General features: G+C 43.5%; 1 protein-coding gene and 1 long non-coding RNA gene across 3 annotated transcripts in view; both read left to right on the top strand.

Annotated features, from left to right (window-relative positions):
- The window catches only part of LOC114056354, a 13281-nt gene extending 8831 nt beyond the window's left edge, over positions 1 to 4450 (top strand). Inside the window, exon 4 of the long non-coding RNA XR_003570984.1 lies at positions 4349 to 4450. This is a non-coding gene — a long non-coding RNA (uncharacterized LOC114056354). The remainder of the gene's footprint in view (positions 1 to 4348) is intronic.
- Positions 4451 to 16030: 11580 nt separating this feature from the next.
- Positions 16031 to 66498, top strand: RFX7 (regulatory factor X7). Of its 2 annotated transcripts, XM_027881490.1 has the most exons (9): positions 16031 to 16127; positions 38253 to 38286; positions 45867 to 45949; positions 46775 to 46897; positions 52982 to 53098; positions 54859 to 54943; positions 55617 to 55824; positions 58054 to 58349; positions 59238 to 66498. In XM_027881490.1, the coding sequence occupies exons 4-9, from the start codon at positions 46788 to 46790 to the stop codon at positions 62547 to 62549; spliced, it is 4128 nt and encodes a 1375-aa protein (XP_027737291.1). In that variant the 5' UTR covers positions 16031 to 16127; positions 38253 to 38286; positions 45867 to 45949; positions 46775 to 46787; the 3' UTR covers positions 62550 to 66498. The 2 variants fall into 2 exon arrangements, with proteins under 2 accessions (XP_027737291.1, XP_027737292.1); XM_027881491.1 differs by lacking the exons at positions 16031 to 16127; positions 38253 to 38286 and adding an exon at positions 39981 to 39999.
- The last annotated feature ends 4698 nt before the right edge of the window (positions 66499 to 71196 follow it).

Below are 71196 nucleotides of genomic sequence, written 5' to 3'. Positions count from 1 at the left end.
GGCACAGCGTGAACAGTAATCGTGCATCCTTCTTCTGTGCTCCTCTGGCACCGTGACCAAGGGCTGGCCTGTAGTAGAGAAACCACCTCCACTAAGGTTGTGGTTTATTTTCCATGCAGCCTCTCCAACTGTGTTGACATTAACCATGAAGCTGCAGGGAATGTTGTTCCATGCCATGTGCAATGGTGTTTTTCCTTCTGTGGTCAGCTGTCCAACAGGAAATGGAAATTAACTACCTCCTTTCTGGGTTGCATCGAACAGCTGTTAGACAAGTGCCAACCATTAGTGTGTCTGAGCATTCAGTGTTTTACAGAGATTTGAGTTTTGTTGGAGATTCATTCTAATGTCGGAGTTCTGTTTTTATCTATCTACATTGCTGAATGAAATTTCTCAATTTTTTTCATCTCCTTTGGAATGGAAATCAGTCCATCTCCTGAAATATTGCTTGTGCTAATCAAAACATTTTTATTTTTCCTGAATGACCTGCTAGTTGAGTTAATATTTGCCTTTAAAGTTTGGTTTCTCCTGGCAGAGGGAATAGTTTAAATTGTGTCTGGACTACAGCAGAAAAAAAATCATAATGAATGTGAGAGAGATGGAAGAAGCATATCTAGTTCCTGCAAGTAATGTGAGGTACCCTATTTTATTTCTTTAATTATGGCTATGCTGTACTGTTTAAAACTAGAAGATTTCTTCTTTTGCTTTAAATCTGTTCCTAATGTTTCAGGCCGTGTTTATCCTTTAAATTAGTAACATGATATGAAACAATACTGTCTCTTGCCAAGTTCTTTCAGAATTTACCTTTGTTCATGCATTTAGCTCCATTTTTTAAAAAGTGTCCCTGTTAGCACTTTCCAACCTGCACTTCTTTGCTTGCCTTACCTCGTTTTCAAGTTTTTCTATTCTGTACCTAATTTTCGTGGCAGGCACTAAGATGCAGAGACCTGCCTTGGGATGGGTGCTGAGTGATCTGGAGTCTCTGCAGTGTGAATTGCAGTCACTGACACAGAGAAGACCTGAGCTCACTAACTCAGCTTTCCACTCCTGCTGTGATATTTGTGTCTAGGTGACTTTAACCTTTCACTCTTAAAATAGCTGCTTGTTGCCACCGCTGGTTCGGCTCCGGGAGAGCACCAGTCTACAGACTGGTAACAACCGAACTTCTGTGTTCTAGGTCAACAAGTGTTCAGACATTCATCACAAAAGCAGATGAATCAGTGGCAGAAGTAGTGAGGAATTGCTCCTTTGGCTGAGGCAGAAAAACTGGAGAATGGAAGGGGCATTTCATTATCTCAGACAGCAGAGAGTGCTGACACTGTGAGTCTATTGGCACATGCACACGGTTTGACAGTGACAGCTATCATGTCCAAATTTCTATGGCGTTTATTCATAATAATCTCTCCTTCTCAGTAAAAAAACAAGGTTCTGGTGACCTTTCTGAATTTGTTTTCTGCCATAAACTATGTATCTTAAAGTTTAGATTCAGCTGAACTCCCTGGCTAAGGCCAGTCTGTTTGTTTGTTTGTACTTTGACCAAAGGATTACATTGACGGTTTCCCAGGATCCAAAATTGTGTTTAATCTGTTTACAGAGCTACATGTATTATTTGAATGAGAAAGAAGGGAACGAAAGTGGCCATATCTACATCAGCTGGTAGCTGCTCCCAGGAAGCAGCAATTACTGTCTAGCCTTCTTCCCAGGAAAGCTCTCCCAGCTGCTTCCCATGCCATGTAACTGTGCAGTGCATGGGCACACAGAATATCAAAAAAAAGCATCAGAGAGCAATAGACACTAATATTTGAGTAGATTAGTAACAATTAGAATCATTCCCACATGAACAGAACTGAAGGTGATTTCTCTTGCAGCTGTCAGATGGAGCTGACCTGGCGAGGGCAGGACTGTGTGTTTGCCATCAGGATCTGTGCACTTGCAGCAGGGGAGGGACTCGGCCCTGGCACTCTTGGACGGTCTCACCTCTTTCAAATTCTCTCAGCCTGTGCAGTACCCTGCGATTTTCCTCTTTGCTTTTTTTGGTCCCAGCTCACACATTTGTGAATCATTCAAGGGGAAAGTTTGAGAGATGCTATGTGTCAGGTCAGCCTAGGTTCATTCACTGTATGTCCTTAGAAAGCCAGAGACACTGGTGTGTAAACAAGGGGGGAGGGGAAGGGAAGGTTTAACAAGACAACGAGAGTTAATCTTTGCTTTCAATATTGCCTATAACTTGGTTTTCTGATTACACACTAAACTACAGTTGTATTTTCTTTAATTCAGTTACACAAACACGGCAGCCAATCCACATTCCTGCACTCTATGTGTTGTGAGGGGTGCACAGAGAAAACCTTTGTTATATTTGTGGTGCTAAAGGAGCTGTTCATGTTAAACCATATTCCTCCACACAGCAACAGCAAAGTAAATGACAGCATTAATTCGATCCAGAATGCTTGATAAATTGAGAGGGGTTGTTTACCTAGTGTATGAAAAAGTCTCTTGGGGATGGGTTTTATTGTGATCTGCATAGTCATCCATCTTCCTATACTGTCCGTGCTCATGTTTGTGAGTAAAACATATACAGTAATTTAGCATTCAGATAATCCCACTGCTATAATCCAGACAGATTTAGCTCAAATTTCTCTGGGATTTCTATTATCTAGATTTAGCAGTGTGGTGTTGACTGGATATTTTAAATTGCTGCAAATGCAATTTAACATATTTTGATGTTCCCATAATTGAAGCTGTGGATTCTTCCTGGCATTAACCACATGTAAAAATGTATCTTTGTGAGGACAGTGATTGCACAGCTGGAGCACGGGTTTAATGGATTCCAGCTATTTGACTACATACCACATAAGATCATAGAATGTTTATATGAAAACCAGTGTAACATATGTTAAAATATTAATGAGAATAGTCTGTAGACATCATCTTTTTCAAAATGAATTCAACTGCTTCAATTTTAATAATGTTTTATTACAGTATATTAGACAATATGATAATATAGAGCCTGGCTCTCTTACAGCACTTTTCCTAAGCGGATCAGAACTTTTATTGTTTTTCAGTTTCAAGGAAAAGAGGAAGTCGGGGGGGGGGGGGAAGAGAGTAGCATTATCCACGTGAAATGAGGAGATATTAAGTCCAAGTGCACTGGGCACCTTTTGCAGCAGACCACCCTTTGTCATATGTTCCTCTGATTAATTGCAAATGTATTCAAGGGAGCAGAGCAGACACTGTAGAGGGGGTCCAAATGTTCTTGTACCAAAAATGCCAGCCCTCCCACACGGGCTAGCTTTGGTGGAGCTGCAGGAGTAAGAATGTTTGTGTGGGAGATTTTTAGGAGGGAAGTGTACTGTGGGAAAAATTGTAAAGCTTCTACCCGAGTAGCTCAAGTGAGAGTGTCTGAATTGAGGCAAACAGGCAGAGCAGGGCAAAGCATGCTCTGTGCTCTGCCTTGTTATTGTGTTGTAAATGCACCAAGTACATTGTTCACCCCCGGGCCAGATCTTCTGGGAAGAGGCTTGAGCACACTTGGCAATACTTTGATGCTAAGATTGTGTCATCCATAAGTGTCTGAGAAATTCAAAACAAGGAAACCATTTGGAAATGTTTGGAAAACAAACTATTTGGAACCAATTGTGGGATTTGGGATGCTGTGTGTCATATTTTTGCTCCCTGAACTGGAGGATTCAGACACCAGTTCAGTGGGGAATTTCAGGTGTTCTGCCCCTGAAAGCACCTCCATCATGTGTGTTCCAGGTACCTTCTCTGACTGTGCATTATTGCCAGCCCAAATAACTGTAACATTCTTGAGAGAGATTTTTGATTTGAAGAAATAGAGAGGATGTTCATTTAATCAGTTGAGACAAAGCTGGTCCAGGTATAAAATTTGTTCTCTTAGTCCCCAGACTGCAGCTTTGCAAGAATGATGAAAAAAGAGACAAACCCAAAAAGCATGAATGAGAGAGACTTTTATAGCTGACAATCATGCTTCTGGGTAAAACCCTTCTGAAAGAAATGTGCTGTGTCTATGTGGCAGTACTTTTGGTTTCAGACTCGCTCTGAGTTATTCTTTGCAATACTCCAGCAGTTGGGTTTCAGAAGCAGCAGCTCTTACGGACTTGCCACAAAAAAAAAAGTCTGTGTTCGCTCCCCTCGTTTCGATGCCCCTGTGAAAGCTGTGGGCCTGCTCCTGCTGCACTGGCAGCCCCTACTTGTGGTGTGAGAAACCATATTGATGCTGAAATAGCTATCAATATCCGTGTTTGATCCCCAGTAAGTCAGAACTATGAAGCTGTAATGCCAGCGAGATGGAAAAGCAATCTGATAGCTCTTAAACTGCTCTTTCCTCCAGACGGTGCCTGGGGCACCAGCTGTTGCAGATGGGAGTTTTCAAGGCCCAATTCGTTTCTCAGAAGAATCTCCTTAGACCCCTAAAGTGATATCAAAACCTGAGATAAGCAAAAGAGTTTAAAATGGACCTGACATAACTGTGTATCAGCTGCATCTTTATCTGGACAGAAGTATAAATCAGTCTAAATTTTTTACAGTCAGCATCTGAGGAAGGTGACAGTGCACCCACAGACCTCATTGCTGCACGCTCAGCTCGACTCACCAGACTCACCAGTTGCACTATGGTCGCCTGCTTTTTTTTTTTCTTTGCATTTTTTTTCGTCCTGTTATATCCTGACCCCTCATTCAGCAATTGTTTTGATTCATGCTGAGGACAGTTTTACTCACTCCCTTTGGATTTTCACTTGCTAATGCCAATGCATCTCAAAATATCATCTTCCCAAGTTATTAGATCCAGGGTTTGATGATTCTTACTGGGCTTACTGGAAGTATCAAACCAGGAAAGAAAGACCAAGAAATGAAAGAGCACCGTGTAAATATTGACAGATTGTTTTCATGACTAAGCTATGATTATCCTTCATTAATTTGTCTATGCTTTCAGGAAGGGAGGAAATTGCTGAAAAGCATAGTAGTATTTTTTACAACAGACAACTGTGTACTGTGATTGTTGAAATTTTTATTCAAGAAATCTCTCAGAATGAAAACAAAATCAGAAAAAATGTCTACTCTTAGAGAGAGGCAGGTCTTATATGCTTAAAAGTAACACCAGCATGTTCTACGTCTGCATCTGTAATTTGAGATTAAATACACTATGGATAAGTTAAAGACATAATCTTTTTTAACCACTTCCCAGGCATTTATGCAGTATATTGTTTCCTTTTTGATAGTTAAATTACTAGTAATCAAGCTCTGTAACTCAGTCGTGGCTGTGTTTGTCCTCTAACATGGCTGTGCAGCTGCATCACCTCCTCTGAGCTGCAGCAACACAGTGAGGGCAGAATCTGGGCCTGTAACATTTAGTTAATCACACTGTGTGCTATTAGCAGAGCTGATACCTTTCTACCCCCTCCCTTAGCCTGGTGCTGGAGAAATAAAGCAACTCAAACTACTCAATTGCTGCAATTCTGAAAACAGATTTTCGGTGCAAGAAGTTGCCATCTGCACAATCATCCTTTTCCTTTTCAAGTAGCAAACAGCCAGAAGGTACCAAGCCCCCTCTCTGTGTTGCAGAGGGAAGAATCCCAGACATGGCTTTGGTAGCTGTGCCCTGCTGGCTTTTTTAACCCATTGAAGTATTTTCTAAAGATGCTCTTCTTTCCACGTGCTTGGCTGGTGTTATGGTGACCATGAGAGAGTATATCAAGTTACTAGTATGGGAGTAGCCCTTCCAGGAAGCCAGAGGGCATGTTCAGTGCAAACTGTTTTTAGAAGCCTAAACAGGCACAGCTCTAAGTTGAGTGCCTGCTAAGTTAATAAAAGGACTGAACATTGCTTCTCCTACCTCTTGCATGTGGACAGAACACAGCCTGTGTCTGAGACAAGCCTTACTCCTGGGTTGATATGACATTTAGGTAATTGGCCCTTACAACATTGTGTAAATAGCAGTATTCTAAAACTGGGGTTAGACAGTCGGATTTTTGAGCTTGGGTTTTGCTAGAACTTGACTTTTTACAAAGTGAAAGGGGAGAAACAAAGAAATGCCCCAACATGGGAAATTTGTATGAACAAAATGTGATCGACTCATTCTAGGGGTTAAAGTGAATGAGCAGAGTGAAAGCTGCATCTACTTCCTTTCTTTCTGATGTTTTCCTTGCTTCATGAAGGAAAGAAAATTGTCTTTCTCAGGAACATCAAGTTAGGAAGGTGACCTACCAATTTATTAATTTTGCTCTTTACATGTGGTATAAAACATCCAGATGCAAAGTGCTCTGGTTTGTAAACAGAGCTGCTCTACTAGAGGTTGTTCACATTAAAACAGCTGAAAAACCATGAGCACCATCTCAAATGGTAAAGTCAGGATTTTATTACTTATAAGGCCCCCACTTTCCTCCTATTCCCAGATCATACCAGTTGTAAAATGGCATCTCTTATCTAAATTTCCATAATTTCACACATAATATTTATTAAAAATCAATTTAAATATGAGTCTTCTCTTAGGTTCACTTAAAACCAGCAGAGGACATGAAGTGCTCTCTTGTACTGAGGTTCATACCTTGGTTTCTTTTTCTTTTGAATTATTGGAGCAATGTTAGAAACATGACAGTGTGGGAACAGCTGGTTTTTGCCTTACATGGTATTGATTTGTAAGAGTAGCAATACTGTAACTGTTCAGCTAATGAAGACATTGATAAAGCATCTTGATAAAGGATGCCATTCTTCTCCCATCTAAACTTGATACTGGCTGTTTTGCTGGGCTGAGCATCCAACCCAAACACTTTGGTTGAGACCACAGAGCTGCCTGTGGGTACCGACAAGGCTGTAACCACCAGTGCTGACTCAGTCACTGCCATGTCAGCTGACATGGAAACTGCTACCCAGCCTTTCCCTCCCACCCCCATTCACATGTTGTTATCTGCCTGTGGACCAGGTTCCCTCAACAGCTCTCTGGCTTCATCCCTATCTCAGTGGGGACCTCTCTTGATAGCCCAGTTTTGGCTCTGAGCTACATCCAGTGCCTACATAGGATAAGTGTAAGATTTCATCCAGATGGAATTTTGAACAACATTTTCTTTTCAACGTTCTTTGCTCCAAGCCCACAGAAGATTGCTTCAGCCCAACAGAACCAAGTCCCATCCTTCAGGCAGCTGAGCCAGTTGCTGTCCTTTGCCTGCAGTGTAATTATTCTGTGGGTTCCACAGAGCAGGCATTGCACCCAGGGCTTCTGCTCTGCACCTGGGATCTGAATGTGCTGCTGACATCAGGACCACACAGTGCCTGACAAAGGTAGATGAAGGCATTAGGAATCTGGACCTTTGTACGTATCATAAATAAACAAATCTTTCTTTTCTTATATTTCACCCTGATAAGAGAAAATGTCTGTGCTCCAGCTCAATGCTGGTGAGTCAAACTCTGTGTGAAGCTTATAAAGTCATGCAAATAGATTATATTACTTTTTCCCACCTTGATTCAGATTATAAATTAATGAGATTTAGTCCACCACTCCTTACTGAGGAATTCTGCAATCATGCTGAGGAAAACTTCCCAGTGAGATTGTTTGCAGGATAAGTCTTTGCCAGCTATTGGAATTACGATCATTGCAGAGACAATAACATTTTCCTGCAACTTACCAAATGCATCACAAATCTGCCTGGCATCTTTGTTAATTGTTTAAAGTGTAGCAGGCAAAGATTATATTCTTAGAATTATAATTGGAAGAATTTATGATCTCTTATGAAATGAAAGTGATTTTGATACTTGAGCAGCACTGGGAGGAACTGTCAGCGTGAAAACTCAAACCAGACCTGTGTGTGTAATATTCTTGTCTCGCAGGAAGTAGTGGGGGTAATACGTGAAAAGAGTTGTTCACAAATCAGGATCCTTAGGAGCTCTCTAGATGACTTTTCCTGCACTTTGTGATATTTTGCAAAAAGAAACTTCCTCTTTCCCCTTCTTGAGCCTTTTTATGACCCAAAGTGTGCACACAAAGCCACGTGTGTAAAAGCTCACACTGGCTGTTCAGCAAAGGATGTAGAGCAGAATCAGGTACCAAACAAAGGTTGGATCAGCTTAGTGGGGAGAAGAACCTGCACCTTAATAGGGATGTGCTGAGCTCCCACCTCAGCCTCAGGGGAGAGTAGTAAAGTGACAAATCCTGTCCTTGTATTATTCCCCAAACACAACCACCCTTGATTTGTACCTGGCCTTTTTCCAGGGCTCTGGGATAGAGGAAATCCTCATGTCCTGCCTCACTCCATAGAGCTGCACGAAGGTCAGCTGCAGTTACTGCTATGTGTATTGTTTGGAATAATGAAGTCTGTGTAACATCATAAATACATGTGCATTATACCTGTTGTGTTCACGGAGCAAAGATGCACCCAGAAATATATGCACCAGTCTGCTCTGTGCACAGAAGACAGATGGTATTTATTCTATATTAAATAATTTTGCATGCAGAGTTTCCTCCCTCTTTAAATATCTTGAGCATCCTTTTTTAGAATCTAAATGTACACATACGGATTCTTTTTGCTTTGACAGCTGATTGATGCATTTTATCTCCAGTCAACATAGGTGGCCTTAGTTGTTCTTGTAAGTGCTATCTTGTGTATCTTCAATCTAAATGTCATTATTATAATTCTTTCTACTTAAATCAAGTAAATCAATTGATTTAATCAATTTAAAGGTGGAAATCAAACAATGGTGCAAACCTTCCTAAAATTTGGAGAATTGATAGGTCACATTTGACAGAATTTGGGTTTGCAGGTGTTGGCTTCACTGGCTATCACCATTTTTAATAGTTTGTTTTTTCTCAGTCACTTCTTTCAGAATAATATTACACATAAGGACGAAATGCAGCCACTGCTGAGATTTTACTGTTCGTTGTAACTTGCTCACAAATTGAGACACGTGGGCTTTGCCATTGTAGTTTTACGCTGGAACATTTCTGCCTTACAACTACAGCCACACACAGACATGGCTAAAAACAAGAAAGCAACAGCACTGTCATGGATATTCAAACCTCATTGCTTTAAGGGATACTCTAAAGGAAACTAGGCCAAAAACTTGACCTATTTTAAAAGACATGGCAATCTGTTCTTTTAAAAAATCTTTCACACTTCATTGAGTCCTTCTCTCTCTTCTATACCATGAAAAATATTGTACAGTAGCAAGATTCAGAATTCCTCTCTCTATACTGTTACCCATACAAATATTGCAAGCTGAAATCTGCAGTTTAACAAATTTATTTTTCTCCATCACTGATCTTGAGAAAGAAATCATCTTAAAAATTACCGAATGCATAAATTGAACTAATTAGGTGTAGCTAACTAATATTGCTACGTCACTGCACTTTCTCCCCAGCGTTAGCTGCAATGTATCCATTTGGCAACCAAGAGGTCTTAGGATCCATAAAGGATTTTTGCTTCTAGGGACTTCCATGTTTCAAATTTGAAAACCAGAAGCAGTGAGCCATATTTCTCAGTTATTTTGCTGTTTGAAATCTGGCTGTGAAACTCTGTTTACTTTGTGTTGGACTCGCGCCAGAGGAGGCCTGGTTTTAGCAGATGGTCGTGGAGCAGAGGCCAGACGTTTCCTGCTGCGTCCTGATGAGGCACTGATAGCACTGCTCCCAGGCACGCCAGTGATGCCTCCAGCAGCCACCCAGGCTGGAGGGGCAGGCACTGCTGGCAGAAAGGTTGTGAAGAGTCCATGGAGCAGCCCTTGGGGGAAAAGCCTTTGTGGAAAAGAGGGTCCTGAAGTGGTGCTCAGAGGTGGTGGAGCTGCCAGCCAGAAGATGAGCAGGGGGAGGACTGGAGTTTTGACCAAGAGGAACCAAAGGGTTAAAACCACATGGGCATAAACCAGTAGTGGGGAGATGTGATTCAGGGTGTTGTTGGGTCATGGGTTGGACTCGATGATCTCAGAGATCTTCTCCAACCTGGTTGATTCTGTGATTCTGTGATTGCTTTGGTCTTTGGCAGCACATCCCACTGTCTTGTGAGGGATAGAGAGTTGAAAGAAGACAAAATGGAAGGCTATAACATCACATTGTTGTGTGTGTTTACCTGTCTGCTCTACACTCACCATGTGCAGGTAGCATTTGCCTTTCCCCCATTTCTGGGGGCAACTTCTCTGAGAACAAAAATCCTTAATGTGTCCTCAGTCTGGTGTTTGATCTTTCAGGATGCTGCCTGCTCTCAAGATGGGAATCAGAGGGCAATGCCACAATCCCAAGCGCTTGTGTATCGCTGCTGCCTCGCCAATTTGCGTACAGGGGAAACTGCAAACAAATTTCTCAGGAGGCTGTATGACTTGGAAATCTTCCAGAATTCCTTCAGGCAGCAGTAAGATTAAGGACACCCGCAGTTTATCTGGAGATTCAGAACTTGGACCAATGTAGCTAAAATTCATGGTTCCTGTGCCATGTGGCTCTGCATTTGGGAATTTGGTGCTCTCCCATTCCCTGCTGTCAGATACCTGGAGCTGCTGGGTTACCATGTCAGGCTTATTTGGGTCAGGATTTTGTGCAGGTGGCAAGGCCCCTGCGAACTGCAGCTGCCCCCTTCTTTGTATTCAAGCCATTCTGCAGGTAGGCAATGTTGGATTCTGAATGCTTATACCTTTCCAGTTTACTACTGGATCTCAAAAGGGAAAAGAATCACAAAAAGACCGAAGTGTTGATTGCTTTGTTACATGACACTTGCATATATTTCTCCCTCCTTGGCCATGATTCTGTCAGAATCTCCCCAAAACCAAGTCTCTGGGTCAGCACAAGAGACACCTGACAAGATCAGGCACCTGCATAGGAGTCTGACTGTAAATATTTCCCCCCCCCAGCTTCTACCTGCAGGAGCATCAAATATTCAACAACCCTGATGGAAAACTGAAGGATGTCTCTGTTTAAAACCTCATTCAGTCAAGTACCAAATTTTGCTATTTCTTTCAGTGACAGCCCTTCCTTCCTACTCATCAGCCTTGTACAGGACAGTCTGAAGCACCACTTTCATGACCCACTGTCTCCTTCTAAGTAGGCTTCTTAGACTGTAATAGTTGGTGCCTTTTTCTACCTTACTGACTTCTTCCAGCTTGAAAACAAGCATACAGTATCTAGGAACACAGCACTCCATTTTTTCAAGCTCAGGAGCTGAGCCCATTCAACATTACTTTGAGACAAAGATTCACTGTACAGACAAGGCAATCTACAGAAATGAAGTTTCAAACTATCTGTATCATCAAGGAACATGGATGGACCTTGTGAATTTAATCTGGTTATCATGACTTATGCAATGCAAATGACCTGTGTCTTACCCCAACAAAATGTCATTCTCCTCATCTGACCAGGCATGGTGAGCTACAGCCAGGATGGGAGCCCGGGCCTTTGCTGTCTTGCACCTGATGATCAACCCCATCTGCCCAGAGAAAGGGCTGCACACCTCTCCATTAGCACCCTAAACTGCCATGCAAGGTGCAGAGCCTGCATGGACGGCAAAGCAGGGAACTGGAACTGTGGTTGCCAAGAAGACTTTCTGTCACTAGTCAGAGTGGTAGTTAATGCTCTTTCTTTGCTGGAGAAGGACTCATGATAATGGGACCTACCTCAGACTTCCCTGGCAGTTTTTTAACATTTCCTGTTGTTTGCCAAGTGGCCATAGTGCCCACCACACAACCTTGCACCCGCTCCAAACAGATGTTGCAAGACCCAGCAAAGGTTGGCAAATTTCTGGTCAAGCAGGTTTTGACTATGCTGAAAGTAACCCCCTTCTCACTGCCCAGTTTGAACACAGCCCAGTTTCTCCTGTCAGTTGGGATGATGTGAGTTTGAAGGTTTCCCAGGTAAACTGCCTTTTTTTCTTTTTTTATATTTTTAAATAATTGAAACCATAAAAGCTGAAGTATTCATTAAAATTTGTTGGGTGAATTACTAGTTATTGCACTTTCATTTTACAGGTGCTACACATGAATGGAGATAACAAAACAAAGAGAACCAGAGGGAAATGTCTTGGGCATAGCTCAGGATACACAGAGACAGACATCCCTAGGGAAGGAGAGTTGCAAAAAGGCATCAAAATGGAGTTCAGTGAACTGCCTTTTAAAGCTTTTGGAAGTGTCTTTTTTTAGCAAGCCTTTAAAGTCAATTATCCTCACAGAATGTGTTTCATGTTTGTCTTGAGGATAAAGACAGTGAGATTTCATTATTTATCTGCTCATACCTCAGGTTGGCCTCTGAGCATGCGGGTCCCTGGCCCTGTGCTAGACAAGGGGCGGCAGATCCCTCTCCACTGACAGGAGAGCAGGAAAAGCACCTTCCCCTCAGTGCTGGCTGCGAGCTGGAGAAAGGGCAGCGAGGCATTCCTCCTTGGAAGCAGGAGATGCCGTAATCCCCAACTGTCAGACACAATTCATAATGGAAGAAAAAAACAAAACAAAGCCACGCTGAAGTACAGTAGGGAAAATCCTGGAAAATAGGTTAGGCAGTATTTAAGCACAACTTATGCCCCGCAAAGAGGGCTTGTGTTAGATCCCAAGCTCCAGAAATGGAGGAAAAATGAACAGTTTTTTAGACTTGACCTGGCAAAATGGAGTTGGCTCCCGCCTGTCACAGGATGACACAGTGGAGATTGTCCTTGTGCAGCCGGGTCTTTCTTTCCCCAAAATGGCTCTTCCATTCTATTGAAGATCATCCTGGAAGGAATGTATCTGTCTGGCACAGGAGACTTCCAGTGCTTTTGAGTTAGAAAAGACAGGAATTTTAGAACTAATGTAGCAACATCAGTTTCTAGACATGTACAAGCTGTCTGCAGGAGGGGAGATGAAGCCCCCAGCCTGCCTGCTCTGAGCTCAGCTGCTGCGCTCTTCAATAGAGACAGACATTTGGAAAATGAGAAAACGAGAAAGACCCCGGCCCTGCCAATACTGGTCATGTTTCTGACATGCTTAAACTTACACACATACCTTTATTTAGAGTAATGGGACTTAAAATTAACTCCTGTGCATTACTTTAGGTGTGTTTCTTATACACTACTGACAAGGAGCTCAATCCCTGCGTCAAATGAAGCTTTTCAGAGCCATTAGGTACAAGAACATTAGGTACTGCAAGGTCCTTGGATGATGTTCCTTGGATGATATTCCCTGGAGGTGTCCACTCAGTCCATCTGAGTTCAGGTTCATCTCATAGCTGTTAAATAATTCCCTTCAGTATGTTCAATTCCCTCAGCAGGAGTTCTTGGTTTACACAATAATTCTGGATCTATTTGTTCTTTGCTGGAGTTCTATATGATCACAGAAAGTGCATATAAGTTGCCCATTTTGCGCAGGTGCAGGATCTACAAAACAAGGCAAGTCCAAGTGGTTTTGTAGGAGTCAGCCAATGTGGCCTCCATTTATGGGCCTACCTACTGCATGAAGGGAAATACAGAGCGTGGGCTTCTGGGCTGTAGTTAAACAGAACACAGCCCCATTTCTTCCCAGTATCAGGCTGTGAAAAAATGCTGAATTCTTCTTTACTGCTAGGCCTGAGAAGGAAATCTCTTCTTTAGACAAAATGGGACCCCGACCTCATTTTAGGCCTTTATGGAATCTTATTTTGGGCCTTCTAGGAACAGGCTTACAGTTGAAGGGCTTCACACTGAAAAGGCACAGAGAAAGGAAATTTTTTTTTTTTTTTTTTTTTTAAAGATGGATTGATGATGAAATATGGGAGCACAGCTTCTCAGGCCCACAGACCACTTTCACCACAAAAATGCGACCTGGGAGTCTGGGCCTCTTGTTTAATCTCTCTGCCAGTTTAATCCCATTCTGCCCTAAAACACCTGGTGTGATTTCAGGGTGGTGGCAGTGGCAACCCTCTGGTGCCAGCCCGGCACGGCATGACATATTTTGCAGAAGAGAAGTGACTTACTGATTTTTTTTTGTCCTGTGATGCCCACATAGCTGTAAATGAACATGATTACAAGCTGACATGGCTGGGAACTAAATTCATGAGGAACTATTGTCTTCCAGTTGCTGGTTTAGAGTGAAAGCAACACTAAAATGTTGCATATTTTTGCCATGTATTATAATAGTCCATGACCCTGCAAACATGATGCACATCTGTTGAACTTTATTCTGACGTGTAGAGCCAGTGACTTCAATCTGGGACTGATAGATATTCAGAATGCTTTATTGGCTCTGTGGGTTAAGTTCTGGCCAGGTAGATGTGACAGGGGCCAACCAAAGATCTCAACAGAGGCAACCATGGCTGTGTCGATATTAAGTGGAAATTGGCACAAAACTAGAAAATATCACCAAGGACATTCACCTTTGTCTTCCTGTGCCAGTTTACCTGCATACTGATGTAGTTTTCTTGCAAAAAGCATAGCAGTTCGGGATGTAAAATTGACTATTTATATGTTTACTTCTGATTACAATTTTTACTTGTATTTTTCTCGTCTTTATTTTTTAAATGACCTTCAGAAATTTCCAATTAATGTTAAAAAATGTTTTTAATAAGAGGGAGGAACAAGAGAGCTTGTTTTTTGTCGTTCTGATGAGAGGTTTTGTAAGGGGAAGATCACCATAGTCATCACTATTAATGTTCTGATTTTGGAGCAGTGGAAACGTAAGCAAAGATTTATTTTTGAAAGGCCTCGCTTTGGTTGATGACAAAATACTCACCTCCTAAATTTAGCAATGCTGTGTCTCCGTGAGTATATTTACATTATTAGTCACCTTTAGGCCCACGTTTTCTGTGATCAGCACAGGCTTGGAAGTCACTCCTTCATCCTCGTGTACCACTGTCAGAGAGGGTGCCCCCCCAGTGTCCTTGCCCCTGCCCAGTGCGCTGAAGTTGTGAATTCCAGTGGGAATACTACCAGAACTGGAGTGACTGGGAAAAGAGAGGCAACCACAGCGGTGGCTTGAGCTTTGTTACCGTGACTGTCATGGGAAAAGAAACAATAACCATAGAATATCCAGAGTTGGAAGGGACCCACATGGATCAGAGTCCAACTCCTAATCATGACTGTAATAACGGCCACCTTGTTATTTATTCCCCCACTATCCCAGGTTTTGCAGTTCCTCAGGCTTTTCCATGGAAAGCCGCGATGCCGGGAGCCGAAATAGAGCTTGTGCCTATAGTCCACAGAAAGCAGTTGTGGTAGCTGAGCAGCTTAAATTTTTGGGAAAACGTTGATCACAGGAAGGTTGTGGGTAAAGGCCGGCGGCACTGATGGCAGCCCGGCCCCATTCATGTGCGGGGGACACACGGGCAGGCTGAGGGCACACATGGCCCGGCCTGGCCTGGGCTCCCCCAGGGACACGCCAGGCACTTGTTATTTTGTTATCAGGCGCGGCTGCGGGGCGCTCCCGGCCGCGGTGCCGCAGCTGATGTAATGCAATGCTGCTGCCGCCGCAGCGGCTTCACGTGTCTGCGGCGCGCCCGGACACCGGGGCGGCTGCGTGTGCCGTGCCCGCCGTGGAACACACACACACACACACACACACAGAGGCGCGCACGGGCTCGCAGACACACACAGACACGCGTGTATGTGTTATTCTCGCCGCCGGGCCGCTCCGGGCGCAGCGCCCCCTTCCCAGGGCGGGGGTCCCGGTGCTCCCGGCGGGGCCGCCGCCCCCGCCCCGGCCGCGCTCGCCGCCCCCAGCCGCGGCCCCTCGGCGGGGCGGCCCGTGTGTGGGGCACGCCGAGCCTGCGCACTGCGCGGCCGGGCGGGCACGGCGGCCGCGGGGCGAGGAGCGGCGGGGCGGGCCGGGCCAGGTGCTGCTGCCGCTGCCGCTGCGGGGCGGGGGGAGCGCAGAGCGACCCTGCGCGGGGGCTGCGGGGGCCGGGCCGCCATGCGCCGAGCCGCGGGCCGGGCTCGCCATCCTGCGGCGTAGCGGCGGGACGGGTTCCGCCCGTGATGTCCCCCGGGCGGCGGGGGAAGGCGACTCACTCGAGCGCTGCGGCAGAGGCCTAGTGCGGGCAGCGCCGCTCGCGTCCCCATGGCCGAGGAGCAGCAGCCGGAGGGCGGGCAGCCGCCGCGGCGGCTCGCCGGCACCCCCGCGCCCGGCGGGGCCCTGCCGGCCCTGGTGCCGGGGCTGAAGGGCGGCGAGGCCAGCGCGCTGCAGCACAAGATCCGCAGCTCCATCTGGTAAGGGCCGGGCCCCGCGGGGCCGAGGCAGGGCCGGGGGGCTGCGCGGGCGCGGGAGGGGGCGCGGCCCCTTTGTGCGGGCGGCGCGGGGCACACGCGTGTCCGCGGCGGGGCCCGCGGGGCGGGGACGGCCCCGTGTGCGGGGCGTGGGGCACCTGCCGCGGGCGCTGCTCCCGCACGGCCGTGTTTGCACCGCGCCCGGAGCCGCTGGGGCGGCGGGGGATGCGGAGCCCGGTGGGCAGGGTGCGATTGTCCAACCTCCCTGGAAACCCTCTGCTCTCCCGAGGTCCCAGTCGGGCAGTTCGAATGCAGTTTTGGCTGGAACTTGTGATGGTTTGCAAGTTCCTGCGTAGGAATCCAGGTTGTTCTGTTGTTTTTTTGTTTTTTTTTTTTTTTTTTCCCCCCTAAAAATTAAAAGAAAATTCCTAGTAAACCGGTATTTGACTTAAGAATTTTATTTTGTGTGCATTTGTGTGAATTGCGTGTAGCTTACTGCAGATAAAGCGCTTTGTGTTTTTTATTAAAAAAAAAATATCTGCAAGAGGCTGTCACCTGCAGCATTTGTATTTTATGTATGTTTTTAAAAGCTGCTTTTGGCTGAGGGTGCTGATAAAGTATAGTGAAAGTTGGGAGTTGTAAATACAGGTTACTCATATAATGTTTTCCTTTATATACACACACCGTGTATATTTTATACATGCACTCATCCCAATAAAAACATACTGATCTAGCTTGCATATTACGTCATATTACAGTTAGACTGTGTGGTTTGAATGGATGTAGCTGGAAAAGAAAGAGAATCTACATATAATTTTACCTTCCAATTCTTTCATTGTATGGGATATACTGACATTGTATTTATTAATGGCTTGGTGGTTGGTTTTATTTATTTAAGCAGTAAATAACAGTTCATTCTGCTTAATCCACACTTGCTACCTTTTGTTTTGGTTTTCTCTGCAATGTGACCTAGAGAAGGAATATGAACTGCAGAATATCTTGTCTGTTTGGATCACAAAGTCTTCACACCCTCCTAATTTATTATGTTATTTAGTGATGGCCTTTTCGTATTTTCTTCTCTTTGCATGAACGTGCTGTTTGGAAATGAGCCTGGGAGAGCATGTTTACATTGCATTCAGATTAGGTATCATGTCCAAGTTGAAGACAAAATGGCTACTAAGTAAAACCTCTGCTTTTATTGTGGGTTTTCTTTTCAAGGAAAAAGAGCACAAATGTTAGCCTCTGAAATGAAAGCTGCTTCTTTGATTCAGGTGAACTTGATGAATAGCCCAAGCCCACGTTGGGTACAAAGGAATGCAGCGTTTTCCCCGGTGTGAGTGGCTCTCCTGGTGCCAAGTGCCTGTGACCAGCAGAGGTTTTGCCAGCACCTTGCAGCCCTGTCTGCTGGTACTTTACCAGGCGTTCCTCACCTCCACCCGGGTGTTCCTCCTGGCTACCTGTTTCCTGCACCGGGCTTCAACTTCCCTGCTGCTTTTAGGCAGCATCCGTCCCCTGTGGGTTGTGCTGTTGAAATGCAGTATTTGAAGATAAGGTTATTTTTTTATAAGAAACCCTTTTCTTTGATGTCTTCAAACCTCGTGTTTCGCTATTGTGATCAAGCAGTCTTCACTCGAGGCTGGAGTTTCACGTTAATTTGCATCTTCCTGTAGATGTGGCGGTTGTTTTGGAGCAGCAAGGATGAGGAACACTGCCAGGGATGTGCACACTGCACCCGAGTAAACAGTGGAAAGCCTTGAGTCTGCTGCTCTGTTCAGTGGGTGCTGGTGATGGGTAAACAGCAGGAGAGGTTGTGGAAGGCTGGTTGTGAAAATGGCAGCGCACTGCTCTTAATAGAACTAAGTGTAATGTGCAGAGGAGAGCTTCCTCTTTTCTCCTTCCCTCCTCTTCCTCCTCTCTTCCCCTGCCGTGCCAGTGGCACGTGCTGGCAGGCTGGTGCATTCAGTTCCTCCTTTCCTTCCCAAATGGTTTAGCACATCCAGATAAGTACTCTTCTCTGTTTTCCCCACACCTCCTTTTTCCCTACACGTTTGTGCATAGTGGATGGAGGTTTTTAATTGTCTGTGTTTGTTATTGTTTTGTTGTTTGGCTGGTTTTTTAAAGGGTTCAGTATTCAAGTTGTCAATGAAAATAGTAGTATAGCAAAATATAGCACCTACTGAAATACTGGACTTGAAGATCACAAACAAGTCTGTGCTTGTCCCTCCCCTGTACAGACAAATATAAATATAGAGTGTGATGCAGGCCACGAGTGGGACAATGAGGTATTCACTACCTCAACTCGTACTTATTTTATTCTGTTTATTAAATTAAAACGTAGTTTGACAAGAACATCTTAAGTAATTGTGTACATGTGGAATCCCTTAAATTGAAACAATAGGTTATGTCCTGCTGGTTGTATTTGCAGGCACAGTCAGTATATGTACTGATGACTTAAAAATGTACTTGCTAGGAGTCTAGTCTGTTTTGGGGGTTCTTTTGTTGATTTTTGTTTGTTTGGGGTGATTTTTTTTCTTTTTTCCATACCTGACGATTAGTTTGAACTGAGGAGGGGAAGATAAAAGAGTGACTGAGCTGTGCTTAAAAACAAATCTGGAAGTATTTTTTTGCGCTGCAACATCGCATACAGGTATTTACTGCTGTTTGGTTACAGTAATTGAAGCTCATCACTGTCTCACTGTATTTGTGTCCTGCCTGCTCCGCTTGAACACATGCAGCAAAGTGGTGTCTGCTTTTGTTTGGTGCCGTGTATGTGAGTTGCTGAGGCGGTTGGATGTTCTTACGGTGTGGGTGAAGTAGGCAGAAATAATACTGGATGTCTTTTCCCATTGACGGATTAGGAATCTAGACGGGGAGAACACGTCTTTGGGAGCCCAGCCTGGCTGATTAGTGTCGGGATGGGCGGGTTTCTAAATTGCCCTGGTCTTCGCTGGACACTGGGCCTTAATCTGCCTGTTTTTATTTCCCTTTAGATTCGTTAAAGCTTTCATATTTATTAATAGCTTTTTGTCCAGACGTTGGAGCCCGAGGCGGGAAAACCTCCCTAGTCAGCTGTCTGAGCATATAGACTAATGGGGTTTCAATTATTTTCTTCGGGTGAGGGTACTGTATTACTGAGTGTGTGTTGTTTGTATACGATGTTTCTGTACCCAGACATATGGTGGGGAAGACGGAGTCTACTCAATATCGCGTTGAGTTGCCAAAGAATATCTTATCGCCGAAGACAGCAGAGGACCGATGTAAAAGCAGCGTGGCACAAGGATTGAGATGGGGAGGATGGTGTGAGCTGAGGGTCTGTCTCGATGGCTTGAAAGAAAAAGACCAACAGTTTTAGGCAATTTAATCCCCTCTCTCGCTGTATTGGTCCAAAATCCAGTAGCTGCGAACGCTGAAGGAACGGACAGGTTTGTTTTCTTGTTCACTGTTGCGAATAACTGGTGATGATTCTTCAATAAGCACTTGTTTACTGTTGTAAATAGTAATCTGGTGCTTGCATCTGTGCATGGGTTGGCCCCAACCTCTTTCACCTTGCCTGCATCTCAGCTCTTTTTGTCCTAGAGGCATCTGTTAGGATTTGAATATAGTAATTCTGCTCGAGAGATTAATTTCTCTCCTTCCCCTCCCCAGTGTCTCATGTGTAAACCAGGCTGAGGACCAGGCAGTGTGGAGTGGCAAACACAAAGCATTGCATTTGCAGCCATTTCAGCTGGACGTGGGTGTGGGTTTCAGACCCATAATTTTTGTCCTCAAATCTCTCTTCTAGCTAGAAGTTGTAATGAAAACCACATGAGCTGGGCCGGGCAGTGCCGAAATTACATGTCCTAAGGCCCAGTTTGTCTTGTGTTGAAGGAGGAGTAGGAGGTGAATTGTGCCTTTGTTAGTTTTGGGCTCTTGGTATCGTGCTAGAAAACCAGATTAGCTGATTGTTACACCAGTGTTTTCTAATCTTTGGAAGGCTCCATTCTTTCTTGGACTTACATCATTCCTGCTCCCTCCTGCAGTTGCATCCATCGCTCCTCATTAGGCATTGTCAGCAAGCGTGGATCGTCACTTAGCTGTTGGCAGAGCAAATGTTCTGCAATTTGGGAAATGCCACTGAGGTTTCTCATTATAGGAATTGTTACTTATTTGTATAGTTAGGTCAGCAGAAAAAATGATTGACAGTCTTGATATTTTTAATCAAATGCCTGGCAGTGAAGGGGGAGGCTCAAGGGGTGTGTTTTTCAGGCTCTTAGCAAAGCAGGTGGATGCACCTTTTTGGTAATAGTCTTCTGCAGTTGAGATTCCTGTAAGACCCTCTATGTATTTTTTTAAAACATACATTTCTTTAGTCAGGCTGGACTAATCTGAAGACCAATCCATCTGCGTTTTCTCTCATTCTGTTTTCTGTAGCTTGGGGAAGGGAGACAGTAAGAGAAAAAAGCCCAGCATAACTCTTGGTATTTTGTTACGTGGCCTGAGTGGAGAACTCAAAATTTGCTCTAACTGATTGCAGACTCTTAGTGGTTATTCTGTACCCCAGCCCAAAATGCACCATCATTCCCTCCTTCATCCTGGTTAATTCATTGTTTAGACGTGGGAAATACAGTTTATAATTCTTCAGTTACAGATTACTGATTTATGTGAGGAAAAGCAAATAATTATCATTGACAGGTGTACAGGCTGCACTTGTTTCACTGAATCTGTGCAACATCAGAAGTGTGTTTACATCTTTTGAAAAAATACCTTGAGTCCTCAGCTAAGATATGCTGTGTAAAACTGCGAAGATTTCTTGGCACTAACTCAGTTTTCCTAGGCTTTTTGGTTCCATTGTTTGCAGGTGATGGTAAGACTTGTCTGTCCCAAATGTATTTCCTGATAGGGTGTATAAGTAGTCAAACACATAGGAAAAAATTGAACTGTGGACCATATTTTAGAGTTCATGAGGATTTCAGGGAAGGTCAGGCCTCCTTGGACAAAGGATTTAGCAGCATGTCATTCTCCTTCTCACTCTGCTTCCCCTAATGGATAGGAACAGAAAGTGGAATTTGTTTCATTTCTGTCCACCTGATTCTGTACAAGTTGTGCAGAAAATGTATTGTTGTGGAGAAAAAAATATCCTCCCTGGTGAGGGCCAGCTCCTAGGGAAGATGTTTCCATAAAACAATCCATCTGATCACTTCATGTGCCTGTTTGTCTTTGCCTGTCAGCAAATTTTAAACTGTGTGCCAGGGTGTAATCGTCTGTGGTGCATATCTCATGAATTTGGGCAAAGTAAATCCTACACCATTTATCACTTTTTCAACTCAACTTCTCCTGGAGGTGGCCTCTGGGGGTTGTTTGGAGACCTTTCATTCCCCTGAACAAGGTCCAGGTACCCCCTTTATCTGTGACTGCAGGTTCTTGTAGAAGGAAACCCATCTTTTGAGGGGAAGCCCCCCCAGAAGGATTCCTTCAAGAGCATTTCCTGTGCTGCAGGTCCATCCCTGTGCTGTTGGGAAAGCCTTGCCCTGTGCCCCGGGTCGGGAGTGGGCAGGTCAGCGTCAGGAATCCGTGCCAGGCCAGCGTGGGAGGAGAAGCAACTTTCCAAAACGGGCATGGCCACCACGGTGGTGGAGTTTCTAGGTCAGCAGGTGTGGAAGCCAATTTGGTCTGCAGGCATTTTTACAAGGTTAGAAAATAAACCTGAATAAAATGAATGGTGACCTTTATGTAACCTTTTGAGAATGGAGTTGAGGTTTTATTGAATATCCTGCCTCTGAGTTGGATGGAATAGCTTTGCAGGAGGAAAAGATCTTTATGAATCTGCTTGTAGGAAGAGTGGATTTTTCACTCTTGCTTGTGGATTTGGTCTTCAATTCTTGAAACAATTGAATCTAATGAAGTATATGGGGGAAAACAATGTTGAAGTAATAAAAGATTTGGAGTTTTACTGGTGTTCATTTAAAATGCATTAGAGTGCATTAAATTGTTGACTTCATAGCATCAAACATACGCAATTCTTTGTTTCGTAAACATTTTACTTTCCACTGCTGGAGTTTCTTCATCGAAGCAAGTCAGATTGTGTGACATTGTGATTCAGAGCAGCATTTCTAATGAGTTCTTAATAAGCACAGAATTGCAGGATTGTCATCCCAGGCCTCCATAGCTGAGTTGCTTGCCATTTGGGGCAATTCTGTTTGATTCACATGTGTCTGTGTGCCATTGGTGAGTAGGAATCCAAATCTCCACTGAAAAGAACACTTGGACCCCCCCCCAAAAGTTCCTGGATGTTGTATAAATTAATCAGAAAAAGTACTGTAATTGGGTGAGATGCTGCTGCTGCTTGGGATTGGGTGATCAGATTTATATTGAAGCACTGATTAATCTTTTAATTAATTGGAGCTTGGGGTGGTTTTGTTAGTCTGTGTGTGTGTGTGTGTGTGTGTGTGTAGTTTTGAGAGCAGGGGTTGAGCTTAATGTTTTTACACAGATCCCATAACTTATATATGTTGCCTTCTCTTGTTACTCTACTCTGCCGCTTGCCAAACAGAAGTATTTGGAGGAGGGCCAGAGCTGCAAAATTCAGATCAGGATCCAAATTTGGATTTTTGGTTCAAGCTTTTCTAATATCTAATATTACAAAGCCTCATATTTAAATAGGGAACTCTTCATTTTTACACTGTGGTGAGGGGATGGAGGAAGCTTTCCAGTTTGCCCCTGAAGCAGTCCAGGTAGAATGCTGGACTGGATGTTTGAAAAGTTATCAGCAGGTGATTCAAAAGGTGAATTGAATAGATGAAAAAGCAGTGGGTGCTCTGTCACTCAGAAAGAACCCAAGCAAAAGGCCAGCACACACTGGTACTTTCAAGCCAGTGAGAGGAATCCCCTAAATTTAAAATTCTGGAACTGTGGCATGTTTTGTGGTGTTCTGTTGGATCTTTGGGAATTTTGAGAGTTTGTTTTGTTGTTTTCTAAATGGAGTTAGCCAGTATCTAAATTTTAATGCTTTCTTGATTTAATGGAAAAAGGATTATCTCCCATCAAGTAGGATGCTCGTTATCGGCTGCTGTGCCATCAACAGGCTTTCAGTAAGCTGCCAAGTGTTTTGTGGTTTTGAATGTTTAATCATTAAGACAGTGGAAAAAAAACATTCAAAACTTCCCAAATATTTTCCTTGTTGCTTGTTTTTAATCGCCTGCGGTGTCTGCAGTGACATTGTACCCATCGAAGGGCGGGCAGGCCGGGTGCTGCTGTTGGTGGGACTGGAGATGGGGGTGGCTCTGTGGGTGATGGGACTGCACCCTGGACAGTGGTGGAGGGGCCTCCCATGGGTGGCACAGCTGCCAGGCTCTTTCTTGTGGATGTTGCTGGTCTTGCACCTGGTGAGCGGTCCAGTCTTTTATCTCTTGCTCGGGCTGGTGAGTGGTTGTGTTTTCCCAGCTGTGACCCCAAACACTCTGCGTGGTACAGCACGTGGTGGTGCTGGGACAGGGGTTGTGTCTATGGATGTGGGTTTCTTGGGGTGGACCTGTGTTCCTCCACGGCAATAGGTCCTGCTTAGCCTTTCCCAGGAGCTGGCTGGGGGTGCTATCACCTACTGATTGTCAGGTACTTCAAGTTTGGGAAGAAAATCTTGTTCCTGGAAAGAACTTGTTTATGAAGTGAGGCGTATTCATATCTCCTCCTGAGACGAAGTTTGTGGTTAAATGTCAAGGTCCATGATCAGTGGCTGTCCTTTCTGATGGATGGCCTCACAGGCATGCAGGCAACCCGTATTTCTTAGGCAGAAATTCTTAAGTGCCATCATAAGGTTGTTGAGGCACCTGTAAGTGAAAAAATTGGATTGCACTGGACAGAAGGAGTTACAGTTCATTACTTTGGTTGCCTTTAAAGCAGTGAATTAAACTATTTTTAAAGCAGTCAGCAATACCAAGTGTTGCATCTTTTTCTTAGTACAAGATTGCCTGGAAGTGTCTGTGTCAAGCATCCCTTGGACAAGCAAGAATTAGTTTGTGAGCAAGGTGTGGTGGATAATAGGATGGACAGTTTGCTGTACATCTTTCTCACCATCTTCTTGCCTTTGTTTAGAAATCAGTTGTAAATAGTTGGAGTAGCCTTTGTGACTGCAGTGAAAATACTCTGGTGTGACCACTGCTACATTAAAGTACAGACTGGAGAGGCAGCTACTCAGTACCACAAGTGGTAACTCTTTGAAGGCCAGTAAATTGAAAAGCTTTAACATTTATTTAGTATTTTTTCGTGGATGGAATTTTAGCCTTTGTTTTTAATCTTCTTTGAAAATTTGGTGACAATTCCTACTTCCAGCACCACGTATCAGTTTTAATGCTTATTCAGTGGAGGGAAGTACTGGAGAGGCTTGGGTGCTTATTAAGCCAGGGGCAAGAATCCTACGAGGGGATTCTGGATCCCATGTGAATGCTGTGTCTGGAGGCCACTTGAAATTGAGACTCGAGGCTTCTGCTCCAGGGCTGGCCATCCTCTGGCAGGACTGGTTTATTGTCTGTGCTGGAGGTGTGCAGGCAGTAGTTTCTGGGAAGAGCAGGCAGGTGGTGGATGCCTGTGCCCTTGGGAAGCTCCGTGCAGGACGGGTTCCCTGCAGGAGCGAGTTGTGCCTGTTTGTGCTTGGCATCATCCTCTTATGGCTTCCATGTCCCTCGCTGTGTTGGGATTCAGGTGCTTTGTGCTTCTCGTGGTGTTTCTCAGTGTGAGGTCGGTGATCGCTCTGGGATCCATGTGCTGGTTCTGTGGAAGTTGGAAGCTGTGAGTGAGGCATCTGCGAGGCATCTTGCTGTAGCTCTTTCTGCTGTGATGGGATGGACTGAAGCAAAGGCCAAAATTCATTTTGAAATAATCTTGCAGGAGTCAGACAGCGCCTCAGAAACCTGTTTTATCCAAGCTCTGAAAAAGTATGACAAAGTCCCTTTTATTAAAGGTGTATAAAAACTTGGTCTGTTTTCTCTATGGTTTGATTTTTTTTGATTTATTTATTAAGCTTTTTGGCATTACAGATGAGGAGAGCCTACAGTTGCTTTTAGTGGTCATGTAGACGAAATAAATTAGTTGATATTTAAAAGACAGTCAAATGACTCATTGGCATAATCGGAAGCTGCACACCTGGAACCACAGTTTGCTGAAGAGCTTTTGGCTCCAGGAGCCTGCTCTGCAGCATCACTGTCATTATGCTTGATTCCAGTGGTATAGTTCAGTCACTGACTCCTAAAAAGTTGAGAAATTATTGGCAGCTGAGAGAAAAGTAATTTCATTCAACAAGTGAATGAAATGGGATTGGCAGACCTAGTTTTAAAGACCTAGAAATATCCCTGGGAAATTTTGAGCAGAATCTGTCAGTTGTATTTCACATCTGGAGGTGGCTTACTGAGCCAAATAAACAGATCCGAAATAATGAACAAATGTGCTGAAGACATAAGAAAAAGCACTTATTTTGCCTCTTACGACAGTTTGAAAATGCTGGTGGTGTGTATGTGTTTAATTACGTTGGACAAAGGTTTGTCTAAATGCAGTTTATAGTGAAATTTCAGTTCAAAATAATCTTGTACATCATTTGATCATGTAAAAAATGCCAGAGTGTGGACCCTGAAGATTTGATAACCTATATAATTAAGTCCATGATCCATGAGGTTATTCAAACACCTATACTTTATTGATTACATCTGAGTAGAAGCCAGGTGTCTGATTACCCTATAGATCCATGCCTGAATATACTGTGAGTAGTCAGTTTTCCTGGTTAATAATGGCTAAAAAAAGGCAATGGTCTTGATCTTGCAGGCTAAGAATAAAAATGGAACACAAGACGCTTTGTTTTGTTTAATACCAGTGAGTTTAAGCAGTCCCCATTTAGCTTTCATGGAACATGTTCCCATGGACTGCATCTTTTTCTTGCTTAGCAACTTAATTTTCTTGGAGGGATTAAGAATGTGTGTTCATCTACCACCATGATTTGTACAGTCAAGTTGGTGAAACTTGCATTTTGATTGAAAAACAAAAGACAGACCATGTGAACCATGGTTGAGTGTGCAGCAGCCCCTCTGTGGACACTTGGTCACACGAACGTGTACTGGGATGTTGATAGTCAACAGCTCCATCTGTTCAGAGGGAAAATATTTGCAGTGGGAAAGTGTGCGCAGGGCAGGACCTAATAATTGTTATTTGTCACTTCACAGGGATTCTTTTCACTTTAGTGAAGTTCTTAGTTACCATTGAATGCTTTAAATACCAGTAGCTTTGTGGTGAGTGAGGCCCAGTGTAGGATCAGGAGGTAGCCCGAGTACCTTCTATTCTTCTGCAATTGGTTAAAGCCAGAAAGGTGAGTTTTGGTTTGGTGAGTTCAGTAACTGAGCAGAGGAGTGGCAAAGCAGCATATAGTTCACCTTGAAATTCGAGATTAAATTGTTAATAATCAGGTAAGGACATTTTCATTCCTTAACGCAGACATCTGCTCTCCCACTGCAATGTTTACGCATGATGTGGTTCACAGGAATGAAAATCCAGACCAGTCAATTCTGTGGTGCTCTTAGACAATGTCTCCTACTGGAAGGACCCATCAGACAAATAAATGGATAACATTAGTGTGACACTTTCACAGAAGCACAGTTCAGTGAATTGTTTGATGCTGAGAGATGTAACATGCTGCAGCCTACAGGTGAATCTCAACAGCACGGTTATCTCGGGGAGTATTGCTTTAGAATTTATGTCTACATCCCTCTTAAATATAATTCTCTGGTGCTATGATTTTTGGAAAGTCAGAAGTTTAATGCAGCTTTTCTGAAATCTGATCTAGATTTAATCAGGGACAGCCTTTTCTGTTTCTGACTCTTTCACTAAGTAAGCTGTGGTGTAACTGTGCAGTTTCCTGGGATGTTTGGAGTATACATGTTATGAATGATGAGTTTCTGCAGGTGTTCTGCAAATGGTCTTGACAGGGTGCTAAACTCAGTGACCTGCAGGGTTTTGGCTTTAGTACTTTGTACTAAGGCAGATCACGTGCCCTCTGCTGTGTTTTCAAAAGAAAACCATGACAATATGAAAACTTCTGAAATAGATATCAAAATGCTTATGGACAACTCTTTGCCTGCAAAGCATGTGTGTTACTTGAGAAGAAAATGGCTGAGTTCCCAGTTTTTTGTGTCCCACCCCCCTGGTTGCCTAGAGTAGGGTGGTGTGGCAGAGCCAGGCAGGCACAGCCTGCCAGCTGTCCAAGGAGACAGAGTACAGAACCCTAAAGTTGTGGGGTATTAAATACTGGTCAGATGCCTGCTGTTCATAATTTCCATTCATAAATCAGGTTTTAGATGAAAGAAATATTCTGATAGACCTGCTCACTCATTCATCGTGGCTGCAGAGGCAGCCTGGCAGGGAAGGTGGAGTGAAGGTGGCTGAGTGGGTGATGCTGGGCTGTCCCACCCTGGCAGCGTGTGCTGTGCTGGCAGTGGGGCTGTCAGTCAGTCCTCCTGCCCTGGGGCTGGGCAGGCCTGATGGTGCTGCAGCCTGGGAGCTGGGAAACGTGATCCAGGTGGGAGCAGCCCTTCCTGCAATGCAGGCCCACATGAAGTGCTCATTGGACACAGTTAAGCTGCCATGTAGGAGTGGGTGCAATTGTGTTTAAACCCAGCTTTGTAGGTGCAAAATGAAATAGATGCATGCAGGTATGAACTTAAACAAGATTAACTTAATTAAATTTTGTGCAGGTTTAATTTTAAGCAAGTTTAGACAAGTTTTTGAGTCTGCAAGTAAACTGAAGTTCACCTGGGTTGTAGGTGAGGGGAACTCAAACGTTCCTAAAGAAATCCTTGGGATTTGGAGTAGCACATGCTTATAACTCTTCTGAAGATCCTACTTTAGGGTTTAAAACAATTTTCAAAGGTGCCACAAACTTTATTTTTTTTTACTCCCAGAGGCAGAGGATGGAAAAGTGATGGGTTACGCTGCTCTAGTGTTCAGTGATCTGACCTTTGAGGTAGGCAGGAGACTGCTGGTTACTCACAACTCTTTATTTGCAGAGACCAGACAGTTTCTGTGCCTGGAGTGGGTTGAAGCCGATAAGCAGCAGTGAGTGAGAAATGCCCCAGTGTGCAGGTGCAGGGCTGAGGGTTGGAGGCCTGAAAGAAACTGTGGGAGCTGAGCAGGGAGTTTTTTTGTGATAGGATGCTGTATGGTCACCATCGGGCAGCAGTGCCGTGTTCATCCTGCCTACGTTCAGCTTTAAATTTTTCACCTCTACAAAAAAGTCAAGGACGGGAGAAGGGTGTTGTGGTGTGCCAGTGGGCAGTGTGGCACAGGTCAGGGAGAGAAGTTGCCTTTCTTGTGGCAGTGAAGCCATGCCCATCTAGCATGAGGTAACAGGTGACCCTTTTAGTAGGCAGATCCTTGGAGAGTGCACGTAGATACTCAGGGCATTACTCAGCACAGGGAAACCTAAGAGGTTGCAAGGATTGCATTCCCTGGGAGTCAGCAATTGGGTACAGGTTCCTCAAGTGGAAAAAAGGGTGCAGAGGAGCTGTGTGGTGGGCAGCCATGAGAGGAAAGAGGGCATGGAGAAGGAGGAATGCACACGTCCGGAGATCAGGGCAGAAGTGGAGGCAATGGGATGTTGCAGGCAGCATCAAGAGGAGAGGGCTGGATTAAAGCTGCATTTGTTTGCAGAAAGACAAGCTGATGCCTATAGGGGAGCTGGTCAGTGTGGAGGAGAGAGATGGGTATCTATGGCATGGAGGAGGGTCAAAGAGTGTGCCAGGAAAACACTGTGGGCTAAGCTGGACCTTCCCGGTGCAGTGCCTGTGAAAGGCCTAGAGCAGCTCTTGGAATGCTTCTCCACTTCCCTGCACGTGCCAGAGCCAGGTAGTACTGAGAGGGCAGCATGGCATGAAGGCTGGGGCTCCTGTCCAGGCTGACAGTGGGGCATGTGCAGCTGTTGACCCTGCAGGTTGTGGAGAGGGGGTGGCTGCGTGGGGTGTCTGAGTGCCGGCTTGTTGTGGCTCAGCAGTGCAGGGGGTGTGCTCTGCTCCCTCCGGGTAAGGCCACAGAAGAGCTTGGATAGGACTGGGTTGTGGCACTGCAAACCAGACAGTACCTCCCTGGGTACCAAATGAATAGGGAAATGAAGAGGTACAACCAGTAGCAAATCCCTCTTTTAATAGGGCTAACTAGGATAGGTGTGGGCCATGAAAATGTTGAAGGAAATAATGCGAAATAAAGAAGGAGAAACACAGCTTTTATCAGCAGGCTTAAATATGCCATCCAGGCATCTGCACCAGCACTGGGAAACACGTATGGTAGGAAAACCTTGCTGTAGAGCTGCTGACACTGGGAGCTGCTACACTGGATTCACCTGAGCTCTGAGCTCTGTGCAGTAAACACAAACCTGTGCAGTCTGTACGTTTATGGGCCTGTGTTACGTGTAGGCAGAGCGTGGAGCTGTTTTCATTTGCTTATATGAGTATTGTCTTGCTTTGCCATCAGCTGTCTGTACCCACCCTTTCCCAAGGGAAGGGCAGTGGAGGACCAGGTCTGTGCCCTGTTGCAGGCTGCCTCTTCCCCCTCCTCCTCAGCTTGTTGGCCCTGCAGGCACGGAAGGGAAACTATTTAGTGCATGTGTGTTTTGTGGGTGCACTTTTTTCCTATTTGCTTTGGGTTGTGTTTTTTAAGTGCTGCTGAGGACTGTCACCCCCTTAGTTTCAAGGCATCCTTTCTTAGAGCTTTATAGGACAAAGGCTGGAGAAAAATCTCCATGTGCTTTACAGCATCTCCATTTCAGACCCCTAAGTAATAACGTGATTCTCTTCTGCTGACCATGGCTGAAAATAGCCCAGCAGATCTCTTAGCTATCTATAGACTGGATTCAGAAGCAACCAAAGATTAATTTGGTTTTTCATAGTTAGTTTTAAATTCAGAAATTTTTATTGTGAAAAATGCGAGCCATTTCAATGGATGATTTGCTCTTTAGCCACAAGCCTGCCTGTCTGGTGGCTTGCATCTACCTTTCTGCTTTCAGTGGGGTAGCCCTGAGATGAAGTTCCTACTCAAACCATCTTTTTTCATGATGCTTTGTTGAGATCATAGATTGTTAGTATTAAATATAGGATGCAGCTCCTCTGAAGTCATATGATCTTCCCACATCCTGTACAGAGGGCATTGCATCCTTGGACCAGGCTCCTGCCTGAATGTAACAATACACTCTGATTTTAGTTCAGAGCAGCGCTGAACGAACCAGGGTGAGAGCTGTGTAAAAGCATTTTCTTTGTCTCTTCTCAGAGTTCATTAAAGTAACTTGTGGCAAAATACTGACTTTGTATAAATGTAAAAAAACTCAACCAGGTAGTTAAATAACTGTCTTGTTGGAATAGAGCACCTGGCCCTGTGTGGTTGTTGCAAATTCTTCTCAGTTATTTTAAGAATAGTGGAACAAACCTTTAACCCTGAATACAGCAGATTTCTTCAGAGAGCTAAAAGAGATGTTTATAGACCTAAATTTCAGATGGAGGTATTCTGATGTCTGCTGGCTAATTATTTCTTGGCAGTTCATTACAGTAGGTTACATTTGAGACTTGGGCGTTTCATTAGCAGCCTTATCTTCCTTCTTTGTTCAGCTGTTTGTATAGTTGGCATTATTTATACTCATAAAATGATCATAGTGTCACAAATGGTGAAGGGATTAAATTTTTATCCTATATGAAATATTTTAATTGCATTTATTTCAGTAACAAGTGTTGAAGCCATGTGTTTGAAGCATTTTAACCTGCATTAACTTCAAGGCAGGCTGAAGCACTGTGTTTCTCAGCACTGTGATGCAGCATTGTTGCTCCTTATGTCTGATGGAAAACCGGTCTGGCTTATTCTCCCTGGCGAGTGGAAGGGGGTGGATTAGGTTACAGGGAGGATGAATCGTTGCAGCTCGCCCTGCCTTGTTTCACCATTTTATCAGTTTGCTGTGCTTGTTCCTTCCTGATTTCCCTGAGAAGGGTGGTTTGGCTGGGATTGAGGAGAAATCTGCCTTTGAGCTGAAGAGCCAATATTTCCCAGTTGGTGAATACTTGCTTTGTTTACTTTTCGAGGCCTGAGACTTGGACACTTTTCTAGTGGACACAACTCTGGCTATTTTTATCCTTTAAGAAAATAATAATACTTCTTTTGCTTCCAGGATGCAATTATGGTCCCTGTAGATTTTTTTTCTGGATTAAGAATATATCTGCATTTGAATCCTGAAAGACCTAATCCGTCTTGTATTAAATGTTTTGCCTCTGTTTGCCTGTGTTTGTGCTGAGCTCAAGTGCCTGGTGTCTGGGGCATGACATTGGATTCTCCCCGGGGAGGGAGCAGTGCAGGCAGGGACAGAGCCCCTAGGTGGCATCAGAAGCCACCTGATTTTTGGCTGCCGCACGCCCGAGGGTGAGAGGTGTGATGGGAGGGGAGGTCTGCCCGGCCTTGGTGTGCTTTCCTCTGTCGGCACCCTGTGCTAAAGCTCTTACCCCGTTAGCTGAGCCGTACAGAGAGTCGTCATTTTGCTAATTCAAACATGTTCCAACCTTGTGCAGCTCTGCTTTCTAAATATTTAATTGAAATGCTTTTACAGCCATTTTACTTCTTTATCACCGTGAGCCAAGCCAGACAATGTAACATGGCATATGTTAAGATGTTAATTGAGTAGCAGCACACATAGGCAGGCGGCTGTTTCATAATTTTCTCCTTAGATGATCCTTGGCTCCAGTTTAACATTTCTTTGTGCTTCTGAGTGGAAGGTTATATAAAGATATATTTAGAGCTGTTAGTCTAAGAAAGAGAAACATTAATTCAGTAAGATTAAGAATTAAGGGCTGAATCCTGCAGGCACTGCTGGGACACAGTGCCTGTCGTGGCAAGGATGTGATAATAGTACCTTTCTGATAGTACCACTTACTGTAATGGAGTTGGTAATCCTTTTATTGAGTGGTTTCTCACAGCTTGCAGAGTAAATAGAATTTTTTTTTTTTAATATCACCTGATGTCATCTGAGTTGTGGAACTGAGATTGAATCTTTCCAAAAAGATATGTGGTCAGTTTAATAATGACCCTCTCTATTTTAACATGGCTTTCAGAAAGATGACTTTGCCAAAACTGTCACTTGGTATTTTGTAACGGGGTCTGACTTGCTTTCCTTGGGAGCCAAGAGGGTTTTTGCAAGAGGCAAAGAGGCAGCAGGACACTGCACAGGAGAAAGAGTTGCTGGGTGCTGTCAACACCCAAAGGCCTCCTGTCCCAGGGAAACACGTGCCTGGCAGTGATGCTCATGTGGTACTGCTCCCACCAGGAGCATCCATTCCAGACTGCCCTTCGACCTTGTTGTTAAACAGTTGGACAAAGACCCTTCAGAGATGCTGTGGGAGAACCACTGATGCAATGGGAAATGGAGACTTTTCAGATCGCAGGACTTTTTTAAAGGCCATGTGGCCAAAATAATCCTTCCTTGGCAGACAGTTCTAACTGCTGTCTTGGGTACCCTTCTCTTTTGGAAGGCTTGTTTTCAGGTCTCTGGGTACAATACCGTGGCAGCACTGTGTTGCCATGTCATATCGGGGTTGCAGGTGCTGCACGTGAGCCACTGGAGGTTCCCTGTGGCCCTGAACAGCCCCTGCTGGGCTTCTTTTGGCTTCAGGTTGGTTTTTTTGTTTCTCCTTTTCCAAAGCTTATTTTAGAACTTTATAAACCATCTTTCTCTCTCTTTGTTAGTTGTCTGAGAGGGTAAGTGGTTTGCCATCTGAGGTGATAACTAGGTAATGGTGCTGATGGTAAGTAACTGTACGCTGGAGTTTTTTACTCTATTTGCTACTTTTCCTACCGAGTCCTGCATCTTGGGTAATAACGTAACATAACACCCCCGTACTGGAAACTGGGAGCCCAGCAGTGGGGAACCCTTGCTGTCCAGTCAGGAGCTATGCCCTGCCTTCGTGATGTATGGCACAGCTACTGGCAGTGATGGAAAGTGGTTCCTCTTCACCAACTGCATTATGGCTTGGCAGAAATAATGTTTTCTCTAGGCTGCCCAAAATGGTCCAAGCACATGAAACACAGCTACAGAGGCTAGTTTTGGGAGGGTGTTCCATGTCAGGCAAATAACTTGCAGTATTGGGATGAAAGGGATACAGAGTATCTGGGGCAATTTCCTTGAAGGCACCAAACTTTAAATGAAAAAAAATCACTTTGGGCTTCCCACGTTTGACCACTGACTGAGTCAAGCCATTGCTGTATTTGGCACAATAAATTGTGACTCCACTTGTCCACTGAGTTTGGCTGAACTGGATCTGTTGCTGTTGTTGACATCTTCCTCCTTTGGAGCAGAGTCCACTGCTCGTGCCTGAACGATGAGAGCCGTGTCCCGTGTAACTTCTGCGGCTGGGACATCTCCCCTGCAGAGCCACAGTGTCCTGGAAGTGCTACTGTCCCGCTCCTGCCAGGGACTCAACCCGGGAGCCCCTTTTCCAGCATCCTCTGCTTCACAGTGTCTCCCAGACAGGAGCTGTGTCTGCAGGGCTGGGTGTTCATGTGTGATGACTGTGCACTTGTGCGTGCTCCCACGGTGTTTGTGATGCTGCTGCCTTTCACAGGGACTGAATGCTCTCAGCTGGAAAGCCTGGGGTTTAGTTTCAGGCTTTGAGAAGGCTCAGAGTTAACTAGGCAGTAGCTAATAAATTTAAAGGGCTTTCTTTTACTCCTCCCAAAACCTTCCCTCTTTCTGGTCTCACAGACGTGAGGCTTCTCTTATCCCTTGTGGTTATATGGCTTCTGCTATTTGCAGCATTAAAGGAAGTGCTTGGTGTGCTCGGAGCAACTGAATTCTGCCACCTCTTGTAATACGATATTCCCGTATTGCTCGGTGCAGTTCAGCTCCTATTTCTGAAAGCAGAGGATTGCTTAATTAGAGGAAAGTTGGCAGTTTTTATGCCACTTGGAAAAAAAGTTGCATCTTTTTGCCTCTTCCTCCTGCTTTTTTCCCCTTCTGCCTCTCCCTCAGTGCAGAGTAAACCCAGCTGCTCACCTGGGGAGAGAACACGCTCCTCATTCTGCCCATGCCAAGTTGGGGCTGTTAAAATTAGGTTTTTCTGAGCAGAAATACATAAATAGGTCAGTGAAAACAGAAATGCATGCTTTGGCATAAGATAGAAGGGCAGTTTGAGGAAATACTTCAGTCTGATTTCTCCCCTTTGCATTCTCTTGAAGATAATTTCAGGAGTTTGTCAGTGTGGCTTCAGCATTTCAGAGCTTCAGTTGCTGAAGTTACCTTGAGGCTTCAAAAGTTACCTTCAAAAATCTTTTAAATATCTTGCCCCTAAAGGTTAAGTCAAAAGCTGAGGCTGTTAAGATGGGGCTCTCCCATAAGGCTTTTTGCTGCAGACCCAAACCAGCCAACAGATTTCCTGGGCAGTTGTAGGACGAGGGTCTCCAAACACAGCAGCTTCTGCAGCGAGCAGCCCTGTGCTACTTCTCCAAACACAGGCTGAGAAACCTTCTTTTCTCTGCTGTTTTACTCATTAGTAGAAGCTGGGCTCATGTTTTTGAGTGGCTGATGGTAGGTGACCAGATTGATCCGGACTGGTGGTGTTTGGAGCAGTGCTGGCATTTTGAGGAGCATCGCTGTAGGCAGTGCAGCACGATTATGTCCCTCTTGAGTTACTGTTGACTGAGAGACTTAACTTCGAAACCCTCAGTTTGATGGTACCCACTGAGCAAACGTCTCGTTGGTTGTGATAGTGTCATTAATTTTGGGGAGGGGTTTTTTGGTGGGGACAAAGTTTTGATAAAAGTTTTATGCTCTAAGGTTCTTTTGTTGGGTCATTGGACTCAAGCTGGTAAATCCAAGGCAGCTGTAAAAGCAGCCACCTTTGTTATTGCTCATAAGAGACAGCTACTCCCAGAATTAGAAGTCTTGTCTTGGATGAAACTACTTGGAGAAACCTAAATTAAGTTTTGGATCAAGTAAATGAACTAGTTTCACTTCAGGGAGGCTGTCAGCATGAAAGCTGTGAAAGAGAGAGTAACATCAGCTGTGATTCTGGGTGGGGGTGAGTCACAGTGAGCTCCCAGGAGCAGCTCTCCAGGAGAAGCAGTTCTGGCTGTGGGCTTAAGGTACAGTTTCTGAGTTTAGTTTCCAGTGGGCTCAGGTCTGTAATGGATTCAAATGGTTATTTTCATCAGCAAGAACACACATCATTCCTACTGCTCTCCTGCAGCTATGCCTGGACTTGTAGCAAAGTGTGTGGGTAGTGGCCTCCAGATGTTAGAAGTGGCTCTGTTTAGGACCCGATTCTGCCTTGTTGTTGGGATTGCTGGTTGCAGGGACTGTAACTGCAGTAGTAATTAGGTAAGGGATGAATTTGACAGAAGCAGACTTAATTTTTGGTAAATGAAACTTCAGCTTTCAAAGCATATCTGTCCTGTTAGTGAAGGAGGAAGTGGGGATGAAATAAACACCAGTGGTTGGTGTAACTGGGATGGCTGTCCCTTTGCCACCTGTCCTTTTACCTCCTGATACGATGGAGATGTGTCACCAGATGGAGCATTTCTGTGCAGTGCTCAGGACCACGAGAAGGTCGCTGTCCCAGTACCTTCCTGGCCAAAGGGCTCCTTCTTCAGGGTTGTCATTGCTTGACTTTGACATGCATCATCTTCACTGGAAAGGAAATAAGAAACATTTCTATCATGAGGCACAGGCTTTCTAGAATGAGAGCACATTAACCTGTGCTCTGGTTAGGAAGAAAGAAGCCTCAGTTGACCACTAACAAATTTTGATGGTGTCCTCCTGGTGTACTTGGAGTGTGGGGTGGGAGATGAAAAACAATTGCTATTTAAACAGAGATCACGCTTATCCCTGCTGAAGCCGTGGGACCTTTGCCTTTTAAAATGTCACAACATCTGCTTGCAGATTGGAGGACGTGAACTTGACTGTCCTTTTTGTGCCACCAGTTGGCAAAAAGGAAACACAGCAAAGCTGCATTTACTGGCCTTGTTCTTGCTCCTCTGCTGCAGCTCCTTGGTGAGCGGTGCTGTAGGAGCAGAGGTCACAGCAGGAAGAGCCTGAACTATATTTGAGAGTTTACATTTCCTGACTCAGACTGATATTTGGAGATAAAAGGACAGCTCTAGGGATCTCCTGCCCAGCTGCCTCCTGGCAACTTGCCTCTTTCTCTTTGCAAGAAGAAAATGTTAATGCAGTTGGGCGTGTTGATGCTCCGTTTGGCAGAACCTGTAACAGGATGGAAGCCGAGCTGGCTGGAATGTGCTCTCCTGAAAAACCCAGCACATGATGTTGTTCTGCAAGTCTGTAGAGCAGAGGCTGTATTTGGGCTAAGTTTGTTATGTCTCTACCCTGCTATTCCCTTACTCTCCATGCTCCTTTTCTGCATACGCTGTCATGTGAAGCCATAGAAAAGGTTTAGGTACAAAAAATAGCTTATTTGCCTGATTCCTTTTGCCAGATGCTTTGTAGGAGAGGCTGTGGATCTGTAGCAGCACAGGGATTGTGAGACCTTGCAGGGGTCAGAGACAGTGGGTGAGGTGGAGTCCAGGGTAGAGAAGTGCTGCTGGAGCAGCTGTGTCAGCAGACTGGGCTCAGCTTTGGGTCAGTGACAGTGCTCAGCAGCAACAGGAGGTTTCTGTGCTTGGTGTCCTTTGACTTTTCCGGTGAGATGGTGGTTTGTGATGGGTGAGATGACATTTAGGTTCCCTTTTCAGATGCTACAGTATATGTGAGCATCTTTCCCAAGGCAAGGCAAGATCCCATTTTACCATCCCTAGCATTCCCTGTCTTACAGATCCCCAGTAGTCCTGCTTTACTGTCTCCTTGATGTTCCTGGGTGTCTACCCATCTGTTGGCTTCCCTTACACAAAGTCAACTGAAGCAGATTTCTGCTTATGTGTCTACTCAGTGGACTTGTCAAATATTCTGACCTGTTGAAACATTTTATTGTATTCTGTCACTATAGCATGAGCAGTTCTTGTGTGGGAAGGGGCATCAGTATTAGCAGTCTTTACAAAACAGATTTTTAGACTGTCTAGTTTCAAAATGAAGTGGTGTAACGAGCAGGACAACCAAACTGCTGCCTCTTTGAGCATGTGATGCAGCAGTAGGTGCTGGTTCCTGTCAGCACCAGACATTAGAGCTGTTTGTTTTGTTTGTTTCTTAAAGTTTTAGTGCAGCCATCAGATGCCTGACTTGGTCTAGCTTTGTTTCTGGCGGCACCTGTACAAAAGTAAAATAACTGCCAGTGAGATATTTTGTTGTGTTAATAGGAGAGTGAATTATGTTTCATTCTGTGAGAAAAAGAATTGCTCTCTGAACTCGAAACAGCGGTTTTGTGGTGGTTGTTCAGTAGGTGTCCTTCAGTAACAATTGGGGCTTTCTGTGTGTGAAAGCTTCTGCTCCTCTTCAGAGCAGAGATAAAGTGCCTTCAACTCATGCAGTCAAACCTGGTGTGTGAAGTACAGCACCCTTAAGAAACACGAAAGCTGCTTATGAGTGTGTTTATATGAAGTCTAATAAATTCCATATGGTTTGCCAGCCTCGGCGCATACACTGGGGTCATTTCTGACATACTTCAATTCAGTCCCCACCCAGTGTCATCTCAGTAAACCAACTGGGAGGTAGAGAGACTAACTTGGAAAACTCCAAAGTTGCCAGTGGAATAACAGTTCTCTGCTTTGTAGCAGCTCTTTGGAAAGCGAGAAATAAATGCCTTGAAATGGTGGGATTTACTAAAGTGTGGGTAGAGGGGGATGTTAATTGTGTTTACAGGTAAACAAGTCAAATGCATCTGAATTTTGAAGAGCTTACATAAAAGTAGTGACATCCATCCCGGCTGCATTACAGCTTGGGTAATAGCTCCCAGTTGCAATGGTGTTTCTTTAAAAAAACCAGTTCTTACAGAAAAGAACAGAACAGCAAGAATTTTAACAAGCAGTTAAGTTTGGGTGACTTTCAACATAAAAATAGCTGGATGAGTATTATTCCATAAACTAGAAGGGTATTTCACTGTAAGAGATAAAGCCTGTAGTGTAGTGATAGAGATTCTAATATGTAATGGCTTTGTCATTGCTGTTTAGATTAATTCAATATTTCTTTTCTCTCTCTTCCCTCCCGTCTAGCAAAACTGTACAATCTAAAGTGGACTGCATTTTGGTAAGTACAACTCCAGAATGGTTTTCAATATTTAATAAACTGCAAGACCAAAATAGATGGCTCTGGAGACTAGCAGCTATTATGAAGCCTTTCCTTAGCACTGCTTGAAGGTACTGCCACTAAATGTGATCACAGTTAGCTGCCATTGCAAAAAAAATACATGATGTGGGTTTGATGTTTGTTTTCCATGGAATATTGACCTCCTGTTTCCAGCAGCAAGTGGCTGTGATTGCCCTTTGTAGAACTGTCAGCATGGGTGGTACGGCACAGAAGGGTGACTGAGTGTTTTTGTAAGCATGGTTTTATTAAATGTAAGGTTATGAGTATGCAAGAAGCTTATTGTGCCTTCAAGTTCCACTGCTCTTTAGGCCTTTAATGCTTTTATTGTTGTTTCCTGGGAACAGCTAATTCGTGGTCGGCATTGGTTTTAAGGAAGGAACTAAACTGAAGTGCTTATTTGCACAAAACCTGGCAGAGAAACGCCACGTTTTTTTCCTGGTCTGTGAAAATCTTGCCGGTCATAATCATCGGATTTTTGATCGGTTTGGTTTTGGTTTTCTTTTAAGTCTTGCTATCCTCAAAAGTTGTGTACCATCTTGGGTACCTTCACAGAAATGTGTACCACTACAGGTCCTGTTAGCTCTGCTGTACTGCTCAGGACAGAGAGATCATTTCTTGAAGAGGGAAAAGCCTTTGAAATGCAAAAACATTGTCTTCCTTTGAGCATTAAAATAACAAGATCTAGGCAGTGATAGGAGATTATTTCTGGGGAGCACTAACTCAGAAAGAGGTTTTGTTTGTTTTTAATAGTGAGCAGGTTGGGAGTTTCTTTAAATCAGAGTCTTGAGTTCATAAATCTTAAAACTGGAAGGGAGTGCTTATCTTGACTTTCTACCTTCAGCATTTCATCCAGAAGTACCAGTGATAAAAAGATGACATAGACAACCATCTGGACACTATCAAATAGAATCTGTTCAGCTGTATGGCTGAGCTGACTTAGAGTACTCCTTAAAGTCACATTATCAAAGGCTAATTAAAATGGCACTGGATTCTCTTGCCTTAAGACGTGTTTCATTTATTGTTGTATGAGGCTTAAAGCTGTGTTGTATTGCAAAAAAACTCGGGACCTCGTTTTACTTCTTTTAAAAAGAAGTTCTTGGATGCACCCAACTGAAATAGCAATGCAAAATGACATTTTTATCCGCTTGATTCCTCACTGATGTTTGTGGATACAAAGCAAGTGTGTTAAGGTCTTCAGTGTTTTGTATGTGAGTCTGCAGTGGAAAAAGGGCCAATTGCAAAATTGCACTTGTGAAAATCTTAACACCAGATATTTCTGTGGCGAAAAAACGGGAGTTGGGGTAGGTGTTTCTGAGTAGCATTGGAGAAGGGAGTAAATAAGTAGGAGGTTAACCAGTCATCTGCTTTTGGAAATCCATTTTAAGAAAATTGAATTAAACTAGTGCTATTTTTGCATAAATTATGCAGATTGGTGGACTTTGTGTACTGAGCTAGGCATTATCAGTTTGTTTGAGGGTTAGGTCTCACCCACTGGATTGACAAAGAAGTCTGGATGTAAAGCAGTCTCCGTGGCTTGACTTGGAACAGGCAGCAGTGTCCTGATAGTCTTAATTTTTTTATTCCAGATGCCTCCTGCTACTGAGTTCACAGGAGTCATGTCAACGGTGGAAAACCCAGTCTAGGTTAGCAAAGGTGGATTTAAAGCTGTTCAGGTAGTTTAAAAAAGAAAAATCCAAGATCAAAATAGTTTGAGGGAAATAAAATCAAGCTGAATTGTGGCAAAAGGGGTTCTGTGCTTTTATGTGCTGTTGGAAAGCTGCGAGCTGCAAGGCAGAATCTGATAGCACATTAAAGTAAAAGGCCATGGCTTTATAGCTGTGAATGACTCTGTTGGTATCACCAGTCTCAGCCACAGTGTGTGCAGAGCCACACACCAATGTTTGGGGCTGCCTAGTTCAACACAGTTCAGTGAGAAAGAGAAATAGGAAGGAGAAGCAGAGGTGATGGCAGTAGTCTGTTGTGGAGGTCTCCAGTAGCAGAAGGCTGTGCAAAGCAGCCACTGTGAGAGCACTGGGACTGCAATTGGTCATGCAAGAGTCCAGAGTTATCTGCCTCTTCCTTGTGATACTGCACCACTTACATTCTGACACACTGTCAGTTTCTGGAAGATCATAAGAAAATCGTTGTATACTGTGCAATCCAAAAAAAGATAATTAGCAAGAATTGTGGTGTAAACAGTCATTAAAAATTCATTATAACATCTTTTTAACTGTAGTAAACATGTCTAGCAGTAGATTCTCTTATGACTTTGCTTGTTATATTTGTAGCCACATACTAAATGAACTTTTGAACCTGATTTTTAAAATGGTATCCTCTATATAATCACGCAGCAAGAAGGTCAAGGTTTCTTTCCTTAATCCTCTGAGAAGAGGTCAGTGCTGGTGAGAATGATGGATCAATGGCCATGAAAACCATAGCTGCTGATGTTTGGAGCAGCAGCAGTGTGTGAGATGTGAGAGTGTGTCAGTCCTGCTGCAGAGGAGGTGCCACTTGTCTGTTGGGCCCTACAGGAGACAGGCAGCAGCTCTGGGAAGCTTTGGCAGCTGTGCTTGGGCACTGTCACAGCAGAGCTGCCATGTGCTTTTAGGGCTTGTTTGGATTGTTTAGCACCTGAAATATACTCTTGCTTCTGTTCAGATAAAGCACATCAGATATATTTATTAGCTCCTTTCTAGAATAATAGGTTCTGTTTCCAGTATTACTGTATTACTATATATCTGTCTCGATGATATTTCCAACAAACCATCTGACCTTGAGCAACTCACTTAAGCTTTGCTTCTTGTTTCGCTGTTCATAAAGTGGAGAGATGATTGCCTGACTGCTTTGCTATTTTTAGTTCTGGTTGTTAAATAATAAATGTTTGCTCTGCTGAAGTATGACAGGTTTTAGGACCATTCTGCCAGCAGGTACAGGTTACATTGCCATTGGCACAGCCTCTTTTACTTTGATTAGAGTATAGATATCTATAAATACTCAAAATATGGAAAGAAATATTAAGAACAGTCCATGCTCTCTAAAATAGTAGTCCTGCACAAAGCTTTTGCAGAGTGCCCTTGGCCTTCAGCCCCCCTTCATCAGAACTTGAGGACAGAAATAACCTGTAATTCTGCTTTCATTGTGGAAATTGGAAATACTTCAAATTTGAATGACATTTGCACTGTATACATTACAGAAGTTGCAGCTCTTCTAATTGTTCATTAGTATATTCTTCCTCTATGTTATTTAAAGTTTGGCCTGACTGGGTCTCTTCTTCTATAAACAATCCCGAAAAAGCACATGCCCTGGAGTATTCCTGTGGCAGTCCCTTTTGACAACTTTAGAATGAAACTTGACTGTCGTTTGTGACCTGACAGGAGATCAGCAGAGAGAACCAATCCACCAAGGTCAGGAAACCTGAAAGATATTCTGTCATTCTGAGGACTCGTGTTCAAATCTGTAGGTCCTCTGGTTCAAGCAGAAACATGAATAAACTCATGTTTCCTGTAACACAGATTAAGTCCTTGGCCACGTTCTGTGTTGAACAGATCTTTGTGCTGCAAAAATTTGCAGTGTTTAGTCGGTGTCTCCCAGAAGGGAACCAGATATCAAAACCTGCTATTTTCATTTAAAAAGTACCCCAACCCCACAACATTTTGGCCATCTTAGTTTATATCACAGCTGTTTATTTGGCAATCAAAATGCCTGAAAGAGAAAGTTGCATCTGTTTCTATGAGAATCTTGTTCTGTGTCTGTCTTAGGCAGCAGAAGGACAGATCCATTTGGAGCAGATCTCTCTGGCCGCTGATCTCTGGTTTAATTGTTTGCTGCTTATTTTGTGCATTTCTGTAGTAAACGGTGTATTTGGTAACTGTCAAAACAGAAATATCAGAGATTTCTGCTCCCTTATATGTTACTGAAAGTCTTTGTATGACTGTGACTTGAGGTTTCTAATTCTTTGTCCTTAGTTTTTCTGTCTCACAATATAAGATCAGTCAGATATTTTGAGTACTTGATAGATTTTTGGCTAAATTGAAGCCAAGTGGTGAAAATAAGTATGAACACTGCTTGCTCCCCATCTTCATTGCATCTTCCTTTGTTTTATATGGTTCTGGTTACAGAATATAAAGGCAATGGGTGAAGAGCAAAAGTACCAGAGGCAACGCTTCGTGCTGGCTTTCCACCTCAGTCCTGCAAGCGGTTTACATGCTTATGCATGTCTCTAATTCAGCTTCAAGAAATATGATTTATAAATAGCCTTTGGAGAATTAGACAGTCTTCATCTGATTGGATAGAACCAGTCAATCAAGGTCAAGAAACTTCAAGCAGGATTTTTACTTAGATCCTTTTTAAGTAGCAGGAAAGGATTCCCCAGACGTTGTGCACGCTGTATGGTTTTTAGAACAGCAGTGGCACAAGCTTTAACAGGCTGCACAAAGGGGAATTTGTCCAAGATGATGCCAGCATCACATTCTTCCTTTTGATGCTGTGACTCTCTTCCGCTCTAATGACCTATTTTTTCCACACTATTGACCCATTTGGGGGGTGGGAATTTATAGTATATTTTGTGTTCCTGTTTCTTTTTATTTCTTTCCATATGTATCCAAGTTAGCACAAAGAAAAACTGAGAATGAATGAATCTTTTTCTTCTTGGTCAGTAGTTACTAGGCCAGCTGAAATATTCCTCTACTTTCCCAAATTCTGTGATGCTCATTGCATTAAAAAATTTGAACGTTTTGATGCTTTGAACAATCGCAGTAACAGTAATTGCAGTTATTACTGAATTCAGCAAACCTTTAGCACTGAGAACTAGTGGATGTCAGCTGAGATTGAAGAGGAAAGAGACCGTACTTACCGAGACTGTAAACCAGGTTTTGAGGGTTTTAGAAATGTTTAGAGAAGACAGACTAAACAAAACAATGTTTAACGAACCTTTAAACAAAATGCAATCTTTCCTGAATCTACTTGCACTGACTGTCACACTCCATCTCCTTGCTGCCACTTCTTCAGATTTAAGATGATTTTCTCTAAATAGATTCAGTCTCATCTAATAAGCTTAGGTTTATCTAATTACCACCCAGGTAGGATTTACCTCTGTGAACTGCCTGTGACTCCTGTTAACTCTCCTGCTCGGAGGAGGTCCTGCCTTCCCACGGCTTCCCTGCAGCCCTTGCTGGAAGCTGGAGGAGCTGTGCCTAGGAAAGTGCATGGATGGGAGTGAGTCTGGGTGAAAACAGTGAGATAACATCCCTGTGAGATAACAGGCTGTGCTGAGGATGTGAGGAAGCTCTGATCCTCAGCTGCCTCAGCTGCAGGGATGCATTTTGCCACTGAGAGTCCCTGGCTCACTCGCATCCTTTGGGAAAGGTTCTAACATAATCCCAGTCAGATTTTTTTCTTTACCCATGTTGTTGGGTGTTTTGTTGTTTTGTTTTTCTTGAATTTGGGGGGTTGACAAGCAGGGCCTGTGTAGCAGAGTGGCTCAGACAGGGCCCTTCCACACAGCCCCTTTGTCCTGCTGTGTCGTAGAAGTTACTTCAACTGCAGTGGGCACTGAGTGTATTTTGATGAAAGGTTTAATATCTCTTTTAAAACTTCACGGTTTATGTTGCACGTGGGCACATTAGATTTGGAAGTGAGAACTTGTCTTCCACTTTGGTGTCAGAGTCATCAGGGTTTTTTTTGTTTTGCATGTGATGTTTTGTCTCATGGATTAGCATTTACTGTGCAAGGTAATCCCACCCTAACGGGGTCCTCTGGTGTGCTGATTGGGCTTTTGCCATTTCAAACAAAAAGAGCTAAGTTACATGAACAAGGGGATGTCCAATAAAGAAGTACAGATTTTATTGTAGTTGTTAAATTTCTGTCTCCTCAAAAATGGTTAATTTGCTGTAAATTCTTTGAAGAACATTGGTATTATCAATAATGGGTTTGCTAAAGGAAAACCCACCAATTCAAATGTCATGATTCATGCAGGAAAGGAAGAACAGAGAATTTGACAAAATGCACCCATTATTAAGAAATACCTCTCGGGATATTTGGTGGTCTGAGCACCACTGCTGTGTAAGCTGCTGTAGAGCCACACAGAAGTCAGTGTCAGCAAATTTCAGGAGTTTGTCAGAGGAAAAAAAAATCCAACCAAATGTTGTGGTTTGCTGCTTATAAAAGCAACAAATCCAGTGCCTGTTACCTGTGTGCTGCTGGAAGTGTTTCTCTTGGCTCTGAGAATGTCTCTCCATCGTTGGTGGCCCAGTTCTGTGGAGCAGTTCTGTGGTGGGTTTAGCTGGCAGGGATTATCCAGCCCTTGGGCTCTCCCAGACCCTTCCCTGGACAGCATATCCTGCTGGTCCTTGCCTGAAGTTTGGGGGCTGGGAGGGGACCTGTGCATCGGGTGCAAAGTCAGTGGAGGGGAAGTCAGAGCTCACTTCTTTCTGGGCTGCTGTCAGTTTAGTGCCAGCTGAAGAGAGGTGGATCTGGATGTGACTGGGACGAGGAGGGGACCTCCAGTTTGAAGTGAAGTTGAGGTTTGTAATTTCCTCACTCTCCATTCTGCTCATTGCTGAAGTAAACAGCCAGGCCTCACTGCCTGTTGATCCCTCTCTCTTCTCTTCCTTTTGGAAAAGGTTACATTGGCAGTAAGACACTAGTAAAGAAAAAGAGAATTAACACTAATCTAAAAGCTGCATTCTGACTTGAAAAGGGATCCTATGAGTCTCTGACTCCGTACTGGTGGTGCCCCACCTCAGGCATTCCTTCTGCAACATCTTCCTGAAGGAGAGCCCCTCTGCTCCTGGTTGCATGGCTTGACTTGCACTGCTGCTGCTGAGCAGGCCTGGGCACGTTACCACAACTGATTTTCCTGGTATTTCTAAGTCCATGTAACTGGTTTCAGGTATCCAAACCTAGTTGGTGTGTAGCAATCACTGTTTACAAACACCAGGTAAAACTCCTCCTGGTGTCTGATCCTCAGCTGGAGGAGTCTGGCATCACTGAGATTCACATAACTAAATGGCTTGTCTGCAGTAACAAGTTCATAAACTGATTTCCAAAGGAAACAAAAAAATACGTGTGTGCATAGATAGGTTTTAAAATGAAGTCTGTGACACATAAATGTTAACATGTATAGTGGATTGCAGGATCAGGTCTGACATCCTGTGTTGTTACAGCATAGCTGGTTGTGGTGCTGGATGCTCAGAGGTGTTTCGTGTGTGCTTGGAGAAGACAAAGCTTTAATGTTTCTGGTTGCAGAAGTGATCTGTTGTTGACCTTTTTCCAGATTCTGCTTTTGTTGCATGTGAATTTTGTAATTGTAACTAGTGCTTTTGAAATAGGAAATCATATTTCTAGTCCCAGAGTGCTCAGTCACGTTCTTTCACTTAAGTAAATATTTTCTAGTTTAAAATTGTATTATTTAGGAATACATTGTCAGATGACAATTTTTAGCTGTTTAGCTCATCTCTTGTTGTTTTTTTCTCCCCACCCTTTTTTTTTTTTTTTGCAAACCAAACACCTTTGTTATCCAGCAAGAAGTTGAGAAGTTTACAGACCTAGAGAAACTCTACCTCTACCTTCAGCTGCCTTCGGGTCCCAACAATGGAGACAAAAGGTATGTGTGTGACTGTAAATGTGAGCAGCTAGTCCTGAAAACCAGCTTTACTTCCCTTGGCACTTAACTGCTGAGGAGTCATTCATATGACGTGGCTGGTAGCAGAAACAGCCCTTATTAAACGTTAAGGACTCTTCTTTTCCTTAAGATTAGTTGGGGGTCTTTTAAACTTTAAAATCCTTATTGCATGAATAGCTTGTAAATATAAATCACCTGAAATGCACGAGTCATCAGAGAAAGTGTTTCACAGCCCCAGTGTAATCGTTCCTTCGCTATTTATGTGTGAAGTGATAAAATAGCAACACAAATGTGATAGTGGGTGAAAGAAAAAAAATAATGGTATTTCTGGTAACATTTGTTTGACTAAAGGAAGGTCTAGAAAACCAACCCGTAGATCACAGCATCACAAAATTAGCATATGTTCCCAGTAGGATAGTTATAGGCAGGCAGGTGCCCATAGGAGGCACTCAGAATATCTGATGGGAAAGCTGGGTGTTTCCAAAGGGCAGCTGGCAAACTAAGTGGGCAAAAGCTTAGAGGTGACCAGTAAGGAATAATAAATTTAGGAGGGGAAGTAGAACCCTTACCTGCCACTGTGCACTCGCAGCTGTGTGTCAGTCAAGAGCTGGAACGTGGAGTCTTTCTTAAATCGTGGATGAAAGGGGATAACTGCTGCCCATGGCTCAAGGAATAGCTGGATGTGTGAGGTGTGCTGGCCCTTGTTGTCTCTGGTGTGTCTCCACCTGTGTAGACAGACACTTATTAAGTCTTGTAACTGAGGAGGAGCTATAGAACCTTCATCAGCACTGCTTCTTTTTTTGCCAGTGATCAGATCTCCATGTCATCCAGCCGTGCCCAGCAGATGCACGCCTTCTCCTGGATACGGAACACCCTGGAAGAGCACCCTGAGACGTCCCTTCCCAAGCAGGAGGTTTATGATGAATACAAGTGAGTGCTCCCGGACTGGATCCATACAGATGGCTTTAGCAAGTGTAGAGTGTTCTGTGGCTCTGACCCTGCAGGTCCCCCACTGGTGCACACCGACAGGGCCTGACGTTCCACGCTCTGTGCCTGGAACACACGAGCTGCAGTGGGGCAAACCGTGTTTGTCACTTCTGCCACTGGAGAGAAGGCTGTGGGGTTTAAAGTGTGCATTGTATGTACTGAGGGAGAGATACAAGTCTTTCTTAGCAAGTAAATATCTGTATGAATATTGGTTTTGTTTTGTGGACAGAGCAGCACAGGTAAAAAGCATCAGTTACTATCTTACAACACATTTTGGTCTGCCTGTGTTTGCATACATACACAAGTGCCTCAGCAAGGATGAGGGGCTGAATTGTTCCCTCTGGAAATGCAGCTATTTTGCACATACGATCTTGCCCATCACACCTTTCTTTCCAGAATAATGCATAAATATTGGACCTTCCTGCAGCAAACCTGATTTCCACAGAGGCACAATGTATCTGCATATGTATGAAACCAGTAACCAAGGCCACTGCGAGTCTGTGTTGTCAAGTCTCAAAGCTACCATGTAATGAGAAAGCGATTAGAAGCAAGGGAGAGGGAGCTGTCTGATGAAAGTTGGATTTGAATTCATTTACAGAGCATACCCACGGGGGAGGGGGGAAAAAATAATCATCCTCAGCCCAGTTGCCTGAAGATGAATAACAGATTTATGATCTGGTATGAATATTTCCATAATCTGAACGATTACAGTAATTTGCAGCGAGCTGAGTCCCTTCACCACCTAAGTGCCTACAGGACTCACCCCGTAGTAATTGTTATTGCAGGGCTGCCTTCTGCAAATACCTCCTTCTAATTAACTCTCTCTGCTCAAGTGTTTTTACCCTGATTGAGCTGAAGCATGATGGCATTCGCTTGCCTGGGGTTGATAAACATGCACACACCTATTTCTGAGCTCTCGCCGTGGACTGGAGCGGTGACGCAGCCGGGAAGTGCAGCCAATGGCGCCGGCGTGCCGGGATGGCCAATCCCGGAGCAGCAGCCGCTCGCACAGACACGGCAACAGCGGCAGCTGCTGTGCGGGAGAGGGAGATGGGAGCGTTATTCTTAAATATATTTCTTATTAAATAATTTATGGCCTGCTTCAGCAACAAATCTGCTTGGCTTCCATGCTGTGCCAAGCTGCAGATGCCCGGAAAAATCATCATCTACAGATTGTGGAGTGTGAAATTTGGATGGCTTTGTATGTAGCTGCATCAAGTATTTGTGTATTGTATTTCCCCCCCCAACAAAATAAGGGTGGTAAGCAAATATGCAGGAAAATATCAAATGTTTGGAATCTGTTCTCCTTTGAAAACTTCTGTTCTGTTTTTAAAACACTCAGTTTCTTTGAATATTTTCATGAGCTATTCTTGCACACCAAAGGAAAAGCAGTCTTGGAGTGGGATGTGGGGAACAGGCATATAAATACATAAGAGTTAGTTATAAGATAAGTGATTTTTCTTTACCTAAGGGTGTGAAGACCTCTCAAAATGTATTCTATTATATTAACAGGTTACAGTTTCTCTCTTCTGTGTGCAGAGATGGATGTTGTGTGAGCTCATAGTGAGCAAGCTTATGTGCTCTGCATGCATAAATCAAAAGTGCCAGGCTTCAGAAGATGCTGCATCATACCAGCATCTCCAGTCCTGCTGTAAATGTTGGTCAGAATAAATCTTGCAAAACTACTGGCCTTCTGCATCACCTTTTGTGATTTTCTTCTGTGAAGAGGGAGAGTCAGAAGCTTGCACTCCACCCAAGTCCACTGTTGGCAGATGTTGTTTTCAGCTCCTCCATGTCTCAAGTAGCCTGTTCTCACTAAGCTTATTCAACACAGTGACTCCTCTTTCTGCTTTGTTACTCTTTAATTTAATTGTGAATTTGTGTCTCTAACTGGATGAAAGTGAACAGATTCATCTTTCTTTTGAAAGGGATAAAATAAATTGAAAATGCATCATTAATATAAGGCAGTACCACTTAGGAAGGGTGAGAGCTTGCAGCTGAATTTCAGAAAAGAGGTAGATGAGAGCTGGTTCACCTCTTGTTGGTGCTGTGATGCCGCCTGCACTGCCAGAATACAGTGAGCTGCAAGGAGCTGTGTTCCTGCTGGGCGCACAGGGTTCTTCTGCCAGCCTCCTCTGGAGGGAGGGATACTGGCTGGAAAGTAGGGGAGCTCGAGGGGAGTTAATGGACACTCCTTCCCATCAAATCCTTTTAGTATTTTCCTGTAAGTCAGTTTTACTTGGATATCTTGTCCCTATTAGTAAACCCCCTTCTGGACACAGCCAGGTGTAGATTTGGCTTTAGAGTTTAGAGATTTAGGATTTCAAGTCCGAGTGCAGTCCTGCAGTATTTATGCAGGCAAAATCCGTATTTGCCCATAAAACGATTTGTTGAGCCTTCAGTAAACACTTGAGTCCTCTTATCTTGCTTTTGCTGCTGACGCAGGGGAAGAAAGTCATTCATATTTAAGTTTGGTGCCCTGAAGATTCACTTGATGCGCTTAATATGGATTAGGAGGTCTTGGAGTCATCCCGTATCTCTTTCCTTTAGTCTGTAAATCATTAATCCTTGCTTTACTGGCTGCTGGGCCACTTGATGCCACCTGATGCATAGATTATGTACACTAAGTGTTAGGAATATCAACCATCAAGTTAGAGGAATATTCAGAAGCTAACACAGAAGAGGACAGTAGGTATAGGAATACCATGTCTGTTAAAGCACCTAAAGGACACAATGTATGTGCTTAAGTTGTTTGATTGTGCATATCCAGTGGTTTTATATAAAATTCCCTGATAGGAACGGGATGGGCCCTCTTGTGTTGCAAAGTCTAGTCATAAGGTCATAAGCAAGTACCTGTATATTCCTTTGAAAACCAATCAAACTTCAGCTAAAGCAGTTGTTCCCTCCTCTGCCTCCACTCTTGAGAGTCTGACCTGCAATTTCATTTCTCTTGGTTTTCAGACATCTGGTTTCCATCCTACCTGATTATTAGGTCTTATTTCTGTGCCAGCATTGTTCATCAGCTTAGTGAGAGCTGATGAACCTCTTCCTAAGGTTCTTGGTTGCTTTTGGAGACCAGTTTTGGTTAGAGTGGATAAACCAAGAACTTTGTTTTGTCTCATTCTGTAGGTTCTTTATCATTTGCTATTAATGATGTTTTTTTCTGACCAGGAAGCTGCAAGCTGTGCTGCATAGCCTGGCCATCTTCATTAGCTTTGGGTTAATTTTTTTTTTTCCGTGGTTTAATTCAGGTGAAGTTCCAGTGTTTTGTTTAGGTCTGGAGTATGTTCAATTCAAAGATCTTACCAAGAAAAATAAAAAGGCCTTTTCTGGTTATGGTGTAGGGGAGCTCTGTACAAAGGAACAAAGACCGCATGTCCATTGTCGTTCCTGTCTCTGTGTAGACCTTCCCTCCCCCCAGTCTGCTTCCCCCCCACCCTTCGAACAGCGAGACAGCTCCTGGGCTCAGCGATGTGCCAAGAGTGCAGGGAGCAGAGACAGGAGCTCCAGGGGAGAGACTCCTGGTTTGTGTTGTCAAGTCAATGAGAGACCACAGATGGACATGGAGGGTTCTGGGCCAAGCCAGGAGGGGGAGGGGCCATGTGGGATGATCTGTCTGAAAACTGAAATTCCAGGATAATACTGATAGCTCAGAAATCACAAGCTTGCAGGAGCTGCCAGTATGGATTCAAGGGGAGCATGTAACTGTTTTTGCTGCTAGCAAGTGATTGTCTTACACCAGATGTGCTAGACTTGAGGAGCAGATAATTTTATTCCTATTTTATTTATTTATTTTCTCCAAGGGAGGGAGTAATTTTAACTTTGAAGTTGATAGATTGGTAGGTCTCTAATCCTGTTGTTTTGCTGGCTTGTTTTTTGGGTTTGTTTTTTTTTTTTTTTATTTTACTGACATTGTTGAGTTTCAGTCAAAGATTCTGCTGACTGTGGCAGAGAAATACAGAGAGCTCTCCTTTGCCTGCTAGTTGAGACTTAAAGTCTTGTAATCAGCATCAGTGAGTAACAAAGACCCACCTTTTAGAAATTTTCAGAGTAGAGTTTGAATCCACTGAGGCCTGGCAAGATGCAAGGGACAAAAAGCACTCAGAGATCTATTTATTACACATAAAGCAATGTCTGGTTCCTAAGAGGGCACAGTGAGGCGGGAGAAGAACTGCTTTGTAATAACTTCAAAGGGACATACCAGAATCCAGCTTCTGTGACTGACATATGTTGAAATGAAATGTGTTGGTATATAACTTGAATATGAAGCTTCTTGATGTCCCATAGAGAAACTAGACTGATGCCTGACTGAGTTATAGGCAACATGTCCTGGTTTGGACTGTGTGCACCCAGCCACCCCACTGACCAGGGCCGGCTGGGTGCACACAGGCTCTGCAGGGGGTGTCAGAACCAAAGAGCACAAATGTCCCTGTTTATCAGCAGCAGAATCATCACATCTGTGGTGGTGCTTTTCAAGTGGAGGGTGCCAACATACAGCCAGGGTAAAAGCAGCAGATACTTGCTCTGTAATAACTAGTATTTTTACAGAGAAAGTAAATGCAGTGGAAGTATCTCAAGAAATACGTACAGCTTTCTATAGAGCTACAGCTTGCAGAGAAGACGTTTTGACTGGCCTCCTTGGATGCAGGTTGTTACTAGGTGATGCTGGGGATGAAGCATCTGTTTCAGACTGCTGCTTTTTCTTTGTCTGCCTCACCTTCCAGAGGTTTGTTTGCGTGTATGTAGCTGATTAGAGTAGCAGGCAACTGTGGGGTATGAAGTCATTGTTTTTCTGCTCTCCTGCTGATACCCACGGTGGATCATGTGCAGTCACCTCTTCTTTTTAGAGGCAGGTGGTTTCTGTGAATTGCTGGTAGGACCTCTCACAGGAAAGGAGGTCACTGCTATCTGATGCTGGCTCTGGCTGTCAGGAATCTGGCTGGGAAGGCTTTAAGGGGCGGTTTAGGCCAGAGCACATCAATGTCTGTGCCACAGCGCAGGACGTTCCTGTGTCTGTGCAGCCTCCAGCCCTTGCTGTGCAGGTAAACCTTCCAGGGCACTTCATGGTTTCCTCTTTTGCTTTATATGTTGGTGATTTTCCAGAACATTCACCTTTTGCAGCAAAATCAACAATTTTTGTTCTCTGCCTCAAGGACATATTTTTTAAATGTCTCAGATGTCGAAACAAAATTCTTTCTGCTGTTTTTGAGAATTGAAGGCAGATAAGTGCCCATTTTACTAGAATAAGTAAACTTGGCAAAATAATTACCTTTTGTTTCTTTATTCCCCTGTATCATCAGGTTGTATTCTGAGTCACATGATGATCTTCATTGGCAGCAGCAGTTGGAATCTCTGTTAGTAATACAAGAACTGTTATATAGGGTTATCTGTAATCAAACATTCTCATAGTTCAGTGGTGGTACAGAGTTAGGAGGACTCAGTCCTCAGTACATGTTTGTGTTACATCTGTAAAGGTGAAGCTGGTTCCCTGGGAAAGCGTGTTTTAAATGTAGCTCTCTTAAGGTCTCATTGAGGTTGTATAGGCAGAATCTTTCTCTGACATATCTGACATCTCACTGACATATCTGCACTTGCATTTAACTACTGCTTTTCAAATATATCTTGCAGGACTTCAGGCCTCACTACACTCCAGCTATGCTTCTTCCTAGAACAGCATCTCTGTTTCTATTATGTCCTAAAATAAGTGAATTGAAACATATGCTTCAAACTAAGTTGTGGAGTAAATCTTAACTGTGCTCTAGATAATGCCAGTGCTTGTTATGTCTCCACATGACTTGTCTTTGAACTCAGTAGAGAACAAGGCAAAAACTATGGTATTAATAGCTCTGTTTATACATTTTTAATGCACTCAATTCGTTGTGGATAGCTTCATTAATGTTAAATGGGATTCTAAATATGGATGGGTATAAGTGTTTTCTTTTGAAAACCTTTGATGGAGTCTAGCATGTAGGCTGGCCTCTTGTATTAACTTTGATTCCATTCACGCTTTCTTTCTCTTTGTTGCAGGAGCTATTGTGACAATCTCGGCTACCACCCATTAAGCGCTGCTGACTTTGGAAAGATCATGAAAAATGTCTTTCCAAACATGAAGGCCCGTCGTCTAGGCACAAGAGGCAAATCAAAATATCCTTTGCTAGCACGCTTCTCAGGAACTTGTTCTGCACTTGCCTGGGGAACATCTGTCGTTATGGCTTAACCACCAGCTAAATGTGGAAGTAATGTTAAATAAAAAATGCAGACATTTTTCCAATGTCCTTTAAAAATTATTAATTGTGGCAGTGTTATGTTGCAAGATATAACTTTGGAAACAAGTACTTAAATTTAGGTTCTGACGCTCAGTTGTCACAGCAGCGAGGAATCAAAGAAGTTTTATAATTTAGTGCGAAGGGAGATGTTGGAATAAAGGAACCAGAACTGTTATTGATTTTCAAAGCAGTTTTTTCATCAGTACCAATTTTGTCTCTTCCAAGTTGAGAATTACGCCTTCCCTTGAGAGTCCTTAGGAGCCCTGGTGCAGTAATGTAATACCTGCTGCATTCCCAGCGTCGGCTCCTGCTGTGTCCTGGCGTGCTGGGCAGGCAGAGCCTCTGCAGTAAAGCAGGCAGGGAGAGCATGGAAAGGCTAAAAGGCATCGAGGTGCTTGTGGGCTCTAATTAAAAACCACTCAAATGAACAAACAGCGATGATGGGAACGTGCTGTAGTACTGCCCTTTGCCTGGTTTCACTCGAAGTATGTGCTTATAGAGAGAATGAAATGCTAGTGGGCAAACCAGGGTTATTTGTCTTCTATAGAGGAAGAAAACCCTCCATGTTGTAGTAAATGGAGAAGATGTGTGTCAGTTAAACTGTTTCCTAAAATACAGTGTTGGATGATGAAGCAGTGGAATCCAAAACTTAGTAGTCATGTTCTGGATAGAGCTAGAGAAAGGGGAGAAATCATATGATGTAACTGTAGCTTGACCCAGGGGATCTCTTTAAGTTCTGTTTCCTAAGTTTCTAATTCAGAATGATTAAAATATGACCTTGTCTCACACCTACTGTAATACCCAGGCTTCTTACACTGCTTTTACTGTAATCACGCTCCATCCAGGTTAATGCAAGCAAATGCAAACCCCATGGTCTAGGAAAGAGAAATACAAATGTATTTACAGAATGTGAAAAATGAGCGATTCTGAAAAGGATTTGTGTGTCACAGAGAAGAGACACTGTATATGAATTCCCAGAGTAATTCTGTGGAAAGTTAGAAAAAGGCTGATTAGATATTTAGACCTATAAACAAGTGAGTCCAAGGAATGGAGGGAGTCTGTTTTTGTACCAATTTGATGGGATCAGTCTGGGTCTCTGTGTTCATATTTTTACAGAAGAAGAATTATCATGGGGAGAGAGTGCCTCAAACGTTGTGTGAAATCTTAGGAAGATATACCCTCATCAGGCACTTCATCTTCTCATGGGGAATTTCATGTACAAGTCCCTTTGGAGAAGGAAATAAAGTAGATCCTAAATTTGGAATTGCATATTTTAATAGTGATTAACTTTTAGAAATTCATTCTCCCTTCTTGTTTTAGGAAGAGAGCTTAGTCCAAATTTATGTTAATGATTTGAATATTGAGTAGCTAATTGAAACTGCTTGGCCTGGTTTAGTTGTTGTTCTGTGTGATCAGATGTAATTCATCACACCCAGCACCTCTGCACAGATGGAGAAACCCAAGCACCTGCCCAAAACACAGCCATTGACAGGCTTTGAGACCATGTTAGTGACAGCAGTTCTTAGTTCTGTGCTGAGTTTGCTTATAAAGCTTATGTTATCAGTTATCAGAGGAATTATGCCTTTCCCTGCTATCCCAATTACCAAGGACACAATTTGAACCTTAATTGCTGTTCACATATTGCTACAGTGGACTGAGGAAGAAGGCTTTTGTGCATATGCCAACACTGCCCAACCTTGACTTTCATAAAACTGGAGATGGGGTATGATACATATTTGCTTCTTTATATATATATATTTCTGAAAATTAACATTTATTACACTGTTTTCCTGTCTGAAGTTTTCCAAACAAAGTGAAGAGCTGTGTAGCTTTTAAGATTTTTCTTCATGATCCTTATATTCTGAATCATTGTTTGCTGTTTTGTCTGTAAAATTCATAATGAATTATAGTGCTGTTAAACTGATTTAGGAGGTGAAGCAGACTTCCACAGTGTTGCCACCCATAAGATACATGTTTTTATCTCTGATTCTGTTTTGATTTTACTGAGTTTTTTTTATTTTTGTAAATTCAATGCTATGGAAAAGATACCCAGTGAAAGAAGCAGATCCTGGGTAGCAGTAACTGCTGAGTTGACAAGACTCAGGATACAGGGAGAATCATCTGTTGGTGGTCCAGATATTGGGATTCTATCTGCAGTTTTCTTCCAGAGATGTCAGGTCCATCTAATGTCTTTGGAAACAACCAGGAGATTTAACACTGGGACATTTAATTTCGTATTACATTGATGTGGTCTCATTCTCACACCTTCGTGAAAAACCATGACCGTACTTAACTTTTTGTGTGATTCTGATAATTGTTTGCTCTGTTTTTGTTTTTGTGCCTCAGTGACCCTTAATAATCAAAGTAACCTTTCCTCCTTTGTTTGTTTGTTTTAGTTGGATGGAGCAGAGCCATCTGGGCAGCTGCAAAGTGCTGATGAGGAAGTCATCTCAGCGGCCTGTCGGCTTGTTTGTGAATGGGCCCAGAAAGTGCTGAGCCAGCCTTTTGATACAGTCTTGGAACTGGCTCGTTTCCTTGTAAAAAGTCACTATATCGGTACCAAGTCCATGGCAGCTTTAACAGTAATGGCAGGGGCACCAGCAGGTAATGAGATAATGCTGAATTGTTGGGATGGGGACCTTTCTATTCACAATAGAAACATCTTGGTTTGAGGAGGGACTTCTCTTCAGGGCAAACTTTAAGCATGACTCCGAGCACTGAGCATGCCGTTATTATGTGATTTTGGTCACATTGCTGCTGGTACTCTGGGTAAAGATGTGAAAATCAGCAGCGGTCTCAGGTTTAGTCTGATTTTCCCATTTCTCCCATGAGGAGCCTGGTCTTGTAAAGCACTTCAGGGCGAGTGAGTTCTTGCTGAATTTATGTACTTGGCCAGATCAGGATTTGGTGCTGCTACAGTGCTGGTTTGTAGGCAGACTGCTGGTGTAGCTGTGTTTCTGTCTGATACCTTGCCCTAATTTGGAAACAATTGTCTGTCTTAATTTTCTGTCAAGAGCAGATTTTTTTGTGTGGTTCTGCATACTCAGAATGAGTCACCTAATCACCTTAAGTGTGTTTTGGTGGCTGTGGATGAAGTAAATTACAAAAATGAAGGATGAGGAGGGAAATGCAGGTGTACAACATGCCCCTAGACTTGCCTCTGGGAAGTACTGCCTAGGCCTATCAAACCAAATGTGTTCAGATCAAGTGAAATCTCTGGACGTGAGATAGGTGAATGGAAAATGGTGGTCAGGGCTGTAGGTTGGGATGATCCCCTTCTGGATCATGCTCTTTTTCCTTCCACCTCTCTTTCTTTTATTGCAACTTGGACCTGGCGGGTGTCAGTGGCAGGTTTTGCTGCCTGTGTGCTCCTTTTTGACCTGTTGTTGCTTGGCTTCATTGGTTCTGTGTGCTGTGCTGCCAGAAGGGACACAGGTGTGTGCACAGCTCTTCAAATCATGGAGCTTCTCCCCCTTATTTCTGTCAAGACAAGATGGTTTTCTTGAAAGAAAAGGGCAGTTCCTTCCAAACACACCTCTGTGGCTTGGATAGTCATTTCAGGAGAGGTTCTTCCTGGAATGGCAAATAAAATATTTCCATCCATCTTGCAAAGTGCTACAACGTCTCTGTGCATTAACTGAGGGAAAAGCAAGCTTTTACCCTCAAAATTTGAGGTGTTTTTTCTTATTAGTGTTACTTGCCTTCAGTACTCAGCCCACACAGAAGAACTGTGTTCCAGTAATTGCTGTATATTTGGGCATTTCACTGCTCTGTGAGGAAGGATTTGTGGAAGTGGAGACCAGTTGTGGCATTCAAGCTCTCGTGGTGCATGCAGCCTGCTGCTGATAGAGTGGGCTCCCAGACCACAGTTCTAAGCATGTGCTGAGCATCTAAAACTAAATACTTGGGATTAGCAGTAGTAAAATTAGTAAAGTAGTAAAATGATGCTGATTAATTAATAATTAGAAGTTATTTTAAAACTGTGTAACCTCAAAGTGTAAATGAAACAATGTTGAAGAATTTTTAGAGTGGCAGTTCAGCAAGGTTATTTCGTCATTGAAAGAACACGCTGTTCCTCTTGACTGTTAATAAACAAAGTGTTAATTGTGATGTGATTTTGTAAGAGAAACTAGTACCAACTGCACTGTTTTTCTCCCTGGAAGCACCACTTGCTTGCTTGTGATCAGCAAAGTAATTTCTCTAGAAAAAAAATGTTCTCCCATTCTAATTTCCATAGTTTTTTCAACTTTCTCTGCTTTTTTTTCCTTTTTTCACTGGGTACTTCTTGCCCTTCTTTCACCATTTTCCCTGAGCACACAGAGGTTTTGATCCATTCTGATATTAGGTGCATTGTATTTAATGCCTTGGCCATTAGATAGTATCATCTGCTCAGAGCTGCTCCTCTGTAACTTTCTGGAAACATTTTTCATGTAAAGCTGCCTTAGGCACAGGTAACAAAACAAAACCACGTCAGATAATGGATTTTAAAGATTCATCTGAAACGTACCCGCCGCCCTCTGCTGCCAGTTTAGTGCAGTGCACTGGGTTGAGACTTGGACACACAAGTTGCCATTTGGGCAACAAGGGGCCAGTACAGAGTATTTTAGCAGTTAATGCCCAGCTTGTCTAACAGACTTTGCCACAAATGTGGAAGTAAACTGAAACACTGAATAGATTTGAGCACAAAGTGGGTGGGAGTACCTCATGGAGGAGATGTTCCCAGAAAGGTTGTGGAGGTGCCTGCCGTGTATTCTGTGTTATTAAATACAGAATTGGCACCACAGCAGACAGGGTATGTTTGGTTATAATTCATTCTTCTCCTTTTCTATTCAGGAATAAAAGGGATCCCCCAGCCCTCAGCTTTTATACCTACTGCTGAAAGTAATTCCTTTCAACCACAAGTGAAAACTCTGCCATCTCCTGTTGATGCCAAGCAGCAGCTGCAGCGTAAGATCCAGAAGAAGCAGCAGGAACAGAAGCTGCAGTCTCCTTTGCCAGGAGAGTCTCCAGCAAAGAAAACTGAAGGCGCCACGACCAACGGCGTGACCAGTATATCTAATGGAAGTCCTGCCATTCTGTCTCCTCCACCGATTGGCATTGTTGTGGCAGCTGTCCCCAGCCCCATTCCGGTAATGCTCTCCAGCAGCTCTCTAGAGGAACCACCCCATGAAAAGGTTGTACGTTGGCAGTAACTAAGCAGTGGTGTCAGAGGGGTAGAAGAACAGTTTCTGTTCAAAGGTTTGGATCCCTTGATGCTTCTGTGTCCTGGCTGTGTTATACACGAGTCACAGGATTGATATGGAGGCAGCAGAGTTCTGGTCACATAGCAAAGGCCGAGTTTGTCTTTGAAGTCGTAGTGAAGTGACGGGGGATTTAAGCTAGCCTTGAGATGAAGTTAAACCAGATGAGAGAGCTGACACCAGTTGTGTGAGTCACTGAGATCTTAATATGGACTCTAAATTGCCTTTCATTGGCATTTCTTGACAGCTATTATTTTTGAGTGAATGTCTGTAGTACAGAACGTTTTTGTCTTTCGGCCATACAAAACTGGGCTGGGCAGCGGGGAAAGGTTGGTTGTTTTTAAGATGTTCACTATGCTGTTGATTTCCATAGGTAAGCCAGTTTTTCTGCCTGATAGTTCGTATTTAACTCACTTTTGAAACCTTAACAATGAGCAGTGTTTTGAACACATCCTTTCCTCTTTAGCCTTTGTATGTCTGTCTTTTTGTGGTGAGGGATTGGATGAGAATTTCATTACAGAAGAGCAGACTACTGTGTAGATCAGTACGGTGTGCCTTAAAAATAGAGATTACATATTCACCAATCCTTAGGCAGACAAGTAGAAATTGTCTTGTGTATAGTAGAAGAGCTTGTTTTGTTTCAAACTTACATTCACAGGCTTTGGTGTATTGAGCTGTGTGGTCCTTCACCTTTGAATTGCTTGGGGCCCAGGTGGTCTGTGGGCTTTGGGGACTTGTTGCTTCAATGGCACACCTGTTCTTTTTCTCTCTGTGCAGGTGCCAAGGACCAGGCAGTTGGTGACGTCTCCGAGTCCTATGGGATCGTCCGATAGCAAGGTCCTGCCGCTCAACGTCCAGGTGGTCACTCAGCACATGCAATCAGTCAAGCAGCCACCAAAGACTCCCCAGAACGTTCCCGCCAGCCCTGTCGGGGACCGCTCTGCCCGGCATCGCTACCCACAGATCCTGCCGAAGCCGGCGAACACCAGTGCTCTCACCATCCGCTCTCCCACCACGGTGCTCTTCACCAGTAGCCCAATCAAGACTGTTGTGCCAGCTTCGCACGTGAACTCCTTAAACGTGGTGAAGATGACAGCAATATCTCTTGCCCCCAGCAGCAGCAGTGTGCCCGTCAAACAGACGCCTTCAGTCAGCAGTAGTGCAGGAGCAGCGGAAGAAGGGAGGACTGGCCCTCAGATCAAAAATGGGTCTGTGGTTTCACTTCAGTCTCCAGGATCCAAACCTAGTACTGCTGCAGCTGCGCCTGCAGTCAAGATCAAAATGGAACCGGAAGCATTGCTGGATGAGAACTCAGTACAGGGCCAAGAGAGTTCTGATGTGTCTAAATCCATAAAGGCAACCCCTGACCTGCCTCCCGCACAGCTAATAAATTTCGAGGTTGAGGCCTTGAAGGTTTCAACCGATGATGTCATGGAGGCAAAACCAGGTAAGGGCTGTGATCAGGGAGCTGAAGAAGCAGGGACCAAATATAAAACACAGTCTAATGAGATCACACCAGTTTCTTCAGCAGGCAATAATCAAAGCACTCTTAAGCTCACTGTTGCCAGTCAAAACTTGTCCAGCACCAGCATCAGTTCACCTCCTTCTGGTGAGTCTATGATTAAAGATAAAACGTGCACTAAAAGTCCAAGAAAGAGACAACCTTCCACACTTCAGGATTCCCAGGTACCACCTGTAAAGAAACCACTAGTGGAGCAGTTTTCAGCTGGTAATGCTGCGGAGAGTCAGAAAGCAAACAGTGTTAAGAAGGCCCTGAAGGTTGGATCGTTAGCTAACAGCGACAGTACAGCAACACTTGCCCAAGTCCCCAGCACGGTACCCGTGACGGTACCTGTGCCTTCTGCAGCTGCAGCAAACTTAGCAACAGACCTTGCTTTGAGCACCAATTTAAATACCAGTGATCCTACTTTAGAACAGCAGCTTGCATCAGCATCATCTCCAGATATAAAAGTAAAATTGGAAGGAAACTTGTTTATCATAGAAAATGATTCAAAATCTGATGGCAGCTTTAACCCAAATACGTGGCACCATATCACCAAAACCTCTGACTTTGCATCTGTGAATTGTGATCAGCAGCAAGATATCAGTGTTATGACTATGGCTGGGCACTCTGGCTCTAGTGACTTGCAGGAATCTGCGTGGGAACCGGTGCACTGCGATGGGATACAGCAGGATGTGTACAGCCAGCAGCTACAGAGCCAGATCCAGGACTCCTTGAGTCAAATACAAGCACAGTCTTCAAATCAGTTACCTCTGCAGTCTGAGCTGAAAGAGTTTGAGCATACAGTCCCTCAATCAAATGAAAACTTCTTTTCATTTGATGATGACCTTACCCAGGACAGCATTGTGGAGGAGCTGGTGCTCATGGAGGAGCAGATGTCCATGAATAATTCCCATCCTTACGGTGGTTGTCTCGGAATGGCAATTCAGAGTCAGACTGCAGCTCAAGGAGCTCCGGTGTCATCTCACCCAAGCAGCACGCACTTTTACCATTCGATCCACAACAACAGCACTCCAATTCACACTCCCACTCCCACCCCCACCCCCACTCCCACCCCCACTCCGACTCCAACACCCACCTCTGAAATGATTGCTGGATCTCAGAACATGTCGAGAGAGAGCCCTTGTTCGAGGCTGGCTCAGACGACTCCCGTGGACAGTGCTCTAGGGAGCAGCCGGCACACGCCCATTGGCACACCACACTCAAACTGCAGCAGCAGCGTCCCTCCCAGTCCTGTGGAATGCCGGAACCCGTTTGCATTTACTCCCATCAGCTCCAGCATGGCTTACCACGATGCCAGTATTATATCAAGCAGCCCCGTGAAGCCAATGCAGCGGCCCATGGCGACCCATCCCGACAAGACCAAGCTGGAGTGGATGAACAACGGCTACAGCGGTGTGAGCAATTCCTCGGTTGCCAACCACGGCATCCTCACGAGCTACCAGGAGCTGGTGGAAGATCGCTTCAGGAAACCTCACGCCTTCGCCGTCCCCGGCCAGTCCTACCAGTCCCAGCCGCGCCACCACGACACTCACTTTGGCCGCGTGACGCCGGTGTCACCTGTGCAGCACCAGGCGGCCCCTGCCAGCAGCACCACTAAGCAGGAGGGCTTTGCTGTGCCTGCTCCTTTGGACAACAAAGGAACTGGTTCCTCCCTCAACAACAGCCTGAGATGCCGGAGTGTGAGCCCAGCTGTCCATCGGCAGCGCAATCTCAGCGGAAGCACTGTTTACCCTGTGTCAAATATACCACGCTCCAATATGACACCCTTTGGAAGCCCAGTAACTCCTGAAGTTCACAATGTATTTGCTAATATCCATGCAGACACCAGTGCCAATAACCTAGCACAGAGAAGCCAGTCGGTCCCCTTGACTGTGATGATGCAGACGGCCTTCCCGTCTCTTCAGAAACAAACAAACACTAAAAAAATAACAAACGTGTTGTTAAACAAACTTGATTCTGATAGCGATGATGCGGTGAGAGGTTTGGGAGTGAACAACATGCCCTCAAATTACACAGCCAGGATGAATCTCACTCAGATTTTGGAGACATCCGCTGCTTTTCCTAGTGCCAACCCACAAAGTATGATCAATTCCAGCACTTCAGTTTATGAATTCCAAACACCAAATTACCTCACAAAGAACAGCAGCACCGATCAGATCAGTTTTTCTTCTGGAGATAACCAAGCACAATCAGACATCGGAGAGCAGCAATTAGATTTTAGCAGCACTGTAAAAGACCTTTTAGGGGAGGACAGTCTGCCAACAAACCAGCAGCTGGTGAATCAGGTGGCATCAGATCTCAATAACGTTGCATCTGTCTTTCCCAGCGACATCAGGTTGTCTTCCGAGCTCTCAGGCAGCATTAACGATCTGAACACTTTAGACACAAATCTACTGTTTGATCCAGGTCGTCAGCAGGGACAAGATGATGATGCTACACTGGAGGAATTAAAAAATGACCCCTTGTTTCAACAAATCTGCAATGAATCCATTAACTCAATGACTCCATCAGGTTTTGAGTGGATGGAGAGTAAGGATCATCCTGCTGTTGAAATGTTGGGTTAATCTTGTTTTATAGTATGTATGTAGCACACTGTATCTAAAAGACAGACGTATTGTATTTGTCTTAATGGAAGTGCCTCCCGCAGCAGAAACACTTGCTATGTATTATGGCATTTTTAAAAAAAGTTTGCTGTACCTGTTGCTCATTCTTCAGCAAGGAAAAGGCAGTCTTACCAATTTTAAACAAATCTCTGAAGGTGAGGGGCTATCAAAGAGCCAGTATTAAAATTTGAAGTTTGTAGTGTTTCCCATTCAACATTTCTTGTTTCAGCAAATAAAGAAGTGGTTAATGGCCAGCCAGCAATGACAGCTCTGGTTGATGCTCTGGGAGGGTTTTAAGTCAAGCTCTTTAGTAGGCTTTCCATACATTGTACTGGTTGTTACTTCTTAGTAGATGATCCTTACTGACCTTTGTTGATCAGGTTTGAAATGCAGGGTGCCTGCAGGTAGGTAGGGGTGGGGAGTGGGTACAAGTGGACCAGGTGACTTGCAGATGCCTCATTGTGCAGCTGTCTGGAGCACTGCTCAGTGGTGAACTGGGGGAAATCTCTGTAGCACCGGTGCCATTGGCATCTCTAGTAAAACACAGAGATGGGAAAAGCTAACAGGGATGATCAAGGAAAAAAGAAAGATGCACTAAATTTTTTTATTTAAGAGAAATGAGTCTATGTAGTTATTTTAGCCATTAATATTCATGACATACTTGATATTCTAGCTCTTACGTCAGTGGTTTTATATTAGGTAAAATTCACGTGAAAAGATTTTAAGCACTGAGATTTAGTCTAGGCCTAACACCCTATTTTAAAGTGATAGGTTCTGTTTATCAATGCTAGAACATATTTTCCCTCTTTTTTTAAGAAAGAGCTGCTGGAGCTCATTAAAATATTGTTTTGAAAGATTCATTTTTTCACGTTTGCTCCTTCCTCACCTAGTGGAGGGCGTAGGAAGATGTTATTTTCTCTGTATTTCAGTAGGTTGAGCCTTTCTGTCCTTCTTGCTCACTGTCTTTCTCTCAAACAAAAGATTATTAAAATATTAGAAAATGTGGTTGATCTAAAAATATTTCATACAGAGCCATAATACTGCCAGGCACTTTACAGATACACAGTAAGACGTGAATTTTCTTTTGGTAAAACTTCTTTTAAAAGTGCTTACTGTTTTAGAAGCCTGAACTCCATTTTCAAAAGTGATTTGATAGGGTTGGTGAATCTAATTTTTTTTTTTTTTAAGTCCTTAGCTGCCCCTCTGGAAAATGAGAATTAGACTTTTGCCTCACTAGTTCACTTGAACCAAAAAAGACCTTTTATTTTATCAGCATGACATGGATCTCTCTGATGATCCAAAGAGAGAGGTACTTAACTAGCCATAGCCTTGATGCTGGAAAGAGGAGATGCAGAGGCAGGGTTTTACAAAAAAAGTGGTGCACTGAGTGTGCTACAATACCATCCCTTGAGCAGAAAACTGAGCAGGAAAAAATTTTCCTCATTTGCTTTACTTGGAAGGAGTAGTCATGAATTTGTGAAGGGGAGGTTCAGTAACCCCCCCCATAGATTTCCTTAAGGGAATGATGTTAATATTTTTCATGTGATTAGTGTTTTTCTTCAAGTGTCTTGGTGGTCTTCTGTTTCTGAAGTCTTTGCAAATGACTCGAGATCCCAGTACTGGTCAGTTTTTTTGGCGGTGCTGATTCAACCCGTGCTGCTGCACTGGCACTGGAGGTGCTCTTGCTCTTGCCCCACTTCGTCACCAGTCCGTGGCCTCTTCTGCAGGGACAAACAGTCGTGCCAAGCTATAGCACCTTATGGGGGCCTGATTTCACTGTGTTTGCATCAGAAGTTTTGCCACCTCATCGGAAACAAACTCGGAGAGTTCCGATCCCTCCTGGAAGTGAGGGGATGTGTGATAGTGTGGGTTGCTTTAAGACCAAGTGACTCTTCTAAGTTTTGTTAAAGAAATGGGGAGGAGACTAAAAGCTGCATGGTAGCCTTCTGCTTGTTATCCTGCCAGGTGTCTGTCAGTAAGACTTGAACCATTTTTTCTTGTAGACTGAAGTTGCTGAAGGCAGGGCTTGAGTCCTGGACCTGCCCACGGCCTTTTGCCAGAGATGTGCTGAACATCCTCTCGCCCCGGTTGAGAGGATGGGTCTGAGAGACACTCAGCACCTTCTTGTTTGTTTCCCGACCCTGTGTGAAGTGCCAGCACTACTGTGAATAGGTGAAGCCTACTCTGCTGGAGGTGGGGAGGGTCCCTTCCAGCTCAGCAGATTCTCTGACTCGGTGACTGAGCCCAGCGCTGTGGGGAGAAGCTGCACAGGCGCTGCTCAGCCGTGTGCTCAGCCCCACCTCGGCTCACCAACACTGACGCTGAGGTGGGCCTGGGGCAAGTAGGGTTTTGCCCAGCTACTCGTTTTTTATGAAGATTTCTCCGAAAAGCAAGAGTAGATTTAAAAGCTGATGCGTTCTAAATTATGCAGCCATCACCAAAGGTCTTTAAAAGTGCGTTTAAAATTATTTTTAAATACGAGCATTACATTGGGCCTAACGTGACTTAATTAGCAGAAATACTCTATAATCAGTGGATTTAAAGCAAAATTATGTTTAGTTCAAGAAATATTAAATTCTATAAGAATTGTTTCAAGTAAAATCCAAGGCACAGGCACAGCTTTGTACATTGGTATGTATCATTCTAGAGATGTTTGTGTGTTGGTGTTATAATTACTGTTAGGTCCCTGTACTTAGTGCTAGTTAGTTCTTTACAATACATTGAGACAGAGCACTACTGCACACCAAAGTATGCAATACCCAAAGGAAAATTCTGTGATTCTAACAAATGGAAGCCTGTCTTTGTCAGATACTCCAAAACTAAGAATTTGAGACAGTTCTGACCCCTTGTTTACATTATTGGCTTCCTACTAACATGAGAAATAAATTATTTTGATAGCAGTTTTTGCTAAAGTATACAAACTAGTGAATTTGTACCCTGTGTACAGTATTGCAGCAAACACTTTAAATTTGATTGCTTGGTTAGTCCAGCAAACTTTCTGGGTTCATATATTGCACTAAAATTCTGTTGAACCTGTGGCAGGCACATTCCTTAGGATAAATGCAACAAATACGGCCCACAGATTAAAAAAAAAAAAAAAAAGGCAAAACAAAAAAAAAAAACTTTTTAATGTGTTTCATTATTAAAAGGCAAAATGTCATTAAAAGTGACAGGTGAAATTGTCTTATGTAGCAATGTGCATTGATCTCAATGAGATATTTCTATTTTTGATTCTCTTACATGAGAATATTGCAGCAGGAAAAATTAAGTTTAGTTTGCTTCACCATGTTAATACATGATCACAAAACGTGCATGAGTGTTAATGACTTAATCTTGTACAGTACTAGATATATTCCTGTAACCACTTTTATTTTTTTTATTCTTTTGCTGTATTGAAGCTGGTTCAGTGTTAACCAGGTGAGCATAGTTATTCACAAGTTATTTACTTTTTTATGTTAACTAATTCAGCTTAGTTATTGTTGAATATGTTCCTTTCTTGGATTATTTTTTATTGTTCTGGTGTTGAAAAACATTTTTGCATCATTTTATCATGATAAGAATTCATGAAGTAAATAATTTGCAAATAATTGCAATAAGCACTGACTTCTGAACTGAAAAGAAGGAAAGCATTTCTTGTGCAGTGCATCTGAGGTTCATATAATAGTCTTGTACTATACTGTGCTTTATTTACTGCACCGTAAGGAAAGAAAAACCCCTGTTCCACATTTTCATTTAGTGCAGGAAATCCAGTTTCTCCCCTCTTCCCCAGTGTTTTGTTGTCTGTTGTACTGCTGAAACTACAGTAGTTGAATATTGCAGTAGCATTTCAGTTATTTTTTTTATTGAAAGTGCTCAAAAATTGTTTTTTAAATGTTTTCAAAAACAATAAAAACATTTTATATTAAAATTATTTCTGGAGTTTTTTCTTTACGTGGAAAACGTGCTTTAAGGCTGAGCTAAAATACACAGCTTTCTAGTTTGTGTGACAACAGATTGAGAGCTGCCCAGTTAAACCAACTGCCCGCCGTGGCTGAGCCAAGTCTCACACTTAAAGCTGAGCATGAAGGTGAATCTTCCTCCCTGGGGTGCCTTGGTCGGTCTGTCTTAGAGTCCAGGTGTTGGTTTCATGCCTGGGTGGTGGCTCTTGCTCTTGGGACACAACAACCCCTTGCTGGTGTTGCCTGGTTTTGCTTTCCCACACTAGTAAGGCATTCTTAAAATCCAGTGTTACAGCGTGGCTTGGCTTGCTGACATAGAGGGGAAAATCTCCGTGTTGATCTGTGGAGTCCTTTGTTTGGACTGTAAAATTGTACGTGAACCCAGCACTGTTGCCAGCACAGCCCGTGTGGATGGAATTTTCCAGTGATGGAAAAGCATTGCCACAGAGCAGAAACTGGCTACAAGAAAATGGGTGAGGATAAATATTCAGGTTCTCATGCCAAAAAGATAGCACTGGTTAACAGATTACATCCCAGACTACAGAGGTGCTGAGATGAGCTGGCAGATTTGATGGTGGCACAAAATGACTTAAATTCATCAACAAAGAAAAAGAATCCTCAGGGAGACATGAGACAGTATAAATGAAAGAAAATCAGACATTGATTGGGAGGAAATGCTTTTAATACATCTCACTGGATTCTAAATTAACATGCTTTACAAAGATTTCTCAATGAAAAATTCAGAAACACAATTTCATGTTCCACAGTCACAAAAAATGCAAATTAAAAACTCCCAAGGAATTAGATGGAATATAATGTAGGAGATATAAAAGGCTGTATTAGAAATTGATTGTTCATCTGAAGTAATAACAGACTAGAAAGAACTTGCCTTAATGGTTAATAAAAAGAGTCAAAAGAGAAAAAATCTGTAGATGGGAATGTCCTAACAGGAAAGACTTAAGAGGGGAGGAATGTTGGAACTAAAGGCTTCAAAATGTTCAATTCATGAGCTTTGTAGGTTTCAAAAGATTAGATGCTTACTTGCTTAATAAAGACATCCAGAGTAGATTCTAAACTATTACTTTGAAATATTTTTGCATCTCTGGAAATACAAATCTGTATGTGTGAATGCAACTGGTACTCTGGTAACAGAATTGCACTTCTAATGTGAAAGGGATTGCTGTGTCAAATTAGCTGGTGGTCCTTGTAGTCTCTGGCAGTTGATATCACTGTCTTCTCCAGAGAAAGAAGCCCTGCATTATTAGGTGGTTGCAGGGTAAACTGCCTCTCTGAAGGTTTTCTGCTCGACCCAAGAACTGGAAGCTGTATCTGAAGGTGGAGCACAGGAGGCAGTACAGGGAGGTGGGTCAGGACACCTCCAGAGGTCCCTTAAACGTCACTTTGGCAGCATGTGCAGCAAGGCTGGGAGGGTTGAGTAAACCTGACTGGATCTGACTGTGTAGCATGGCTGCTCTCATTCAGGTAAAGTTAAAGCATATTTGATGACTATCACATGCATTTGACAGCAAACTTGTAATTATCTGATGTGGTAGGTCACAGTTAACCAATGCTTGGATCTTGCTGCCCTCCTCCCTCTCCTAAAAATGGTACAAGTTAAGCTTGGGTTAGGAGATAAAATAGAATACAGAATGTATGGTGAGGCTTACAAATTGTGTAGAACCTCTGGAAAGTGATTTCAAACTTAAGGAACGAGCAGTGACCTGACTGTATGCTTAAGGTTTTTCTGTGTTGGGGATCCACGTAACAGTTAACAGTTCCCCTGCATGTGCCCAGGCCTGTGCTGTCCCTGTGTTGTGTTGAGTTGTGTTGTGTTGTGTTTATCCCCTCGCTGCAGGGAAACCTTGGCCAGGTAACCAAGCCAGAGGAGCCTGCAGGCAGCTCCCACACTCTGCCAGCAGTCGTGCCACTGGTGTGTCCCTGCCTTTATCTGAAAATGCAACAAGAAGTTCTCGTGTGAACATCCTTTCTGCTTGAGCTTTGAAGTGATGAGCAGAGTTGTTTTAGTAAGAAAATCCTGTAATAGCTCAAATGACTAAAATGGGGTGACCCTTCCACAGGCAACATCTGCCTGTAGCTCGGAGGCCCATTCAGTGCTGCACAGCTGGGGGATCTGAAGGGATGCCAGGCTGTCTACACTGTCCTCTTGTTCTTTGTACTGCTCACTCTAGCAAAGGGCATTTTAAGCATTACTTCACAGAACCTGAGCACCTTTGTTACTGCTGTTAGAACAAACCAGCACCTCCTAGAGCACAGTTAACATTACCTGTTGAAATCGCAAATCTCTTTTGCTCTTCCTACTCAGCTTGGTAAAAAAGGAGAAAAGGGTGAAATACAAACTAAGTAAGGCCAGATCAGTTAAGTCAGAGGTGAACTGAGGACATGGAAAAATTTGTTTAGAAAGCATTTAGTGCTAAAAAGACAGCAGTTTGATTCAGATTACAGTGTTTAAATACCCCAAATAAAAGACCACCTTGATACGATGCAGAATACATAACCAGGTGATAATAGTTCCTGATAGCCCCCAGCATTCCTGCTATGTGCTTTGGATACTAGGAGATATCCTACTAGTGATGTAAATACTCAGATGTGTTGGAACATTTGCATATCTATCGTCATACCTCCTCCTGAGTCTGTTCTTCCTGGGCCTGCCTACCCGTTTCTATATCTGGTAGTACCTGAGCTGTGAAATCATTAAAAAGGTCCATTTTTGTCCCCGTGGCTCATCTTTTCTCTGCTCTCAGTTTCCTTTTAAATGACCTGCTTTTCTGTGTATAAGGTGTGTATCACTGGAAGTTTGCCTATCCACACTACCTATTTAGGTGATGCCTGTTAGAATAAAATGTTCAGTGGATCTCAAGCTGCTGTTTCAGATGATGTCAGCAGTATGCTACTAATCCAAAGCACGTGCTGTTGTATATGTAGGGAGGGGTTGACTCAAATGTTAAAACTGTACTTGAAAAATTGACCCAAGGATGGAAATGAGCCTCAGGAGCTTGTGAGAAGCTGCATTTTAACCTAGTTGCACATACAAGGGGCTACTTTTGGTAGAAATATTTTTAAAGTAGTATAGAGATCATACCAAATAATCTGAGCTTGGTTTTTTAAACCATATATGTTAAAGGAAGGAAAAAGAAGATGCATAGGAATCTGAAAGCACATTTCCATTTCTTCTGGGGTTGATAGCCTTATTATGTGGGTTGATGCCCACTTAGTAACTTGTTGTTAGTGGATTTTTGTGAACTGACCTGGCTGCTGCTGGGGCTGAGTCCATCTGTAGCCGCAGGCTTTTGAAGCACAGTGTGGAGGAGGGTGGGAATCGAGAACTAATCCTTAGTTGTGTTCTCCCTGATTTTATTTCAAATTGCTTTGAAAAATTAGAACCATCTCTCCTGCTACATATGTAGAGATGAGTTCCTGTGTCCAAGAGGCCTTGCTCAGAGGTTTTTGGTTCTCGTACCAATGGCATAACTAAAATCTGCTCTGACAAGGATTACTAACACTGGGGCCTAAAATGGCTGTCTCTGCAAAAGCAGGACAATGCTCACTGATAATTGCTAGAGACCTGTTATGCTGCACATATTTATATTAGTGCTTTAGGAATTATCTGATGTTACCTTTTTTATCAGTAACATTTACAAAAGGTAGCTGTATAATAACAGGAGGATATTTGCATTTCCCTTCGTTTGGCAGAGGTAATAATCTAATCACTAATAAGGATCCTTTTACAGCCCTACATCCTTGACAGTCATCTTATTTATTAGGAATGCTTTCTTACAGGATTACTTTCTATGCCAGCCAGACCTGAAGATGTGTGGACACTTCTTGGATGGTGTGCTATTAAGTGTGGTTTGGCCTCATCAGTAATTCATTCCCAATTACAACACTTTCAAGATCACTGCAAGCCAATCAATGGACCAAAGATAACACACTGGAAATTTGTGTGCTCAAAAGAATTTGAATATTAAAAAAACCTCAGAACTAATTCAAACCAACTAATAACAAACATTAGTTTCCTAATAAGAGAGAAATACTGTAAGAAGGAGCATCTTGTGTGAAAATGAGATGTGGAAAGATGGGAGTGCCTGAGTGATGCTCCAAGTCAGAGCAGTAGCTTCCACTGGTCTTACTGGTGTTTTAGGCATGGCAAAAAGCAAGGAGCACGTACTACTTCATACACATATGGAAAATTATAATCTCAAGGTGTTTAAAGAAGAAAAGCCCAAATGTGTCATCCCAGGAAAGATCTTACTTCTGTAACATTATGATGGGTTGAGCTGCTAGCAAAAATATCCCCAATTACCGTGTTAACCATGGGATCACTGGTGGGTAACTAATCTGGGAACAGCATGACAGCAGTTGACTGGAGCTCAGCACCTCCGGGTTTCTGTTCTGGCAGCTCTCCTCCCCCTCAAGCTGAAAATAGGGAGAGAAAGATGACATCTGAGTGGTGGTGATTCAGACAAGTGTTTACCACTTCATTCAAATGCATATGCAAAAAATGAGTGTGACTTTCCACCTCCACTTCAGTTGCTCTTACTATGCAAGTTTGCTCATCAAGACAGAGATATTTCCAAAAGAAATTGCTTGTAAACTATTATACCAGTCCCAGAAATAAGGAAAAACCGTTTTTTTATATCTTCCCCTTCTCA

Source organism: Empidonax traillii, unplaced genomic scaffold (genome assembly GCF_003031625.1).
Source record: "Empidonax traillii isolate 1590-97213 ecotype Southwest subspecies unplaced genomic scaffold, ASM303162v1 scaffold90:size2128546, whole genome shotgun sequence".
In the NCBI taxonomy this organism is placed as follows: Eukaryota; Metazoa; Chordata; class Aves; order Passeriformes; family Tyrannidae; genus Empidonax; species Empidonax traillii.
This window is presented reverse-complemented; position numbering and strand designations above follow the sequence as displayed.

Coding starts and splice junctions, on each gene's coding strand:
- RFX7 (XM_027881490.1), top strand. CDS start 46,788: ATGTCATCCAGCCGTGCCCAGCAGATGCACGCCTTCTCCTGGATACGG. Junction 53,099..54,858: donor GGCACAAGAGGCAAATCAAA/ATATCCTTTGCT, acceptor ATTGCTGTTCAC/ATATTGCTACAGTGGACTGA. Junction 54,944..55,616: donor TTCATAAAACTGGAGATGGG/GTATGATACATA, acceptor TGTTTGTTTTAG/TTGGATGGAGCAGAGCCATC.